The sequence below is a fragment of the Cyrtonyx montezumae genome, unplaced genomic scaffold (genome assembly GCF_038088225.1).
Source record: "Cyrtonyx montezumae isolate F1298 unplaced genomic scaffold, pur_monq_1.0 scaffold_22, whole genome shotgun sequence".
Taxonomy (NCBI): Eukaryota; Metazoa; Chordata; class Aves; order Galliformes; family Odontophoridae; genus Cyrtonyx; species Cyrtonyx montezumae.
The window spans coordinates 2692701-2762994 of NW_027071959.1; the positions used below are offsets into that span (position 1 = coordinate 2692701).

Below are 70294 nucleotides of genomic sequence, written 5' to 3' on the forward strand. Positions count from 1 at the left end.
CCAGAGCACAGCAGGTCCCGTGTCTGTGCTGAGCCAGAGACACAGCCCTGCTTCCTTGATGAGCCCATTAGGGTCATGCTATTACAAGCAGTCACCAGACAAACTCTGTCGGAGAGAAGGGACAGGGACTGCAGCTCACATTCTTATCATCTGTGCTAATAGAGTTCATTTGCTCAGCAACATTCACTCCTGGGAGCATCTCACTCCACTTCACCACGTGCCCTGGGCCATGTTTGTGTGGTTCTGCCTCCAAACACTTTCACCGTGGGATAGCTCTACCTTGGATGTCCCCAAAGCTGAGTTCAGCTCTTTGCATGGCTGCAAGCTGCTGCTCACTGCAAAGAAGTGCTCCTAACATTCCTTCCCTCCTAACTTCTCACCACCTGCAAGCCCTGCTCTGCCTTAGTGTGTAACCACCAGTATTTATCCACACAACTGTATCCAGCTGGGTATTTGTTAGCTTGTGGAGCTTCCCCCGTCTCCAAATACGGATCAAACAGAAAAAGAAAATGAAAGAGAGAGAGCTGCCAGCATGAAAGAGAAGCTGCAGAGGTTGGTACAACAGCTAAGGTCACACAGGGGAAGGCAACAGGAACAAGCAAACCCATTGCAGTGCTCTATAGGTACTTTACCAGATGGAGAGTGTCAAGAGGGCAGTCATAATTCAGAAAAGGCAAAAGATGTCAATAACTATTCATGATCTGTCCTGGAAAGAGAGATTTGTTCATGGTTTCTGGGATACGAAGCAATTTCTGCATGTTGGGGGAAGGCAGAACCAATCGTCTTCCCTGGGCACCATCTCTTTGAGTATTCCCACAGCAAATGGGTTAAAATCTCAGCCAAAGATATCCCTAACTCACTGCTGTTAGGTTTTTTGTGTCAATTGGGCTAGTTAAATCCTAAAAGGGCGCAGAGCTGCTCCTTGCCAGCTCTTCTGTTCTGTAGCTCAGGTAGCACCATCAAGGCAGGTCCTCCAAGCCCATTTTTAGGTCAGTTATAATTGGGAAACCTCGCGTGGAGCTCTAAAACATCAGTTAATACACTGGAACTATCTAGTTAAATGCCAATTATAAAAGCCCATAAGCTCCTCAACTCAAATATATTAATAACATAATTAAACATTTATTGCTTATGCAAATTAAGAGTTAAGTTAATCGGACATCGACGAAACCCCAGGAAGTGACCATTTAAGTAACTAATTTCTATTTAATTATGATTCCTCCCTATTATCAAGCCCCCACGCCATTATTTCTGGACAGCTCTGCAGTGTTTACCCACACCATTCAGACTCTGCATTGCCACTCCTGTATCTATTCATAATCCTGGACAGCTGCTGCATTCATATCGCAGCCGTGGAGCTGGCACAGCTGGCAGCAGCTGGTCTGGGTGCCCCTGGAGGAGTCCCACCTCCTCTTGGCTAAAGAAGGGCACAGCCAGGGCTAAATCTCCAGACCCAACATGGGAATTGGGATGAACTTGTGGGAAGGCACCTGGTGGGAATAGCAACTCGTGATCCTGTAGGCGGGAGGCAACCCTTTAGCCTTGGGTGCCCCTCCCCAGGAGCCTTGCCCCAGGTTCCCTGCACACTTTTGCTGCTGTCACATTTCCCTATCAGCACTGGGAAGGGCACTTTTTGGCACAGCGGGGAAATCGTGGCCCTCGAAGGATGAGTGTTCCGTGATGAGCTCGGCTCCTCGGGTGGACAAAGCTGTGTGCCAGCAGAAAGCCACTGTTCATTATTATTGTAAAGCGGTAATGGAAAGGGCTGGGAGCTAGAGCAGGGCGACAAAATGAGGCCAGGAGATGGGAAATGAAGCATTTCGTTCCTCGAGGGATGGAGATGTACCCCCGGCGAGCTGAGGCTGTGAGGCCAGGGCCATACGGATGGGCTCCCTCCCCCGGTGCGACAGGCAATCAGTTAAAGCTGACAGGTGTGAAGCTGGCAATTTTCTTTTCAAACCGGTGAGATAAACAGGCTGGTGGGAGCCTGAGAGGAGCAGGGAGATAAAGGGGAAGAGAAACACGCGGGCACCTCTCTGCATGGGGTGGGCAGGTGCATGGAGAAAAGAGTTGGCTTTGCGTAGCCCAGAGCCTCTCCAACGGCCGTACCCATCAACCAGGACCCTTGGAGAACTTGGGTGACGCGACATTTGTATCATTTATTTAAATTATCAGCATATTTATGAAGTGCCTTGATGGGAGGAGGAGCCCTCTCCTTCTGCCAGGCACCATGGAGGGCATCTGAGGCTCAGCAGCTCTTCGCGGTGTCGCAGGTCCCCCAGCTGGAGTGCATTTGCATAAAGCAATTTCCTCTCACAAATAACGTTCATTCAAATCGAACTCAAGTTTGCGAATAATCCAAAAACATACAAAAATAAAAAAAAAAATTAATCGGACAGATCTGTTGCTACAGATAATTCACCCTGAGCCAGCAAGTTTCTCCTGGTTCAGCTTCTCCAGCACCAGGAGATTCGGCGGTACGTGCGACCTTGGCTGCTCCACCTCCAACCTCTTGCCTCTCCATGAATGAGTCAATGATTCTGACCCAATCCACCCCCCAGCACCTCTGGAGCTGCCAGCCCTTCCAGCCTGCCATCTCCCAGCTCTGCTGCCTTCTTCCCTGCCTGCTGGCCGTTGTCCTTCTGGCTCTTGCACCTCTGAGCATGCTACAGGTGTGGATCCCTGGGAGATCCACTTGGCTGTGAGCACGTTCCCAGGGGTACCGAGCATCTCACCTGCTAATTCCCTCCTTATGCTTGGCTGTGTTTCACTCTCACTCACTGCAAATCCTGCTTAGGTGATGTTAATCTGTGGGGGTGGAAACAAACATAGCTGCGTTGTAGTCAGCCACTGGATGCGCTCACACCCAGCTCAGATGGCTCTGTGCCCTCACCACGGACATTTCAGCCCTGTGCTCTGTGCACGGCTGGTTCCAGGCAGGCACATCTCCAGTACTTGCTCTGCACTGGGCTGGCAGAGCTCACTCCCATTGCTCATCTGCCCCAGTGGTCTCCTCCACTGGCTCTCTGCTGACTGACAGCACTCTGAAGCTGCTTTGTGGCCAGCGGTGCTCGCCTGCAGAGATGTGGCTTTGAGAAGAGATCCAAGCCACGCTGCCATCATTCCATGGGCTGCATGCATTGCTGGCATTCCTGCCCCCAACGTGTTTCTGTTTTGTTCCAGAGAAACACAATACTTAGGGGCACTGCATGGGAGTCAGCTCCCGCTGCGTTCAGCTCTCTGCAACCTGAGCTGCTGAGAAGAGGCCCCATGCAATGGGTTTTATCCATCACTGCTTAACTGTGGCAGACACAGCCTGGGAAAGCTGTGCAGCATTTCCCAGGGGTGCAGCCCAGCAGGGCAAAGGCAGCCCCTGGTGTCCCCTTCTTTCCATCCCAAGTGCTGAAGTTGGGTGCAAAGATGCTTCCCCAGGCCGATTCTCCAGGCCAGAGGCATGGCAAAGCTCCTGTTGATATCTGCACAAGGAAGAGTGTGCACGCCTCCTCTGATCTCTCGCTTCCTTTGTCTCTTACTCTCTTTGCAAAAGCCTGGGTCTTGCAGAGCTGTCTGCCTTGATCTTTGGGAACAAGGCTGTCTTTGTAGCGTGTATGCACAGCAAGGATGCTGGAGGAAAGGAAAAAGGCAAACTGTTCTTCCCAACGCAGAGATCAGTCACTGAGATGCACGGATGCAGCCTGACTGATCCCTCCTTCCAATGGGCCCTTGGCATCCCTACAGCATTTAGTAGGTTTTGATGAATGATCACCATGGCAGCCAGGTGCTGCACTACAGGCACATCCTATCACATCCTACCATGTCCTTCCTTCCACACCCTACTCATCCTACCAATCCTACCCATTCAACATTTCCTATCACATCCTACACATCCCATCAACCTTACCCATCTGATCCACCCCACCAGTCCTAGCCTTCCTACCTATCCCACCAATCTTACCCATCCTAAACCCATCCTACCAATCCTATCTGTCCTACACATCCCACTCATCTTACCCATCTGATCCACCCCACCCATTCTACCATCCAACCACATCCTCCCACATCGTAGCAACCCAACCACATCCTTCCCATCCCACCAACCCATCTGATCTAACCAATCACACCCAACCCATCCTACCTATCTGACCCACGCAACCCATTTTTGAGCCATCCTACCCATCCCTCCACACCAGCTCTAGGCTGACACAGCCCAGTCTCATTGCAGCTGATTGCACATGTCTACAGAAGACGTAAGGGAGAGGAGGTGTGACACTTCTCCAATAGCTTGTCCCCTCTGCTACAGCTAGCAGCAGCTTAAGGACTTCCTAAGCTGGAGAATGTCCGAATTTTTAATAGACTTTGATGGATTTTTTTCTGCCATGGGCAGAAACACTTTCCAGCTCAGGCTACCTGTTGGCCTCAGCAGCATCCTTCAACCAGGAATTTCAGTTTACATTCAAGAGAGAAGAATCCCCCCCTCCCTTCATTTATTTTAAAACCACTGCCCAAGAATTTCACGTAATACCACCTATGTCAGCAGCAAAAACCACCATTCCCCATCCTCCTCCTCGCTGCACCTCGGCCTTCTGCCTTCATCTGCAAAGCAATTCCCACTGCAAAACACAGCACTCACAGGAACAGACCCAGGGCTTTGGAAATGCCACTTGCCCACTGCAGTTGCTTACAGCCACCAGCCCCAGCTTGCAGAACGATACGGTCACAGAGGCACAAAGAGAGGAGGAGAAAGTTCCTTTTTTTTTTTTATTTTTAAATTCTTTATTTATAAAAAAGTACATTTTTATTTTTCTTCCACAGCTGAGCCACTATTGTTTGCCATCATTTTATTTTTTGTTTTGTAGTTGTTGCTTTGTACAAGTAAAGGCAAGGGTGCTGCAACACCCTGCCCACACAAATTATAACCATGAAAACGCACCCCCCACCCCTGCCCCCCTACCCCGGACCTCAAACAAATTATTACAAAGGATGGAAAACAAAAACAAAACCAAAAAATAATCATAAAAGTCCATTACATTATTTTTATTTTTTATTTTATTTTTTACAAAAGCACTTACAGCACAGATTACAAAAAAAAAAAAAAAAAAAAAGGAATAAAAAAAGAAGAAGAAACCAGAAAGAAAAAAGCTGGGGTTGGGGTCGTTTGTCCGTCTGCAGTCTTTATTCCACAACGATAATTACAGCAAGAGGAAGGAGAAAGAGAGAGAAAAAATCACTGGAGTTCAGGAGCCACGGTTAAAAAGTAAAACCATCATCATCCAAAGAAGAGACAAACGGATCCTCAGCAGGAGGATCTCCCCCAGTGCTGCCTCGTGCCACGGAGCTCTGATCCTTCTGCTCACTACATTCACCCCAAGAACATCACACGTGAGCAAGGCACGTGGGTCCCATAGGGTCAGGGTCTCTGTCCCCATTCCTGCAATGCATCCCCCACCTCCCTACAGCCCTCAGTGATTTCTGCTGACCCGTTGTTTTCTTTTTGACTCGACATCAAGAAAATGCCTCCCTTTGTCCCTGAACTAAACCAAAACTAAAGAAAACTTCAGGTTTGGGGGTTTTTGCAGCTTGTAATTAAATAAGGGAAAATAATAACATCGCTGGGGTGGATCGCAGTGAATAATCCGAGAGGGGAATGCCAGCAGAGCAGCTGTGGTGTCCCTGCACACAAACTGGGGGCTCAGCTGGGGCTGTGCCACAGATGCTCTGCTCCTGAGCACACTCAGGGAGTGATGCTTTGACTGCAGCGAGGCAGCTCTCAGCTGAAACATCAATCTGGAGTGTTGTCTTGACTTTTCTTTTTCCTCCTACCTTGCTATAGATGAACGGCTAATCACCTGGCTAATTACCACCCTGATAAGTCCCTTGCTCAATTAGCTGACCTTGCAAGGAACAGCAGGAAGTGAAATGATCACTGCACCACCAGAGTGATGCTGGAGGAACCAGGGGTGAGGAGCAGAGGGAAGCACTAAGCACCTTGCACAGACAGAGCACCCATGCTCAGCCTATGGGTCTCTATGCAGGCTTGCCCCAATTCTGGGTGGAAAATCTTCACCTGACCTTCTTCTGAGCCACGTTATTGAGCTCCTGTGGCTCAGCTCCTTCCTAGACCTGAGTTTCTGCAGTGTCTGCAAAGACATGGGACAGCAAAAGGTGAAGCTTGGCAGCAAGGGAGCTATGAGCAAGCTCTGGCTTGGAGATAGATAACATGTTGCTGAGCTATCTCCTTTCTCCGAGCCTCCTAGTTTCTCCATGCCCCACATGGCAAACTATAAGGACTATTTCTGGATGGGAAATCTCAAAACATGACACCTCTAAGTGAAGGCTCATGGCTCTCAAAGCACATTTCCTTGCAAGCCTGTACCCTGGGCACCATCCCACTGCTCCCCAGATCTGCATTCCCCCACTGCAGCGCATTGTCCCCATGGTCTTTGGGACAGAACTTCACTGCAAGATGAGCATCAGCAACTCTGGGAACATCTGGGCCCGTAGCACCACGCTCTGAGGACCTGGTGCAAGGGGAGTTTGCAAGAGTGGACCACCCTGGCATGTGGAAAGAATCACTGTTGAACCTGGCAGTTTGAAGGGTCAGAGATTTCATCTCCTCCACTGGGGACACGGAGCTTCCTGCAGCACGGGGCTGCTCTGCCAGAAGCCAGGAAGCAGGGAGGGCTGGCAGGAACAGCAGAAAGATTACAGCACAGCAATCGGATTTCCCACTCCCGCTCACCACTAACGCAATGAAAGCGAGCTGCAGCCGGTGGGTATGAGCTGTGCTGCCTGGCCTGAGCCCTGCATGCACAGATCACAGCCCTGACCTTGGCTCACGTGCATGGCTCTGCTTCTCCACTCTTGCTTTTGCAGCAGGATAACACTGGGTTAACGAAACCCAATGGTAAGGCAAAGGGAGAGCGAATCCTGCTGCTTTCAGGGGTGCGTGATGATAGAGCTCAGAATACCGGGGGCTTCTTTCCAAACCAAAAATTTATTTATACATCATATTAAAAATAATAATAATTAATTTTTTTAAAAAAGAGCAATAAGCCCCGACCCAGTGAATCCAAGTTGGATAAGGTCAGTGTCAGATGGAGGGCCCTAGCGCCTGGAATCCCGTTTATCTGCAGAGCAGAGATAGCAGCAGTCCACAAGGCAGGGGTAGGGGGAAGGAGGATGAGAGCAGCACCCCTGCTCCCTCCCTCTTTCCTCTCCACCTCCCTATCCACCAAGGCTTTGCTCAGAGCAGGGATGGGGTATTGGGAGAGTGGCAATCGATGCAGGCGAAGCCGTATGACCCCAAGGGCTGGGGTTGTTGCTAAAACAGAGCGAGCCGCCCGCATGCTCTGACCGAAAGAAGGAAAGGAGTGTAAACACACGACGCTGAAGTCTTAGTGGTATCATAAAACATAGGGACCCCAAAGCCACGGGTGGGTGGGAGGATGCACGCCGGTGTGCAATAGGGCTGAGAAGAGCCAGCACCTCTCCGAGGCGTCGCAGAGGGAATGTCAGCAATAAATACTCCTTTCTTTCCAAACATGCTCCAACGAAGACAGAAATGAAAAGCCAGGAGGTGATAAGCGGCAGGAGGGGAATGGCAGCTCTGTTGCTCCCCACTGCCGTCAGCCCGTGCACCTGGGCTTTGTTCGAGGGCTTTTCTCCCCCATTTTCCTTGTACTGGGGCACTGGGACCTGGGAGATCCCCTAGTGCGGTGGGAACACCCCCCACACCCCACCCAGAGCAATCGCTTCCCCTGATCGTGGCACCTCAGCATCCTTTGCTGTGAGCTTTTCTGTCCCCGGACCCCCTCCCGAGGTTAAAGCAAAGAGAAGACGACAACATACAAACAAATTCCAGTGTTTCAGGGGGGTGGGAGCGGGAGGAGGAGCCTCGGGGAGGGCACTCTGAGACATGGAGACACAGACAGAGTGTAATATACAGGCTGGGCAACAGTCGTTAAAGCAAATAGTAACACCTAAGCCACCGACCAACACAAACACCACAGAAGGGGACGAAAAGTCGTCAGAGAAATTAAAAAAGCCAAACCAAAACCGAGAAAATAATTACCCGACCTCCCACCTCCCGTCCCCCCCCGTCCCCCCCCAAACAAATGATCCGTAAAGCAAAGCTGCCCCCGCCCCGAGCCCCCCGGTCCGTGCAGTGCATGGCTCCGCTCGGGGATGCGCGTGAGTGTGTGTGTCTGTGTGTGTGCACGGCCGGAGCCGGGGCGAGCCGAGCTACACGTACCACTCCTTTTTGGAAATAAAAGATCCGTCGTTCTGCGAGACCATGTTCTCCGCTATGTCGAGCTGCTCGGGGTCGTACTGGAAGCCGAGTGTCCTTTCGTCGTAAGGTTCGGGGTGCGCTTCCCCTTCGTCTACCGTGAAGTACGGCCGCTTGGCATCCTCCTCGTATTTGTTGGGGCCTCCCAGCTTGCGCTCGCCTCCTGCATCCTCATCCTCATCCTCGTAGGTGCTGCCGCCCAGCGGGCCCGGCTTCTTCTCGTCGTCCGAGTCGTCGGGGTACTGCAGGTTCTGGGCCATGGGTGGGTGGTGCTGAGGGATGCCGGCCTTGCTGTAGCCGTTGCCGTACACGTGCTTCTTTGTGCTGTAGTCACCCTTGAAGGTGTGACGCCGGCGGCGGAGCACCACAAAGAGCACCACGGCCACCACCAGGACCAGCGAGACTCCTCCCACTATGCCCCCGATCACAGGGGTGGGGATGTTCGGCTGCACCATGGATTTGCGATCATCGATTGGAGACGGGGTGTAGGGAAATTCTGGGTAGGAAAAGACAGATGGAAGGGGGAACAGTGTCAAACCATGCGGAAACGCGCCCTCCCGCCGTGCTCTCATCACCGATTTTTTATGTCTTTTTTGGAGGGAGTGGGGGGGTGAGGGGGTGGGAAGATGAGGGTAAGGAACAGGGAAGGGAAAAGCCAGGGAAAGGGGAGAAGGGTGCGTCCTGGCGGGGTCAGCTCGGTGCCAAGCTCAGCGGGCAGCATGCAGGAGCCCGGCAGCTGGAAGCGGCGTGTCCTTCCCACCCTACCCAGATGCGTTTGGATCCCACGCGCCCAAACGTCACCAGTCTGAGTGCTGTCTGCTTTGTGCTCCACCGTTTCGGGTCCAGTTTGCCAGCACGGATCGACGGCCCCAGGATGCTTCTGCGCCCACCCAACGGCTCCTCAGCATCCCACCCCATCCTGACCCTGACCCACAGAGCTAATCTCGTTCCTCCAGATTGTGTGACCTATTTATACCTATATAAATAACCCAAAGGAGAAGAGAAAAGAGGTGGGAAAGGCGCACTCTTTCACGCAGTTTGACACACGGGTTATGGCACAGAGAAAGTTTGATCCAGGATTTAAATCAAACCTCCCAGCACTTCCTTGGCACAGTTTCAGTTTTCCCAGACTCAGCTTTCTCTATCCAACTGCCCATCGAGCGTCGGTGTCCAGGAGGCATTGGGCTGCCTCAGTCCTTAGCTTGCCTCTGAATTTGGTGAGTAGATGCCAAATTAATGCCCCCCTGGCATCTCCCTGCATTGCCAAGGAGGGTGCCCAGGGCCGTCCTGCTCAGAGCTGTCACTGCTTCTCTGCAGCCTCCTGGCCCCACAGCTTTCACAATGAGGACGGGACAAGCAACATGGGCACAGCCTACAAGGAGAGCAGCCAGAACGGGTGAGGAGCATGAAAGGAAGCAGAGTCCAAAGGGATATAAGGCAGTATCTGCTTTCTGTCCCTCTGCATGAGCCAGTGGGAATGTGTCCTGCTCCAGCTACTGCAATGGGGCAGGAAATCCTGAACAAATGTAGGCAGTGAAGAGGGTGGGCTTCCCTACATCACACCTAACCCAGCAGCTGAGGAAGAGAGGGGAAAAGAGCTTCCCCTGGGTACACGCAGTTCCAGAAACAGCTGCAGAGATCGAACAATGGTTCTGAGTACGAGCAACCACTGGCCTGATCCTTTTGGCACAAGCATTTTGCTCGTGCCTGAGAGCTGCTTCGCTCCTGAGGCATCCCAGCAACGGCATGGTGGTTTCTGCAGAGCAAAGCCTCACGAGTCTGCAAGAGGCACAGAGCAGCACGGCGGGCAGCAGGGCTGGGGGCAGGCAGCTGGAGGGCTCCCTGCTGCAGCCAGAACAAGGAGAGAGGCACAGTGCAGGCAGGAGGCAGCAGCTCCTTCCAATGGAGCAGGAGCGAGGGCATGCATTTCAGCGCAGGGAGCTGGGCTTGGGATCTGGGAAGCCAAAACCACATGTTGCTTCAACAGAAGGCTTGTCATAGCCAGCTGGTTAATGCAAAACCTCTTTGCAGAGACAGCGAGGAATGTCACGTCCGTCCCCTGGTAGCACTGCTCAGATTCAGCCACACACACACACACACACACACACACACACACACACACACATCCGTGCAGCTCCCAGCCCAGCCCTGTAATCCTGAGGTCCCAAAGCAAGGGCTCACCTGGAGGGGTGTGGGGTTTGAGCTGCAAGCTGGGTATGTCCTTGGTGTTTTCCCAGCCCACAACTCTGATCTGAAGCCTCTTGCCTCTTCCTACCTGGCATTTCCCAACAGCAAGGCTGGTTTTGTGCACAGTACCCCAGTTTGAAAAGCTAGGGTGTGCACGAGCCACCACCATCACACCGTGCTCACAGCCGCGCAGGGAAGGAGCTATTTTCTGCTCAGATCCCATCCCCACCCTCCTTAGGGCAGCCTGTGCCTGAGAAAACAAACCCAAACTGCGGCAAGAGAGGATGGGAGAAACAAGACAACAAAACCCAAACCCTCCCAATCAGTCCACCCACCTCCTGGCAATGGGGCTGCAGGGAATGTGGTGGTGGGGGGGGGACGGGACGGTGGGAAATGGGTACAGATGGGGCAAGGGCAGGCTGGCTGGCTCGGTGCAGGGGACGCATGCCACAGCCGCTGGAGGGCGGTGCAGACCGCCGCTGCCCATCCCCGCATCCTCCGAGCGCGGATGGGGGGAGGATTGCTCGGCACCAAAGCGGTGATCCGGGGGGGGCAGGCGGGGACGTGCGGGTGCCCGTTAGGATGGGTCCGGCTCGCAGCGCTGCCGCCCACCCACCCGCTTTTGTCCGTCTGCTGTGGAAGACCGCAAGCGTTGGGGGGGGGGGAAGTGTGGGAAAAGGAGCCCCTTTTTGTGCTCGAGGGGTGCGTGAAATTTTTGGAAAGGCGGTGCTCTGCCTCCGAGCTGGGGGCCCCGTGTGAAAAATCCATTAGGAAGAGTCTGGGGAGAATTAAAGCTGCTGTGAAAAGCGGACGGGAGAAACAGGAGACAGCGGAGCACAGGGAGGGGGAACAAGCCAGCATTAAAGCCAGCACAAAAAGCCTCCCCCTCGCTGCTGCCCCCAGCCCTCGTAAAAACAAGGAGTGCTGCATGAATAGGAATTAGAGCAGCGATGCTAGCTGCCCGCTGCCCGCTCTGCCAGCTGTTGCATTCAGCTCTGTTTCCTGTCCCTGTGCCAGCTCGGGGCAGCAGCTGGGAGCCCAGTGACAAAGGACAGCCCTGGGCTTTGCCTTGACCCCATGGAAATAGGGAGCGGGTCCGGGAGCACCCAGGGGTGCAGCAGTGCAGGTCCTGGGGGGATGAAGATGCCATGCCCATCACAAGGGTGGATTCAGAACTGCGTGCGTTAAAGCCCCGTCTTGCTTTTAATGGCTGCTTTCTGATGAAAAATGAGACCTATGCAAATCGTGTGTCCTGTCCCTCGGTCCCACCTCTGTGGCTGTTTGAATGTGGTGGCCAGTTTCAGCGCTGAAAAGGAGCCAAAATTATCCCTATCATAGCGCTCTTGGAGAGAGCTTGAGATCCCTGGCAGAGGTGGGACCTAAATCTCATTAGACATCACAGAACCCCCAGGGCAGGAGCTGCTCCCAAGGGCAGGAAAGGCCTAGATCAGAAAAAAACATATTTTTAGACACCAAATAATCTTCCTGTGATACACAGGAAAGCAGCTTTGAAAAGCCCTCCTGCTCGCCTTGCTGCTGAGATATCTTAAAGGTACTGCTTTTGTGGGCACATTTTTTGTTGAAGTCACATTTTTATCTTCTTTCCTTCAATCCTAAGGGCCAAGGAAAGAGCCAGCACCAGCCGAGACTCTCACTGGAGCCGGAGGCATTCAGCAAGATGTCAAACTCCATGAGAGGGTACTGGCTGGACGTGTATCTGCCCAAGCTGCTCCCTGCGTGGAGCTCTGGTTTCCTCCTGCCTGGCCAAGCCAAGCACCTGCTGCAGCACAGCAGGATGGGGGCAGGAACCTGAGAGCTCCCAGCTCCCGGATGCTGTTGGCAAACACGGCAGGGATCGTTGCCTTTTATTTCTTTCAGGAGACAGCTTGCAGACGGCAGCCTTTCCCCCCTCCACACCCAAGCACTGAAGGATTTTGACCCGTTCTGGTTGGCAGACCTGTGCACGAGTCAAGGTATGGGACAGAGGCAGACGGGGCTGTAATTTCAGAGCCTGCTGTCTCCCTCATAGCAGCCCATCTCCTGCTTTGGAGGTGGGGGTCCAGCTTTCCACCCAGCTGGAGGATTCCTGTGCTGGAGCAGGACGGGGAAGGATGCAGAGGGGTGGAAAAACCACTGGCAACCGATGCAGGGGAGGTTCAGCAGCTGCTGCGTGTGTGTCAGAGTGTGACAGCTTTCAGGCCAGATGCCAAACGTGTCTTAGGCTTTAATCTCTCTGTCAGGTCACCTATCACCCGTCAATCAGGCCCTGCTCTCGCGGGGCACTTGGCACAGATGCCACCGGATGGACTGCAGCGGGCACAGCTCACCTCCATCAGCAGCTGGGGGAGCCATCACTGGGGTAGCCCTGAGCTGGGCTGGGGATGCAGCTGCTGGGGATGGGACTCTGTGCTCCGTGCACAGCTCTCTCCCTCGTGCTCAGAGCCGTCACAACCCCGCAGGCTGTGTGTGGTGACCTTGCTGTGCTGGCATGGCTGGAGCTGTGTAAATAACTCCCTGCTGCGAGCCAAGCAGAGTGAGGTTAGCTCCTGCAGCCTCCCCTCCCCGTCCTGCAGCCAAGGCCATGCTACAGAGCTGCCCATGTGCTGAAGGACACACACTGCTGCACGCAAGCACATCTGCACTGATGCATGTGCATCATTGCATGCATGGCTGTGCAGCTGGCTGTCCCCATGCAGGCATGAAGCTCTGTGGGGCCATCTGCACATGCTGAGACAGATGGAGATAGGGGACACACACAGTGGTGTGCATGCATGTGACCTCCTCTCCGTGCAGGGCTGCCACACATGTGCATGCAGACCCAGGCAGTCCATACTCACTGCCTTTTATAATGTCACCCAGCCGCCCATAATAAATAGTTACATGTCACACTACACGGCTTGCTTGCAACTGACAAAGGTCCTGCAAGGCAGGAGAAGCTATTACAGGAACAGATTGCGGGAATAAAATATTAAATTTCCACTTATCAATCTCTTTAATGCGCTATAACTCCAACAGCACCATTCAGCCTTCTCCTCCTGAACGAATCACCTCCCAACCAGGGGCTGACCCAGCCCCACTCCTCCTCCCCAGGGCTGGGATGAAGGATGCTGGGGTGGGATGGGTAGGAAGGAGGGGATGGCTGCTGCAGGTTTTTCTCTGCATCAGCCTTCTGTGCTGCTGCTGATTTTTTTTTCACTCCCGAGGCAGGCTGCTCACTAGATTGAACTCCATTTATTGCATGCATCTCTTGAAAGAGGTTTCGTGGTCCACTGACAATCCCTAAATTGCCTGCAAGACCCAAACAAATGTACCTGTAATAGCTGAGTGAGGATGGCTGAGCCCTCCCCAGCACTGGCCTAATCGCTCCCGAGGGAGAACTGGATAAACATATTCAGATGCAATGAATTATTAAAAGCATGGGGTTTTTTCACATGGTGGAGCCCCAGCTTAGCATGTCAGCTGCTCGTCCCTCCTAGGGGGCAGCGGCCACCACACCCCTCCATCCCTCTCATGTAACCTCAGCACCACAATTCAGACTTCTGGGAATGAACTGGGACTGTGGGCAGGCAGATCCCCACCCCAAGTCTGGCCCATTTTCCCCTTGTCGAGTGTTAGAGCCTGTCCCCTGAAAACCACAGGGACAGGGATATCCTGGTTGCTATCCACGGTGCCCAGAAACACGGTGCTCTGGTGGGCACCTTGCTGAGATGGGTTTTGGAAATGATTTTGGGGAATTCTGGACAGGGATATGGCAGGGCAGGTGCTGTCCCACATCTGTGCTCAACACAGAGCTCTGTTAGTATGGTTCCTTCCACCAGCAAACAAAAAATCCCCCAGAGAGAGGCAGATAGCAGGAACAACACAGCAGGCACGGATCCAGGACAGGAGGTACGAATTAAAGGCCCGCTACCGTGATAATGATCATATATAAATACTTCATAATTAGCATCTACTTAGCACATCCCACCCACTGACCTCCAAGCGCTCGGGTAGCGGAAGATCATCGCTGTTTTCCCGCACTGCAGGGCAGGGGACTGAGCAGTGAGGTGCCATTGGAGGAGGTCAGAGCCCAACCCTCCTCATTCTGCTCCCCACCACTGCTCCCCCCGAGCAGGTCTGCTCCCCCAGTATCCCCCGTAGCAGTTATTCTGCACTACTATGGTCCCCTTGGGGTGCAGGGGTACCCAACGGAGAGCAGCACGCAGCCGCCGGCGCATCACCCCACCATCCTGGTACATCTTTTTTTGGGGGGGTGCACCCTGTGACACCACTCCGTGCTGGAGCCCAGGTAAAGCTGTACATGGTGACACACACACAGCACAGAGGAACACGGACGGAGCACAACTAAGAACCCACCGAGCTGCCCACAGTCAGCGACAGCCGAACAAATGGCGCACCCATCTCCATCCAGCCCCGTCCTCACCCTGCTCCTCCTGCCAAGCACATTGCTGACATGTCCTGGCTTTTAATGTGCCCAACCAGCTATCCGAGTCCAAAGCAGAGAAGAAGGGAGAATGAGCCTGAACGCTTCTTGGCATAAGAAAGGAAAAGACAACAAGAGGGAAGGAGAAAAACCCAAGCACACCAGAGCAAGACCGGCACAAAGCAACGAACGGCACCGCTCCCTTCGCACCACCACACTCCCCATGGCCAGAAGGAGATGCTGGAGAGTCAGACAGACATTATAAAGACATTGAGGCTGGTAGAGGTGAGCAGCTCCCACTCTCCTCTCCCACCCCCTCCTCTTTCAGAGCAGCCCACATGGTTTCCTACCTGTGACATTGACTTCCACCAAGCCCGACCGCGTCCCGATGGCATTGGAGGCCTCGCAGATGTAGGTCCCAGCCACGCTGTAGGAGACAGGCCCCTTGAAATAGATGGTGTTGTTCTGGATTTCCACACTCCCTGGCAGAGTCCCGTTTGGCCTGGGAGAAAGAAAGATCATGGTAGGCACTCAGGATGGAAAACACAGGACGGGACTCCAGCCTAACCCTGATTTATCCTGCTTTCCTGCCCATGGAGCTCCTGGTTGGTCAGCCAGTGTTAATTATAACCTCAGCTTGAGTAAAGCAGCACTGATTTACAGCCCTGCCTGCCCGTGTCAGGAGAATCCAGTAAGTGTGAAAGTGGAATAAGGCAAAACTACGTCGAGAGATACGCAGAATAAATGAACAAAGGCAGATAAAAAAAATATTAAAAGCCTGTGTGTTAGGAAACGACACACATGGCCTGGTTATTCTTAATTACTGAAGCAGAGTAAAGTAATTACTTCTCTTAGGCAATTAAAAATTACTCAAGTAATTCTTTCCCCTCCTCTCAACAAAAATGTGCCATATTGTCGGCAATTTGTAAGAAACAAAAGGGAATAATGGGGTGTAATTATGTTTGCAAAGTGCCTCTGCACGCACACACATTTTACATGCCTATATATACACATGGGCACACATGGATGGCAAACATATTAAAGGGACATGCTTTCCCAGCTACATGAAGCCAGTGACCCCAGAGCTGATGGAAGAACAGAGCAGCCCAGTGCTGGTCCTCTGCCTGTGGGTGTCTCAGGGTTCCCAATCTGCAAAGAGTTCCCAGTCTGCAAAGACCTGGAAACTGCTGTGGGATGTTATGGGAGGCTGCCACTTCCTCTAACAGCTCCTCCGTCGCTCATCGCCATGGACCACCACCACTCCACCTTTCCTTTCCATCCTCTTTCAGGTCAATAATCCTATGTTCAGTCCTAAGCAACCCACTGAATGTGCAAAAGGGGGAGGCTGGGAAATTGGATCGAAGCTCAGCCGGGCTTGGAAACCTGCTCTTGTTAATTCCATGCTTTCCTCTCCAGTTTTCTCCCCACAGGTCTTTCTCAAAGGAAAGCACTGATGCTCCTGCCTGTTCGGCAGGAAACCCTCAAAAGGACAGCAAGGCTAAAGACAGGCAAATGGACATAGACATGGAGAATTCACAGGACAACTGGCTGTAGCGATGGGGATGAGGGGCTGCTGGTGCTGTTGGCTGGATGTGAGCGTGGTGAGAGCTGCCCAGTGCCCATGAGCACAGCGAGAGCTCAGGCTCCAGCTCTGCACGTGAGAAATTGCAGAACACAGGGATGAAGCCACTTGCCCAAAAGCAGAGAGAAAACCTTGGCATCTCTTCTGCCTTGGGTGCCACACGAGGTTATCTTCACCTCTAATACTTCCCTGGCAATGTTGAGAGGAACCCAGAGAGCCCCCTCAGAGCTTAAGCGAGCTGGCAGAACCAACAGAGAGAGCCAGGGATGAGAAGCAGAAGAAAGGCAAGAAAAACAATCCTCTTCAGATTTGTATTGTGAACAGTTTGATCTGGAAGGGAAACGAGAGAGAATACGCCTGGCTCCTTGCAAAGCCATTTTGAGAACCTCTTTCTGACAAATGCCAGCTGAAAGGAAGAAAGCATCCATTTGATCTTTCTTTTTCTAAAGCCGTGTGAGCACTTACGGAAAAGAGAGGGAGAGAGAAGCACCTCGGGCTCCATCAATTCCCACCTGGCTCCTCAGGCACCCCCCACTCACTGCTTGCTCCCCTCGGCGTGCTCAACCAAAAGCTGGAGCCCTGGAGGATAAGGAATTGCTTCTGCTCCATGTCAGATGCGTGGGGATGGGGGCTCCGATGGGGAGCTCACAGCCACAGCTGATGCCAGGGTAAGCTCTGTCTGCCCCATGGTGAGGTGGCTCTGGGGAGGGGGGGCTCAGCTAAAAGCAGTTGAGCTGGCAGAGATACAGCAGGACACCAGAATCAGCTCCAAGTCTTCTGCTGGGGTTCAGCTCCGGCACCTACAAACATCCAACTCTCCTCTTACGGGTGTGGTTTCACCTTGGCACCGTGACCCCAGTGGCAACGGGAGCTGACCAAGCAGAGGGGCTTCAACAGAAGTTCCCTGGCCCTGCTGAAGATCCCATCTGTAGGAGGTAGGAATGGGTACTTACAGCTTCCATTCGTAGGTGTGAGCTGGGGGGTTGGCATCGGACTTGCATATCAGCTTGACATCTTTCCGATTGAGGAACCAGTTGCCATCGAAGCCCTCGATGGTGACTTCTGGCTCATCTGCAGCGGGACAGCAAAGAGAGGAAGAAGGATGGAAAAGGGAAGGAAGGTGTTAGGGAAAAGGAATGGGGAGGAAGCAGGAAGAGAGAAGTGGGCAAGGAGGGGGAGGAAGGAGAGAAAGGGAGGAACAAAGGGACATGGCAGAGGCAACGAGGGAAAGAAGGTATGAGAAAGGGAAACCACACGATTACTCCAAGTATTCACCCTCCATAGAAAGACAGCAACCCCACTCCCACCCCTGCACCAGACCAGCATCATCCCTTCACAAAACTCGCTTCCCCAGCCCCACCAGCGCTCCCTTACACTGCACGTTGAGGGTGATGCTGTCTGTGAAGCGGTCCAGCTGGTAGTTGACCACACACATGAGCTGCTGCCGGTGAGCTTCACGGCTCGGCACCAGCCGGTACCGGCTGATCACCGTGATGGTGCCGTTGCTATTCCGGATCTCCTGAAACTCTGCTTCCCCTTTGAGCTTGGTGTCCCAGGTGACAGTGCTGGGGGGTTTCCCATTTGAGGAGGTGCAAGTGGCTACCAAGATCTTTTCTGTCCTGCCAGACTTGGCGATAAGTGGCCGCGTGGTGCCCTCCATCCGATTCGTGGGCTTGGCTGCGAGGAAGTGCAGAAAAGGAGGAGGAGAGAAGGGTACAAAGGGGTTAGAAAAGCAATGATGCACTCTCTGCTACAACCTGAGAGACGTCAAGCACCACTGAGCCTATGACTGTATGAAGAGCTGCTGCAAACTGCTAGCAGCCTGCTCTGCTGGACCTGCCCTAGATGCACACACATGGGTCAGTCCCTTCTTGCAACAGGTTTTCATCCTTGTTAAGATGGGAAACCCAAACTGAAGAGCAAATGAATAATGCAGACATTGGGTGGGGTCTGTTCACTCACAACCCTACGCTCCAAGGACAAGCTCTACTTGTGCTTAGGATCTGTTGTCTTTCCTCCCTGCTCACCTGACAGAGACACCAGCATGCTAAACCTCACCACGCCCTTAAGGGACAGGTCACTCTCATTCTGCTTGCACTAAGAAATAGGTAGCTGAGGTCTGGGAACTGGAAGAGACATTCCCGAGCCAACCCAATGAACCACCTACTCCATCTTCCCCTCTCTTCACCTCTTTATGGACAACTTGAAAGAGCATCGCAGGTGAAATTCACACCTTTGCCCTGCATTCCTAAGACCCAAGTCTCAGGTTCCTCCAGACCTGTTTAGCTGGAGGCAACAGCTTGCACCACGGACTCGCCCAGCAGCTTACCCAGCACCGTGAGGTTCAGCTGACTTTCCCGGTTGCCGGTTGGGAAGGTGGCAAACTCGCAGATGTAAACTCCCTCATCCTCCAGCTCGATCCGAGAGAGCTGAATGGTGCCATCTTTGAAGGAAGGGTTCCGGAAAGTCACCCGTTCTTTGTAGGGTGGGAGGATGGAGACCCCCATGGCAGGGTTGTAGATGGCCACATTCTGCTTGGTGCCGTTGGTGACTTTCTGCCACGTGACCTGTGTGATCTTCACGTTGGGGAGCGGGTTGGTGAAGCTGCAGTGCAGGACCACGTCCGTCCCAATAAATCCCGAGACTGTGTCATTGACTAAGACAGTCTGAGCTTGCAGCCCTGCAATGACATGGAGAAACATGAATATACATATACATGGCGTCGAACAAGAAGCAAAAAGAACAGTTCTTGCATATTGGGCCCATGAACAACTTCACTTTACTCCATTTTATTCTCTTAGTGTTCAGCCTTCACCGTGACCAGCCCTAAAGCTCTGCTGCCTGCCTAGGGCTCGTGATCCCCAAAGGTCTCTGGGCTGGATCAACTATGCCTCCCTTTTGCCTTCAACCTTGGGAGGCACTGCATCAGTTAGAATAAGTACACGGAACTTGTGTATCTGTAGGCACACGAAGGCACAGATATTTATCAGCACAGCATGTCCCAACATATGCTAACACACACTCAGACACCCATTTAATCCTATTGGAAGTGCACCAGTAATTAAATGAGCTGCAAAGACGGAGGCCTTGATTACAGAGGAGCAATAGCTCCCACAGAAGAACAGATTTATGGCAGTGCCCATACACCTTGCACCAGCTACCTGCATGACCTGGATGTTTGCCTTATTTTTAGCTGCAAAAAGGACTGCACTTAGGATTCTGCAGAGGAAGGATGAAAGATGCTTGGGAGAAGCAGTGGCTATGCTCCCAGCTGCTACTCTGTCTCATTTGATTCCTCCCCTGCCAGATGGAGAAAATATCTCCCACCAGACTGACCCTGAAATTCATCTTTGGCTGCCACAGTGTCTTTTCTTAATCTGTATGTTTAGAGATAATGCACTGATAATTATACAGCCAGCGTTTCTATGAGAAATACAATGGGGAAGGAAGGTGGCAAGAACAAGAAAAGCGGGTTTCGCTCACTGCTTCTGGCAGCATCTGAAACTGGATGTATTCTGGGAGACAGAAAGGGAAGAAAGAGGGGATAAGGAAAGAGGAAAGAGGTACAAAGAGGGAGAAACATGAAAGGGAATGGAAAGTAAAAAAAGGAAATGGATAGCCAGAGAAACAGGACACATCTTCTAGCTGATGGGACACGAACGTGGCCAAGGGTGTCCCCTTCCTGCAGCTTCAATGGTCTCTCCCCTTCTCCTCCCCTGCATGCTGAGCCCATGACCCCGAGGACAAGCCTCAGCAACCCAACCCAGCCATGAGACGCCATCAGCTGACCACAGTCGGCAGCAATTAAGACCGAAACTCGGTCTCTGGAGCTTTGTGTGGACTTGCCCCCTTCCCGAGCCAAGCACTGGGTTGCCCCACACCCTACACTGCGGCTGGGAGCTGCGGAGTGCTTCCCAGTGCTGCTTACAGCCACAGCAAAGCACTGGTGCCCTCATGTGCTTCCGTGCACAAAACCCTCAGGTCCTCAGAGGCTGTCACAGGGCTGTACTTTCCCCTCGTGGTGTGGTCACGGCCACCCAGATGCCATACATGTGCCACCAGAAAGCCAAGGGAAGAGATTCTCCTGCTCTGATGCGGTCCCTGCTGGATGACGTCCCTCCATGACATCTGGGAGAGGACATCCAAGCAGCAAGACCCCGTGAAACACCTTTATGACCTGTGACATGCTCAGCTGACGGAATGAGAGCAACAGGAGCAGAGCAGGGCTGAATCTGGACCATGCAGTGCTAGGATTCCGGGAAAGACCAGGCGGGTGTGGAGCAGGGAGAAGCCTCCGATTCACTCTGCAGCATAAGCTGCTCCTTCTAGCCTGGAGGTGCGAGCCCACACCTACAGAGATGCACAGCAGCCCTGCCAAGCAGCCTGGCTCTGAAGCCCTCGCAGCCTCACGAGGCGTGTGGGAACTTGCTGGAGAGCAACAGCAATCACGTAGCTGAGGCTCTGGGAGCATCCTGCGCCCAGCTCAGGGCTGCCTGGCTGCCCGTGTGCTCCGCACGCTGCTCCTTCCTGTGCTGTGCAGGGCTCGTGCCCCCAGGGCTGAGGCAATGGCACTGCCGGTGCCCACACCTGCATGCATCCCCCAGTGGATCTCAGCTGCTCCTTGGGACCCTGGTGGAAGAAGCCACGTTGGTAGCAGTGGGAATGGGTGGCTCGGTGCCTCCTCGCAGTGTCGGAAGAGCAGGAGATGGGCTGGATCCCACAGGGAGGATGGAAAGCCATCATGCTTGGCACCTTGCTGGGCAGCCTGGGCTCTCTGGGGTGGGTGAGAAGCTCTGCTTGCAGACTGCTGTGCCAGCTTGAGGCCAAAGGGATGGGCACCCATGGTATGCCCCTTAAAGTATGGTATCAAGCATGCTGGCGGTGCATCTCACAAGAAAACCCAATCCACTTCCTCATCTCTCTCTTACGATGCTCTTTATTTATGCCACAGATTCCCTGCAAATGAATGAATGACCCTTTAATGAACCGAGTGGTTGTCCTCGGCCTCGGGTGGGAGGAACAATTCCCAGCTCCGACCTCCCCTACCACGGGATCCATGTGTCAGCACAGCCTGTACCGGGACACAGTGGGAAAAAAAAAACAAACCCAGTGCTGACGGAGCTGACCCTCAGACCGAGCAGTCCCTCCTCTCCCCAGGTGCAAAGTGTCAGGCTCTGGGCTGGGGAAGAAGCTGGTGCCAGCAGAGATTGCCAACAGCACGATGCTGCCAGCACCGTTTTCAGGCCCCTACATGCAGCAGCTTTAACAAAAACACATTCCAAACTTTCTAGAGGCTTCAGGGGGGGGAAAAATAATAAAAAAAAAAAAACAATTAAAAAAAACAGCAAACACTGTGCGGAAATCATGTTTCCTTTCCAGGTGACTGAGTAACTCATGGCTCTTTTGCAAGACATTGTAAACTCCTTTTGTTCCGTTCCTCCAAGCTTCCCATCAAGGGAAATAAAGCACCCACTGCTCCGCTCCGCAGCGCCGCAGTAACAGCCAAACCTCAACGCAGGCAATGGGTGACATAAAGGGGTTTTGCAAGGTGCTGGGTCAGCATCCCGTGCTCTCCATCAGAAGCCAGAGGGCAAACTGGCTGCTGCCATGCTCGTGGGAGCAAGGTGACTGAGCTGGGCCGGCCCCGTTACACACTCAATAATTCATGAGGGCAAACGCTTCGCTTATTGATGGCAGTGAGCGTGCAAGCCAGGGCGAGGAGGAGAAAATAAAATCAGCCTCCAGAGAGGCTTGAACACATGCAGCAGAATGTGTGTGTGCACGTGCTGCTTCTTTGCTGAGTGACACGTGTGGTCGACAAGGCAGGGAAAAGGCTTTGGGATACACCCTGCACTGCGGGACCCACTGATCCACCCCGACAGCTCCCAGGGGCAGCGGCACAATGAGGGCAAGCCGTGGAGGCTGAAGCTTGCTGAGTTGCAGTTTACTCATTATTTTATTTTATTTTATGTTGTTGTTGTTGTTTAAGGTAGAAGAGGCCCAGCTGAGCGCCAAAGACATGTTGGTGCCAAGCCCTCATTAGTGGAGACCTCTGGGATGCTACTCCTCCAGCTTGGCTTCTGAAGTGGTTTGTGCTGGTGCCTTTCCCCACGATCCCGAGCCCAGATAGTCACTGGGTCATGCCAGGCCCTGGGGGCCCTGTGCAGAGCTCAGGGTGCCTTACGTGCGGCCTGGCACCCTGGGTATGATGTGCAAAGAGCCTGCTGACCCTCGAGGCTTTGCAGCATGTACCAGTGCCTAAAATCATAGAACCATTAAGGTTGGGGAAGACCACTAAGATCCAGTCCAGCCATCAACCCATCTAAGGCAGCAGATCTTGCAAACGTGGGCTCTGTCACAACAATGAGCCGCTGATCAATGCCTCTTTGTTATGCACCACGTGAACTCCACTCTGCTTTGCACAACCTTGCCTCTGCTGAGTGTCTCACCAGTTTCCCTCTCCCGTTCCCCGATACTCATCTCACCCCAAGGGCATTGAAACAGCCCTTGGCAGCAGTGTGCTGAGCCGCCCTTTGGTGGAGCAATCTCACAGCTGAAGCAAATGTCAAAGGAATCAGCCCTAATAGACTTCACATCACTTAGAACTAAAGGGGATGAGGAGGTCAGAGCAGCTGGACCTCATTAAAGGGCAAAGCAATGCATCATGCTCCCACCTATAAAGCACCAAACACCTCGCTCTCAGCTGGCTCCCTGCACTGCGAGGTCTATAGGAAGTACTGTCCTGGCTTCAGGAAGATGAGGCCTTTGTGAAAGGAAAAATGGAACAGGTTTTTGACTTGCTGGTGAGCTTTGTGGTTTTTCTTTTTCCTCCTGATATTTCTGAATCCTGATTTCAAACCCTTCTTATTTTTATGTAGCGATCAAGGTCTGAAATGAGGCCTTCCCAGGGCGGAATGCAATCAGCCTCAAGCAGCCCAAGGGAACAGCCCAGGTGTGTGGGGCAGGGTGAGACATGGGAAAGAAGATCCCAAATCCTGGGAGGGGAACTTCAGGTGGCAGGATGTGGAGGTTTTAAGCGGTGCTTGGCCGAGGTGTTGGGGTAAATGCCTTGCTTCTTACCAGGGAGTCAGTATCGATTGCCAGGCACTCAGAGCAGCGCTTGCCTCACCCTGCTTAGTCAGTGCCTGCAGCCCACTGAGAAGGAGTGCTGCCTTTGACTCACGGCCTCTGCTTCCTGCAGCAGCACACTTTTACTTTTACTGGAAGTCTTTGTCATGTGCTGATTCACCTTAGTCCCCCGTGACTCCCAAAGGGAATAGGAGGGGAGGGCTGCCTTCCCAGAACGAGGGGACGGGGCCACACACACAGGGCAGCTCCAGGTGGCAATGCTGCATGTGGCAGTGTGCTGTGAGAACTGCTAGCCCAGGCATCCCTTCCCCCAGCAAAGAGCTTTATGGAGACCAACAGGAGGTAGCAGCCCTACAATGGCCTGGTGGGCTCTCACCCAACCCCCTTCCTTCCTTCCACCAAGAAAAGGCCCACTTGTAGATAGGAAACACAAGGCTTTGGACTCTAGGTCACTGGTTCTTATCTAGCACCAGAGCACTGAAGCAGTGGAAATATTCCATCTGAGGAGCAGTCAATGGATTGTACTGAGTGAGCTCTCTGGACAGCCCTTTGCTGGCTGCTGGGCAGGATGGGGAGCTGCTTTGGGATAAAGAAAGGTTGCCTTCTCCTGCCCGTGTGTGCAGCGTTTTCTCTTTGGAGAAACAGAGCACAAAGCGGCCTCGGGGTCCACTTGAATGAAAGATCCTTCCCATTAAATCTGCTGCATGGATGCTGCCTTCATTCTGTGAAGGTTTGGGAAGCCTGCTCATTGAGCCATCACAAAGGCCCTCACCAAGACCAAAGCCACGATTGTCCTAGGTGCTCTTCATAGAGAGAGATGAAAGAAAAGCAGATGACAGGGTGAGAGCAAACCCAGATCAAACAGCAGAGCTGAACACCAGACTACTAGCTCTTGCTGTCTGTGCTTCCACCTTGCATGCAGCCCAGTTCTAGCTCTCTAGAAGGGCTGTGAACCCGAGGAGTGGGAAGGGAACAGCCATGCCTCTTTGCTCCCGGCCTTCCCTCATTGCTGCACCTCTCCTGACTTTCACACAGCTGCTTTGCTTCACCCTCAAGTCAAGGGGAGGGGAACATGCCCCATGGCAGGAGCAGGGAGGCTGGCAGAGCAGGGCTCTGGCTGCAAGTGCTGACACAGCACTGGGAAAGGCCTTCCTGCAATAAAGCCACAAAATCCCATGCTCAGCAACAAAGCACAAAGGCTCTCAGTCATGGTGGAGCAGCCGGCTCCCACTGTCCCGCCCCACAGGAACGTCAGTTAATCCCTGGTGAGGCTGCTGGTTCCCACACCTGAGCACTGGGCTGCCTCTGCCTGCTGTGCCCCAGCACTTGGCTGCTCACTGTGCAGCCTGTCCCTCCGGGCCTTTGGGCTGGACCTTGCTCCAGCTCCGTCCTCAGCCCTTTTCCCACCATGTACACTTCCAGTACATGGCTTTAGGACTCTCGTTTCCTTTCCTTTGTGGCTTTATGTGACTTATCACAGTGGGTCATGTTTTCTTCCTGCATGCCAGCTGGTCTCCATCACCAAGGAGCCTATCGAGCTGCTCTACAGGGCTTGTTTCCTCAATTTATCTTCTCTAGGTTTCAGAGAAACCCATTTTCCCATTCTTCTTGTATCTCCCCATCACCATCACAACCCACTGCCCTCGCTTTTCCCACCCCTAGCCACTAGGCCACTAGCTCCTCTTGAAAGGCATCAGAGAATGCACCCAGGACTACTGTTCTGCACTAGGAAAAGCAGGTAGGTGAATAAGGAGCAATACCTCAAAGCCCTGTGTCCCACAGAGTCATTTCCCTGCTCATCAGTGAGGGAAAAAAGAAGTCCTCCTGTGTACTCTGTAAGCAGAGGGAAGGCTGAGCCCAGGTGGCTTGGATTTGGAGCCAGTATTAATTTGGAGCTTGGGTGGGGAAATGAGGACAGCGAAGAGCAGTGGTACAGCTGGAAAATGAAATGTGGAGGGGTGGGAAAGAGGCCTTGAGTAAGGGAAAGGCAGTTCAGCTGGGACTGTCCTGAGATCTTATGTTGATGGGCTGAGCCTCACGTAGGTGGGTTCTTTAAGGTTGGACCATCAAAGTCATCTAGTCCAGCCATCAACCCATCCTCACCATCCCGTGTACTGCTTTGACTCTCCCTTGAACTTCTGCATTACCTTGAATGTTGTTCAAAGAGCTCTGGTCCGGGGCTAAATATTCTCACTATTAGAGCTCCCCAGGTGCTGAGGAGAGATTTAATGAAGAGCCATGAAGAGGGGATCAAGATAGCAACCCATAAAGAGCCTCATTTCCGAAACGAAGGAACTTGAGTCTGAAGAGATGCAGTGTAAAACAAAAATAAACTCGATGGCACAGAAAGAGCACAACATCCAATCCTTCCTTCCCCCAGGCTGCCAGCACAGGGCAGGAATAGGAAACGGAGCTCTCAGGGCTCGGCTGCTCTGACTCACCCTCATCCCAATGGGAACGCGACGAAGCCGAAACTCTGCTGACTCAGGTGTGACTTAGGAGCCAGCCCCTGCTGGCCTCACCGCCCTCATTCCCTCTGTCCTAGCTCAATTCAAGGCCCTTCTATCAGTAGGGAGATACAGCTCCCAGGGGGTTCCCAACCGAGGCAAACTCTTGCCTTCTGCCCAAGATGTGGGGATGACCCCGTGCCAAAGCATACCGGTGGTGACCAGGCCTGGGATTTTTGTGGAGAAGATGAAGATTCTCATTTTCCTGTAGTTTAAAGACTTGCTAACCAGTCACAGCTTTCTGGCTGCGGTCTTGCTTTCTTCTTGCCGTATCCTTGGGGTATGTCATGCATTGCTGGCTATTTCACGAGCTCCTTAAGTGAAGAGAAACACTTTCTACTGTTTCAAGTGGGAATGCCATGCTCTGTGCCGTTATAATTTGTCCAAAGATAGAAACAATTAACATTGTTTTGTGACCAGAAAAAATAAAACAGAAGTTCTGATGGCTCCTACCCCATCAGAGCTGGCAACCAAGGAGTAATCTTTGCCACCAACGTGGCATGGCATCACCAAACACCGGGGACGGGCACGCTTTGTGCTGCCTGTGCTCTCTCTTGCTATGGGTTTTCTCTTGCTTTTTTCATGAGACTGAAAGAGACCCAGAACTCCCAAGTCTGGGAAGAACAACATGTACAACACACACAGAGCCCCTGCTGACTCCCAGCCTGCTGCTGCTTGGCTTTCACATCAAGGCTCTGTGCAGGGAACTCACTTTCCATGCTCCTCTCCTCTTCCAGCTTGATGATCTCTGCAGCACATGGGCACCCTGCATCAGTCCTACCTGCACCCTGCCTGCAGGAGTCGGTCTGTGTGTTTATGGAAAGCGCTGAGTCTTCAAAGGGCTTTTCAGAAGGTAACTAATTAATCCTCTCACATCCCAGAGGCAGGTAAGTATCATTACCCCTGCTTTCAGGGATGGGGAAACCGGAGGTGCTGAATGACAAAGAAATGTGCCCAAGGCCACCCAGGCAATCTCACCAGCACAGCTTGGGTTAGATGTGGGGCTCTGCATACTGGGGTGATGATTCTCACCTAGGGAAGCAGCATGCAGGTGTTTTGGTGAGGCCTCGCAGCCTCAACAGGAGCACGGGTAAATAGAAAAGGTCACCCTCATCTTTATAGCTGGGGAAGCTGAGGCACGGGGAGATGAAGAAGAAAACCTACTGACAGAGCCTGGAAGAGAACCTAAGCGTGATCCACGTTAGCAGCTAGACTGAGATTACCAAACGTGGCTTGAGGATGGGGACCCTTGGGCTCAGAGCTGGCAGTGGCTGCGGGGAGATGGGCTCTGTGAACTCCAGGGCTTCAAACATGACACAGGACCACCCATAGGGCAGCCTGCACTGGCCTCAATCACAGTGTTTGCAGGAGTGAGTGTCAGGCCCCCCATGGGGGGTCATGATCCCTGCCTCTCTGGGGGGTGTGAGGCAGTGGTTTGGTTTTGCTGGTGGGGTAAAGGGAGACCTAAGCAGTTATATCCTTGCTCATATCCAGTGCTCAGGGCAGGAGGAGCAGCAGTTCAAAGGGACTTGGGCCGAAAGAGGATCCCTCCTGCACAGGGATTTCATTTGGTCGCATCTCCCCGGGAGCAAAGCTTGCCTGTTCTGGGGCCAGCAGGGGTAACTGGGAAGTCTGACCTCTGAATTTTATGTGCTTAGTGACTGCAGTGCAATGGGAGAGCCCAGAAAACTGGGAAGAAAAACCTAGGGACTTTTTCATGCCTTGTTGTTCCTTCTGCAGACAAGGTGGCTTTGTGCTTGTGAATAGCCCCAGGGTGGAGCTGGGCTGGGATGGAGCATCCAGGAGAATCTGATGCTAAATGCCCTTGAAGAGGTGGGATTAGGTGCTCTCAGTGACTCATGGGGATCGTTATGGCACAAAGGTGTCCCTGCGTGTGCATCCTCCAGGCATCTCAGCATCACCCACAGTCCCATGGATGTGTCAGCGAGTGCCTACGGTGGGTTGGTGCTATGCAGGCTCAGCACATGGACAGAGCAGGTCTCACTATCATTTTTTTGTTCCCAGGCTTTGGGGTGTTAGAGCAGGAAGGCTCTAAGGGGTTTCATCAATGGTGACAGGAGCTGTGGGCATCTACACGGCCTGATTCCTGATGGCACGCTTCAGTCACGTACTGCCTCTAAATCCCACCATTCCCAAAGTCTAGGTTTATGATACAGACAAGCCAGAACCAAAAACCAATTGCTTCCCTATAAAAACCTATTAACAGGCAACAAGATGGAGCAAGCCAGGAGTCAGCATCCCATTTCCAGCCTCACAGTGGAGAAACCGTGCCCAGAGAGGGAGGGTTAAACAGCTCAGTTGGCCCTAATTGGCACATTTCATTGACTTTCATAGCTACTACATTGACTGCTGTCGTAACTGCATCAAGCTGGGCTCCCCACTTCCTTCCTGTGCTCAGATGGGAGCAGCAGGCTCCAAATTCCCCCCCCCTCGCATAGGAGAACCCCATCAATTCTTTCTGGGCCGCCCCCGGGACAGTGGGGTGTCAGGTCCCAGCTGAAAAAGGGGGCTAGCAAAGTTGCCACAAAAATGGGAAGTATGCTGGGGGAGTGGGGGAGGGGAGAACTAGGCCTAGTGGAAAATATTCCAACACAGCATGTTTTTTTGATTGAAAGAGCCATTTGGTCCAAGCCAAAACTATCCACTGGAACGTGCTGATTTTGACAAAACTCAATTTACAAAATAGGAAGGCCCGCAGATAAGGTTGAAATGGTTTGTGCTAACCTTGGAACGGAATGTTTCCTTTTCTTTCTTTATTTTGTGGTGTTCGTTTTGCCCATTTCAAATCATTCTCTATTTATTTACATTTTAAGTCTCGGATTTATTTTAGACTGACTTCCTCTGTACTCTCATTTCTTATGAAGGGATTATGGCACAACGCTGACCAGAGCTGCAACCAGAACCCAATGCTTCCCCTGTATGGCAATGGATGGAGCCAGACCAATGTTTTCCTGTGTATGTTCTCAAAATCTCAGTTTGTTTCCAAGCAGAAGCGCCTGGTCATCTCCGTGGCCAACCTCTCCAAGAGCTCTTGAGCTTGAAGTGCAAGCTGCTCCTTCCTTCTGCTGCATCTCCCCACCTGGGGCTGCTGTCAGCATCCCATCCCGTGGTTGGGAGCTATTTGGGGCCACGGTGGCCCAGCAGAGCTGCGCAGTGCATCTCTGTGCTCCCCATCCTCTCCTCAGAGCCGACAGACGGATCTGCTCCCACCCTCCACCTGCCCACCGTGCCCACCTCCTCCTCCGTCTGCTGTTTGTGTCTTCCCACTTGCTAACAGCTACCCTTCAGGCTGCTCAAGAGAACGTGTTTTCTTTTCAGACGGAGGGGGGGGGAGGGAAGAGAGAGATAACACAAAGCAGACTATTAGGTTTTTTAGCAGACATGACAATATGGGCAACAGTTCCTACAGAAAGCTCTGCATTAGGCACCTTACTGCCAGGGACTCTTGGTGGCATCCGGATGACCCAAGCTGCGCCAGAGGGAAGGAGGAGGAGGGGGACTCGCAGGTGGGATGTGTCAACTGACCTACCCCAATGGGTCCCACGATGGCTGTGGACCACTGTGTGATCACCACGTAGATGAGAAGGGGCAAGGGAAGGAGGAGAGGCAGCTGTTGGGGTGTCCCTTGTTGGCCACCCCTGTCCTAAAGCAGCTGCTGCAGGAGCTAACAGCTGTTAAGAAACATCCTCACTTGTTGCTATCGCCAAGGTGACAGATATAACACAGCTGGATGCTTGAGTACCTAAGGAGGCAGATGGGAGGATATAAATAGTCCACAGAGAGGGAGGACAAAAAGTCCCATCCTCAGGTCTGCATAAAGTGACCAGAATAGCAGTGGAGAGGTTTCCAGAAATAACCAGATGAGCACTGAATGAATGCAAAGGAGAACTTTAAAAAAAAAGAAAAAAAGAAGCCAGGGAAGAGGGATCCAAGAAAGCTGCTTAGTTTGTCTGAAGCGTGTTTCTCCCATCGGGGAGGGAGCACTGATGTCATCTGGATGCCACAAATGGTTCTGGCAGTGAGATATGGCGATGCTTCAGTGGGGCAGGCAGGCAGAGAAAGATAAGTCTCCAGATAAGTGTCATTAACTCCTATTAGTGTGTGTTAGAGAGTTCAAGGGGTCACCCTTCAGAAAAGGGTGGGAGCCCCACGGGCTGCGTCCGGCAGCGGATTCCTGTCTGTGCTAACTGGGAAAGGAGGCGAAGTTGGGAAGAGAGATCCCAGTTATGGGCATGGAGATGCAGGGAGCAGGCCTGCACGTGTCCTCCTGACACAGCACGGTGTCAGGCAGAAATAGATTGACTTGCTAATTAGAAGTAAGGCTGAGCACTGAGAAATGGCCATTTCAGTGGAGGACTCCATTTGTGCTCAGCAAACTGGCTGATGTAAGCAAGGGGAACAATGCTTCAAGACGCAGCCTCGTGCCCTGCATGGGTACCCCAGGGATGTAACCTCTCCTTAAACCTCAGAATGGAGGGTTTTCCTGGTTCTTGCTGGGGTAGCAGCCCTGGGGCTTGGCTCTTCCAGCCCATGACAGAAGGAACGTGTCCTTGGGGCTGAACCTCCAGCAGATCAATAGCACAGTGAGTATCCGGCCCACAGGTGGTGGAAACAACTTAGGACAGGAATGCTGAGCCCCAAAGGGAAAGGAAAAGGCTTCATTTAGGGGTGTGACACCTTCCTCGGGAAAGATCTCATCAGAAGGAAATGACACCCCTGAACTGGAAAAGAGCTGCCTCTTTGCAGGGCTGAAGGCAACCTGAAGGGCCAACCTGCTCCCATCCCTGAGGCTGCTCCCAGCACTAAGGGAAGGACTGGGGCAGCAACAGGAGCCCGAGAGGAAATAGATGATGATCTCAGAGCTGTGAGCATGGCATTTCCTGCATCCCACAGGGAATGGGCCAGCCTGGGGGGGGCTGCCACCCCACTGGCACAGTGTAAACCCAAACTAATTGCACTCTTTGCTCTGGGAATACTCCCGCCGCACTTGGCATAACTGAGAAATACTCCAAGCTCTCCCATTGCAAATCCTCTGCTCTTCCACATCCTTCTAGCTAGGATCTGCAGGTTGTTTTTTGTTTTGTTTTGTTTTCCCCTCTTATCTCATATTCCTTTTCCTTCCATTGTCCTGGCTCTAGGAAAATATATATATATATAAAAGCAAGTGGATTTTAGATTCTGCCTTTACTCTGTTCCATGAAATCCCTACATCCTTCAGACTTGCCTTGCAGCTAACGAGCACTCTGGACCAGACGATGAGGTAAGGGTCCCTTGGGCAGGAAGGCAAGCTATCTGCAGGCAGCTGTTGGGCTGCAGGGCAAAGCCATTTTAATTACCTGGCAGCAGAGCACCAGCCAAACAATGGTCAATGTGTAAAGGAAGCCCTGCCGTCCTGGTGGGGCTGAGATGTCTCCAGAAGGCTGCCTGCTGATCTTGGGATAGATTAAATACTTCTGTGAGGGCTGGTCTGCAGCTTTACTGCAGTGGGGATTACTCCTTTCCTGCACACTAGGGCCCTTTGGGTTAGGGCAACGCTTGTGTCGCCAGAGCAGGGTGACTGCAGCACCCTAACGAAGACCTGTGAGGTCAGCATGGACTGAAGCATTTGCTTTTCCTGTGGGCAGACCCCACCTCCTCCAAGTCCTGGAGCTCCAGGACACCGTGGGCTGCGTCATCCCCAAAAAGGACACTGCTGGGCCCCGTGCTGTGCTCGGAGTTTAGCACAGTGCCTAGCCCCCTACAGCCCAGATCCTATTGTACCCCCAGCAGGTTGCTTACACCTCTGAGCTCCGTGCCTCCATCCCTGCTCGCTCCCACGGGACCTGGGGGATGGAGCATGCTCCCATTCTCCTTCTCCTCCACGCAAGGAGCCGCACCCCGACCCCGTCGAGCTCTGACTTGCAGGAACAGCTTGGGCTGGTTCTGGGCAGGACGTGCTGGGACCTGCTGCCTCCTCCCGGCCCTTGGAGCTCAGACACGTAGGCTGCGGGGCAGGCTGGATGCAGCTGCACATCGCGGGATCCAGCCCTCAGACTTTGGTGTGGAAAAGGTACAGGTCCATCAGCCACCCGGATTCAGCAGGTTTCTGCTCCCTTCCCTTGCTCTGGGGATGGATATGGTCTCCGGGCTCTACGCCTGCCCCTCCTGCTCCAGTAACCTGCAGCAGCTCTTGTGGGGACAGATGGGAGCTCTGATCAGACCCCAGGGCAGATGCAGGTGGCTGTGGTCATTGGATTCCCCATGGCCAAGTGTAGGGTGAGGGGGACATCCTGGTGCCATCTGGTGTCCTTTGGACCCAGTGCTGGAAGTGCTGCCAGAGGCACAGGGCTGTGGCAAGGATATTAGGGGAAGTGCACGCTGCACCACTGCATTTCAGTGCTCAGTACAAACATTTCTGACTTGCAGAGCCCAGCTACAAATCTCCCCCCCTCCCCTTAAATGCCATTTTCTTCCTCCAATACAGCACAAGCATCCTAGCTGGGCTAACACATAGCTGCCCCCACTGCTTCCCCCAGAGGAGCTCAGGCTAGCACAACACAATGCATAATTAGGTTAATGAGCTAAGCATGGATTTTAATTGGGATTCCCTGATTTACTGGTCTGTCTCCTCCTTTTGTTTTACTGCTGGTGAAGGTTCCTAAAAGCTGCCCTTGCTAATGGCTCTGATATCAGAAAGGTCTTACGGATCTTTAATTGTATTTAATCATCAAGGTAATTAATGATCCTTGAGCAAAATGGAGATTGCATCTAGAGGAGTTCCAGTCTTGCCCTTCAGCTTCTGTTGTGTCTGGGTAGAGGCATCCTGCAGACATATAAGAAGTGGGGGGAGGAACAGGGAAAGACAAAGGGATGAGGGAGAGGAGAGGCATGGGAAAGAAGGGAGAGGGTTGGGAAAATGGCTTGGAGATGGAGAAGGAGCAGAATGGAGGAGAGGGGAGTGGAGAAAGGGAAGCAAACCTATTCCTTCTCCTCACCTTATATGAATGCTGTGATTGATGTGATGGAGGGAACCCTCAGCCACGTGTGCAAGGAGCCCCATGTCCCCCTCTCCTCTGCCTTTCTTACAGGCTACCACAAAATACCTGGTGCTGCCACTGCTGGGAGTGGTTGGTCACCCCACACCTCCAACCCCAGCCCTGTGCTCGTGCTGCAGCAGGTTCATTCCCGTAAGCCAGAGCCACCTGTTTCTGCCATTCTCCTTTTTCCATCTCCACTTCCCTCTGGCACTGTTTCACTGCAGGAAGACATCTCCCAAGCTCAAACCCCTGTGAGAGAGCAGCAGCAAGCTGCAGCACGTCTCCTGTCCCAGCCACAGCCAACATCTTCATCTCTCCCAGCGTGCCCAGAGCCGGTCCGACCAGCACCAGCTGCCTGCTCCGACTCGCCCCAGAAATGCAGCTTCAGTCAAATGGCAGCAGGGAAGCAAGCAGGCCATGGGCTGAGCCCTTGTGGCTTGGGACCTACAGGGCCATGCACACCACAGGCACAGGGCTGTGCTGGCTGGCTCCCAGCCCCTTAAGGTCAAGAGGTGGTTTAATGTAGAGGAAGCATTGCAGCCTTGGCAAGGGCTGAGCATGGTGGCTTTGGTGCAAGAACCAAGGAGCAAGGCCTGGTGGGTGATGCTCAAGGCTGCACAGCCCTCTGTAGGGGAAAAATGCAGCAGGACCCATTAACAATGCTTCCTCTCTGCTTCCTTTTCCAGTAGGTTTTCTGCAGCAGAGCACAAGGAGCCCTGGCACAGGGCAGGAAGGAGCCTGCTCTTACACTGTCACTGCAGATCAGCCATAGTATGGCTCCTGCTGGGAGCCAGGTGAGCTCTGGGAGCTGTGACTTGCAGAGAGGAACTGGTGAGCTGGGCATGCACTGCCAAGTGAGCAGAGCGGGGCTCTCAGGGTCACTCAAGCATGGAGCAGCCCGAAGTGATGGTGCAGGGCTGGGGGCTGAGCAGGTATGGCTCTCCCTGGAAAACTGGGGCTCCCATACCATGAGAAAGGGACTATGTAGAGCTGGTTGGGCTGGGAACCTGCCCCTTCCTGCTCTGGGACAAGCCTCCTTGCCAGGCAGGTTTCAGCTTGCTGGGGCTGTCAGCTTGGCGGCTCTCGCTTCTAGTGGTTTTTCCCTTCTTTATTGCCTCCACATCCACCCCAGGGCTTGAGAAAAGGCTGCCTCCTTTGTGGCATTAGCAAACGTGGCAATTTTCCCCACTCAGAGTATTTCGTATATGGGTCCTTTTCTCCCACGCTCCCTCCTCGTCCTGTAGTGCTGGGCTCCCAGAACTGAGCAAATAAGGACATGAGGTGTGGAAAAAAAAAGAAAAGGGAGAGGCAGAGCAGGGAGCTGCAGACGAAGGGGTGCCACAAGGGACAGGGAGCAAGCCAGCATGATGCACAGAGAACAGGAAGGGAGGAAGTTACAGCTGGAGCGTGCCTGCCCATAGCAATGGGCTCCAGGAAGCGTTGAGAAAAAAGGAGGAAGGAGAGGGCTGGAAAACCAGGATGTGGGGTTGCAGTGTGCTCAGCCCTGCTCCCTTCCCACAGAACCTGCCCTCCCTGCAGGGACAGTGGGGTCTGTCACTCCACCGTGCTGCTCCTGCCAGCCCCCAGTCTTGGGAATTGGCCACGCCGATTCAGCAGCAGCACAGAAGATGTGGATCAGCCCTCTCCGCCCTCCCAAGGCAGGAGATCAGGCTGCCTGATTGTGTCACTTATTCCCCTGTAAACAAAGCAGCCAGAAGAGAAGCCCAGCCCAGAAATGAGAAACCTTCCTGGAGCAGCACTGGGACTCCATCGTGTGAGTTTGGCTGTGTGATAGCTGCCTCGTGCTGGAGCACGGCACCCTAACCCCACAAACAGCAGCAAGTCCTCACGTCCTCATGCCTTGCCCTTGTGCTCCCCAACCTGGGTCCAACCTCCATCTGCAGCAGTGGGGCTCAGGACCCACCGGCTGCTTTGAATGAGTCAAAATGCTCTTCCAGATCCCTGCTGGGACACGGAGTGCTACAAAGGGCAATGTGGTCAGCAACACCTGCTGCAGCCAGTCCATCACATGTAAGTGTCCTCTGCCTGCTGCAACCAGATATCCGCACTGAGAGGTGCTGGCTAGCATCAACAGCAGCGGGGCCAGAGCCTGATGCAAGCAGAGCTTGTCTGCTTGCTGCCTTCCACCTGTGTTGCAGCACAGCTTTGCACCAAGCAGCTCTACTGGTCCTGGGAGCCAGGGCTGGAGCACCAAGGAAAGCTCAGGGCTCGTTGTGCAGCTGCTCACAAGTGGCCTCTCCCTCCTCTTCCCTACTGACCCTACAGTGAAACATCTCCGCAGCATAAACATCAATGTGAAGATGTCCGGCGTCTGATAGCACCACGAGAGCCCTTCCTCATCAAACAGCCTGGCTGTCTTTGTTTGCTGCTGCCTGCTGAGGAAGGATCAGCCCCAAGGACCCTCGCAGTGCGTGCAGAGCTTGTCTGAAAGCTGATCTCAATCTGCTACCTTCGTTTTGGTTTTCTATTGAGCAGTAACAGAGCAAAAGATGGCGAGGGCTGCGGGGAAGTTAATGCGCACAGCCTACAAAACCTCGCTGAGAAACCTTTGAACCACTGCTCAAATAGATTTTTAAATAGAGTCCCAGGCCTCGATGCACTCAAGGTGATGAAGGAAATGAACCAAGAGTTCTGAAGGGGCTGTGCACAGAGGATAAATGGGTTTTTCATTGATAATGCCCGGGGCTGAAGCCAAGGGATTCATCAGCACATTTCGGCATCCCAGGGGACTGTGGGACTCTGTCCATCCTCTTGTTAAATCATGTTACCAGGAGTGGGCATGAAGGAATGTGAGGGTTGCAGCAGCTGGAAGCCCATCTTGCACCCTGTAAAGCTCCTGAGCTCCTCCAGAAAACGATGCCAACCTACAGATGTGGCTCCTAGGCTGCAGCTGGGGTTGCTGCAGAGGAGAACCTGTGCTTCCCCATTCTCATTGCTGCAAGGATCTGAGCTGCTTCCCATGCAGCCAGGACTGCAGAGGAGCACGTGTTCAGCAACAGCAGGAAGGGGAGGAACCTGAAGTTCCTACTGTTCTCCATCAGGTCTGCTCCTTCATGAAGGCACATCTCCCATCTGACAGCCCCTGCCCTAGCAATGTCACGCTGGCAAAAATAGAGGCAGAAGGACGTGAAGTTCCTCACCCCAAAGCATGCAGCCAGAGCAGGAAGAAGAGCAGGTTGACTGCAGTGGTCCTATCAAAAACCAAACTCTCCTAATCGAGCCGTGCACCACGAGACCACCGTGGCCAGCTGATGCAGAGCTAAGCCAAAGTTCTCCTCCCTCGTTGCTCCGGCAAAACAGAGGCAAACCCCCTAAAGATGGCCACGACCCATTGTGCAATAGGCGACCTATATTCCGGCCACATACCGCAGAAAAGCAACAACAAAAGACAGCAGCAGCTCTTCCCTGCCCCCTTCCCCGCTCCCTGCAGATGTCGGTTGGCTAATCCGCGGGGCCACCAGGCACCAGGACCTCCCCCAACCCCCCCCCGGCTCGGTCAGCGGTGTCACAGCGCAGGTCACAGCAGTCCCTCCCTTATCCCTGCCCCCTCCTCATCACCTTCATCCCAATTCCCATCCCCATCTCCCTCTGCATCCCCACTCCTACCCCCCACCCTCATCATCATCTCCATCCCCCTGTGAGTCCCCAACCTTATCTTCATCATCCCCTCCCCCTTCGCATCCCCACCCTTATCCTCATCATCTTCATCACCCTCACTCCTATCCTCGCCATCTTCATCATCCCAGCCCCCATCCCCCTTCCATCCCCACCCCTACCCCCCGTTCTCATCATCTCCATCCCCATCCCCCTCCTCCTTCCCATCCTCTCCCCCTCCCCCTTCGCCCCATAGCCGGGCTGGGGATGAGGCGGTGCAGGGGAGGAGGTTTGATCGCGGCTCATGCCGTGAGCAGGAACAAAGCGCCGGGGCCAGGAATGCGGAGCAACCAACAGCATTTCTATGCTAATGAGCGCTCCGATCAGATCCCACCGCCTGTGGCAAATGGAAGTGAAAATCCAGGCTTGAAAGGACGCAACTTTTATGGCCGATGAGCGTCGCTGGGTTCCTACACCGGTCCTGCTCCCTCGGTTTTATTTTTAATTGACTTCCACCGAGCTGGAGTACACGTCTGCGCGTTTCAATCGGAACAGCTGCTGGAACTGAAAATCAGCATCGTAAAGCGCGGACGTGTGCGATTTTGTGGTGGTCACCTCTGAGTGCTCCGTTCCCATCGCTGCCCCGAACAAAGGATGCTCCGGCACGGGGTTAACCCCTCCTGCAGTGTGCCGCGCGGGATGGGGCCTGTACTCAGCATCCCATGTGGCACTGCGTGGTATGGGCTGGGAGAAATCTGCCCCATGTGCCTTTCGGGGCATGTAAAGGACCTTACACGCTTCTCCTTTGGTATCTCTGTAGAAACTGGGACTCGGGATCCCAGCAGAGGAAATAATTCCAGAAAGACTGTAACATCTGCCCCACACTATGCAGAATTCCCGTGCCCTGTCCAGTTAAGGGGACAAAACACCAACTTGCCACCAACAGAGCTGCTCTTCTGGTTTCGGATGCACTTTTTTATGCCCCATATCAGAGACTGCGGGGCAACAGATGCCCCCAAGCACCGCCTGCCCATCTCCCTGCTCCCCATCCTGCAAGCCATTCCCCACGCAGCTCACTGCTACCAGCACTACATCAGTGGGGCAGAAGCACCCACCTCAGCACACCCATCCAACACACAGAGCCCTGCTCCCTCAGCAACAAGACCTGACAAGGTGCCGGCCTCTGGAGGTGGACTGCTGGACTCCCTGACCCCATCCAGTCACTGCTCTTTAGCGGGCGTGATGTTCTGGTCAGCAGGAAGCAGAGCTGACGTGCCGCTGCTTGGTCCCTCTTGCAAACAAGCCGTGCCCTCCTACACATCACAAAACACCAGCTGGAGAAACCTTGGCCATCCCGCTGCTTGTTCCCAAAGGGATAACGATCCAAAGGCCTCGTGTTGCAAAACAAACTGGAGATCCCCACGGATTGCCAAATTCAAGTCAACGCGGAAACGCTGCACGGGGGAGAAACCTTGGCTGTGCCACGAAGAGGGGAGAGGGGATGGGACCGAGCTCTGCAGGCCTGGGTGCCTGATAGCACAGAGCCAGAGGGAGGACGTGCTAGCAAAGCCAGACACTCCTGCAAGGCGGGATATCCCTCCTGGGTGCCACGGAGCAGAACCCAACCGTGTGAGCAGACCTGCAACAAAACCCTGAGAAGGAGGAGGGAATGCGGATAGCACTTCTTGTGTAAATAACATTTCTCCTGCTGGGCGCCAGTCGCTTTGGATGCCTTGGTGTTTTCAAGGTGCTTTGCTGGGAGGAGAGGTGTTCAGAGAGCCTGGCACTGAGCAGCGTGCTGCGATCTTTAACGAATTAAAAGCGGACCCTGAGCCTGTTGGGGAGCCTGGCCCTAAAAACAACAGAAGTGGATTTTTATGCTTTGCCGACCAACCAAAGGCCTCTGATTAAATATTAACTGCTCCACGCAGGCCACGAGCAACGTGCACAGCGATTTACCGCTCCAAAGGCAGCTGCAGAGAGCAGCAAACCAAACAAACCCAGCCAGAGACGGGCGGTGTTGTCCACACCAACAAATTTCCCATGTGTGCCTGAGTCAGCACCAAGCCAGGAGGCATTTCAGCACACGTTTCATCGGGCTCAGCACTCGGGGCCCTGACCGTGGGTGCAGCTCTAGCAGGAGCTGCTGACGTCAATGGTCGCCTCTTTGGATCCCACTGCATCGCTTCAGGAGGGCAAAGCGGTGCCTGTCTGATCTGTTTCCCTTTTGTCCCCTGCTCGAAGCCCAGCACGGGACCAGCAGTGGATTGTCAGTGGTTTTTAGGGATGCAGAAGTCCATGTGGATGCCCTTGCTCAGCCCTGGGTGATGACAGTGGGGACAGAAGCATGGCACATCAATGGGAACCAAAGCCAAAGCAATGCCCCAGGCCAAGACAGCTTGTTCCCCGCAACCCAGACCGACGTTCCGAGACAAAAGTGCCCATTCCTTGCAAACCCTCCCTGATGGTAACCTGCCCTGATGGTAACACCCCTCTTACTCTCCATGCCAACTCTGAAGGCTTTTCCCCAAGCTTCCCGGTGCCATTCGATGCCCTGGAGCGATGGGACAAACAGTGATTGTTCACCATCCTATTTCTAATTATGATTGGGAATAGGAAAGCAGCTGTGCTCCTGGTTGGGCCCCCAGCCAGCCCCATCCCTCCCCCCATTTCACAGACACACTCAGGTTTCTGATGCACAGAGATCAAATAACCCATCACTCCAGCTAAGATATTATCCCCTATTACCAATTCAATGCAAACAGCTCTCGTCTTCCTCCGATTAAAAGCCAATTAAGGAGCGTTGCTTTTCAAGGGGAGAGGAAAATGAGAGGTGGTTTTTTGTGGGGTTTTTTGCTGTGGTTTTTTTGTCGGTCTCTGGCAAGGAAGCAGTGTCCCTCAGAAGTGCTATCGAAGGGTTCTTTTAAAGTCACATTGATCCTGCTCAGAATATTTTGGGCCTCTTGTCTGCGCAGGAAAAGGGAAACGCAGAAAGGCCAACAACAAAACCTCAACAGCTCATGTCCTAAAAAAAGAGAAACGGAGGAACTTTGACTTGCTGGAGCATCAACAGTGTTTGCTTGAGTCAGCAATTGGTGTTTTGGGTTTCAAAGCTGTCTCGGGGCAAGGGAGCCTTACTCTCAAGGTGAAGAGCAAGCTCATAAATCTGGGAGAAGCTTCAAGCCCAGAATGTGCTGATTCCCCACTGCACGGAGGGCAGAGCCAGCGGGAAAAGGGCACTGGCTCTGCAAATTGAAATGGGGATGGTAAATAGCGAGTCACAAGGGAGGAGGTGACATTCAGCCCTGGATCTGGGCTCTGAGAGGAGGGAAAAAGCGATCTGAAGCCAGCCCTGCGCTCACGAGGGCTGCCAGGCTGATTCTCTGCTTCCCACCACTCATACCGAGGCAGCCTGCAAGCAGCTCTGCCCTCAAACACCTCCTCCTGCCCTGGGTCCAGCAAAAGGCAGAGAAAATCCCCTGGCAGGGACTGCAGCCAGCACAGCAGGACTCTACCAAAGGCACACAGCAACCACTTCATCGATCCCCTTTCCCTGAATTTAGTGGAAACAAACCCAAAGCCTCATTGTTAAAACCCCCACCTGCCTTTGCAGCATCACGTCCAAAAGCAGCTCCGTGCCCTCAGCCCAGGGCAAGCTGCTCGCAGCCTGCACACACCGAGTGCCCCAGGCTCACACTCACAGCTCCTGCTCACTGCTGGGTCTGGAAGAAGGGCACTGAGCACACCCATCCGCTTCACTAGGTAGGTAGGTGACCTAATGAGCTCCTGTGCAGCCCGAATTATCTTCTGTTTCTATAAGGATGCTAAAGGAGCACAAAAACATGTCTGTCTATCTGTCAATCTGTCAGAATGCATTTTCGTCTGTCACACGTTAGCCCAGATCTTCCTGTCTACAAGCAGATAGTAATTTGTTGCTTCCTCTTCTGTTTGCTTTTCAAAAGCCGTTTCCACCTGGATTATACGCAGACACACACGCATCCATACACAAACAGCAGAGAGCCCCTTTCTCTGGGCTCATTCCTTATTCTGGGCTTAGCAAGGAAGAGCAGGAGCAGTGACCCTCCCCGCAGCCCAACCCTCTGCTGGTGCAGAAGCAAAGCAGGGGCCAGGCTCAGCCTCCCTGGCTGTGGGGAGCCCATCCCAGCCCGTGCCAGCCTGCACTTGCCCACCTGCAGAATGTTCCCATGCAACCACAAGTTTTGCATGGGGAGAGGAGGGGCCCAACCGCAGCAAACCCCAAATCTTGCTCCCACCGTCCAGGTCGAGCGTGAGCACCGACACGTCGAAAGCAACCCGACGTCCCCTGGTTCAGCTCCAGTGACCTCTGAGATTCCACTGGGAGCCGTGGACACGGCCACGGGGGGATAACGGGGACACAAAGCATCTTCTTGTCAGGCGCACACGTGCCTGTGATGGGCCGGAGCACTGCGTGGCCATTTCCATCCCTCTCACCCTTCGTTTCCGCCCAGGAAAAGGAAGACTTCTCCCTGCTCGTGTGCTTTCTTTCCCAGCGTTCCCCCAGCTGCAGCTCATGAAACCCCGTCTCAAGCCACCCCGTCTCCATGGCAACGGGCCGAAAATGAACAGATGGTGTTGGGTGGCCGGAGCCCCACGGAGGGGGAGCAGCACGGCGTGGGGAACGCGCACCCAGGGGACAGGGCTGTCACCCCCTGGCCATGGTGAGATGTCCGCACGGTGTCACCCCAGGATGGCCCTGCAGGACAAGGGGAGGGTGGGACACACAGATGTAGTGCCCTCCCAATGGAGTGGCACCTGCTGAGACCCATTATTCGTGGCTTGGATTTCCCCAGCTCCAGGTGCTCGCAGACCCACGGAGCACCACCAAACCTCACCCCACGTATTGAGGCGTTGCACAGCGTCCCCCAGACGGATTCATCCTGAGCAGGTTGGGTGGTGAGGACCAAACTCAGCACTCATCTCCCCATGGATTAATTGTCCACATGGAGCTTTGGAGCAAACACCTGAACCCTCCCAGAGCTCCCCACCACTCCTGGCAGATGGGATACAGAATCCAGGGGATGCTCAGAGCCGAGCCCGCTCCCCCTGCTCCCTATTTCTGTGGCCCTGGCACACTCTGACAGGGATCCTGGCCTCAGGGGGGGGCCCAGCCTGGCCCAACCGGCTCCCAACCCACACCCGTGAGAAGAGCTGGGCCCCTCCTGCCTCCCAGGTGTGGCCCTCCCCTGCGGGCAACCTCTGCTGCCAGCCGGGATGCGGCTGTGGCTGGGAGCGGGGGAGCAGGGGGTGGATCTGCAGCCCTGGCTCTCTGGATGCCCGCAGCATCCCTCATCATGGGTTGTTGTTTTGTTGTTTTGGTTTTATTTTTTCTGCTCTTTCTGGGTTCAGACCCCCTGGGAACCTGAGGCTCAGCGATGCTCCAGGTGATGCTTTGCCCAGCTTGGGGTTGGGCAGCAGCTCCCAAGCCCAAATGTTCGGTCTCCTTTGACACCAAACTCTAAGGTTCAGCCTCCTGCAGCCAGAACCCTCTCCCCCCTCCTCCAACAGAGGGAAGCATACAGCCCCCAGCAGCCCTGGAGCTGCTCCAGCCCTTTTTTCCCCAGCCCGGCAAGCCCTAACCCACAGCTCTGCAGAACAGGTTGGGTGCAGCACGGCCGTGCCAGCTTCCCACGCACAGCCCTGCCCGCCCGCACCCCCCACCCCCCACCCCCCGGCCCCAATGGCCTTTCTCTTTTTTTTTCTCTCTTTTTTTTTTCCGGATCAAAGCTGCCTCCCCTCCCTGTATTACAAACATTATTCAGCTCGAGATAAGAAGCTCTCCAGCAGCTCTTTATTAATCTCACTGGAGGCAGAATGGAGGCAGCGAGATAGGACTCAAGAGTGGCCAGGACAGTGACAAATGTCCCACAAAACACCTTTGCAAAAGAGAAGTACATTGTTTCGTGTGGGTTGGTTTTTTTTTTCTTGGGGGAGAGGGGGGGAGAAAGTCTCATGGGAACTGTGGGTAATAATTAACAATTATTGAACTTCACAGCCACCATCCTTCTCTCTGTCCTGGCCGGGTGCTGTAATAACTCACCCAGCACTGTGCTAGGGTGGGGGGGGCTGCAGCAGAGCTATTTCTTTGCTTTCACATCTGAGCTTGCCACCTTGCAGCCCCTTTGGCCACAAAACTTCCAGTGTGAGACTTCCAGGAGACGATTCCCCTATCCCACCCCCTCACCTGCCTTCACCCCCCTGGTTGGATAATGACTGCAAACCAGAAGTGACCCAAATGCAAAGAGAGTGGAGAGGGAAAGTGGGCGGCCCCTGAGCGAAACCAGGCAGGGAAGCCAACAGACCACGTCCACCCACTTCCACAGCCCCAACCCACACACTGCACGCTCAGAGAGGTAAGAAACCAAGCCTGGCATTTTCACAGGCAGAGTAGTTGTGCACCTAACTGCGAGGAGCGATTTTCTCACGTCCTTGGGCAAAGAGCTGCCTGATCTCGACTGCTCGGAAAGAAGCAGTACAAAATAAAGGGGAGAGTCATCTTGCCCTGCGCTCCCGACAAGCAACGCATGCAGGACGGGTTGTGCAAGGTGCCTGCAGATGCATGGCAGTGTGAGCAGAGAGGAAAGGCACGTGGAGGTGAAGGGAGCTGGCCAAGGGTATTCCAGGGAGCGTGTGGCAAAGCCAAGAAGTGCTGCCAGCCCTTCGGAGCCCAGCCTGCCTTTGCCATCACCTCCAGGCCAAGCTTTCCCTTTCAGTAAAAGCTGATTCACGCTAGTGGAAGTCAGTATTGAGGCTGCACATCCTCCTGCTTCCCCATGCACGAGGTGCTCTGCAGGCACTGGGACACCGAGAGCACAGAACAGAGAGAGAGCGAAAAAGGATGCTCTTAGCCTCATGTTTCTGAAACCAATATAGAACCAGTGAAAGGCCTCGGATCAATACTAGCCAAGCTGTGAATCGGAGTCCACCCCCTAGGCCACAGAGAGGGTACAGCTGAGACAGCATCTGCACAGACAGCATCTGCACAGAGCGTGCCTGGAGCTGACCTTGAGGAGCTGACTTGAAGTGCAAGAGGAGCTCCTTCCTCCCCTCTCTCCATCCTTGCCCTTCCCACGCAGCCCTTACATCACATGGGGACAAAGCTGAGCCCTGACAAACTCACTCCACGCTGCAGATATGGAGCACATCCCAAAGCCATCCTGCTGCACAGACTTGGAGGCAAACCTGCTGCCACAGCTCATCTCCCAGCCTGGCCTTCCTGAGATGCTCCGCTACAAACAGGTCCTCCCTCCGTCCTGCTGTGTCCCCAAGCACAGGGCAGAAGTCCCCCATCCCTCAGCCCCATCCCACACCTTGCTGCTGCTCCCTGCCTCTGTGCAGAGCACAGCCTGCCCCGAAGGCTCAGCCAATTCACAGAGCAGGGCTGCTACACAGCACTGATGGATCCGTGATTTGTTGATCATTATCAAACTGCACTAACACAGAGCTGAGCAACCCGCCGAGGCAGGGATTGGACCTACTTGCCTCTCCAGAGGCTGGCCATAAACAAAACTTAAATAATTAGAGTGCTTGGGCGGAGATGCAGCCTCTAAGTATTCTTAGGCTCAGGCAAATAAAGGAAATAAATTCTTGGAAGGTGCCAGGAAGGATGGGGCAGAGGGAGGCTCATTTTCCACATCACTTGAGAGCAGCCGTTGTAAATCTCACTGAAAGATGCACCTCCCCGGGCTAGCGATATTTTTAAACTCCGACAGAAAGGGGAGAGAGAAAAAAAAACACACACACACACACACACATTTTGGTATTTACACCACAGGCGAAGAGAGTATTTAAAAACCAGGATACATTTTTGAAAGTCTGTTCCTGCCACGCTGTGAAAGAAAGGATATTCTTCCTATAGCGTGATAACCAGAAATATGAGCCCTGGAGAATTCATTCCTGCCACCATCCTTCTCTTGGAGGCCAACTCCCAGAAGAACCAGGGGCTGAGGGGAGAGGGATAAAGGCAAAGGATGGGGTGCAGCGCTCAGCCTGCCAGCATCCAGCCAACAGAGCCAAGAGGGGTCCGGGGTCCCATGGAAACTAGCAGCTGATATGAATTATAACATGGTAGGGATGCTGCTACGCCACACATCCCTGATCCCTAATGACCATACATGGGCACAGCCTCAGCTCTCCCCTGCTTGCTGAAGATGCCCCGCTCTGCAGCTCAGTGCTGCTGATAAAGGGAGGAACACGAGCAGCCCCAGCAGTGAGCAGCTCCCGCTGCTGTCCCCGCTGCATGCCGCCAAGCTCTGGCTGCTGCCTCCTGTTCCAGCCCTTAAAACAACACTGCTTCTCAAATGACACACGCCTTGGCTAACTGGGTTGGGTGACAGAGGCAAGTGACACCACGAGGGCATCCTGTGTGCTCCGACCTCCTGGGAGCAGCACACATCCTTTTCCTCTGTGCATTTATACAGCCCCTAAACCAGCTTTGATTACTCATCCTTAACGCTTCCTCCGGGGCAGGAAGGCCCTCAGCACAGTGCTCTGCTGGGGATGTGGCTCTTGGGGTCAGCGAACCCTTCTCACCCAGCACCCCTCCGGGTCCTGGGAGCACCTGGTCCAGTTTCTACATGCTGTGGTCACAGCCCCTCCTCTGCCGGGCACAGGAACAAGGCTGGTTTTGCTCTCAGGTGGCCACAGAGTGCTGGGTGCCAGCCCCGCACAGACATGTCTTTGTGCCCTGAGCCGTGCTCGCCTGTCCCCAGAGCATCCCCTGGCTTCCAGCCACCAGCTGCGAGCTGCACGGCCCCACTGTCATGCCTGGCCCTGCCTCCGGATGCCTCAATGCAGCACAGGGGGAGGAATGGATCTTCCTTAGGAAAGGAAAAACAAGAGTTGGGACCTGTCTGATAATGGGGTTTTCCCAGGTAGAGAAGGGAGATGGAGGCAGAGCTGTGACTAACCAGGCTTGGGAGCACCTTCTGTCTCACAGTCAGGTGGCCCATCTGGTACCCGCCGCTGCTTTGAGGCAGGGATGTGATTTGTGCATCCTGTAATGTTCGTGCATGGCTGGGAGCAGACGGAGTCACTTTGCTGTCTCCTGTAGTCAGAAAGGTAAATGGGAACCCTCAGTGCCACACGATGTCTTTCCAGGAGGCAAGTCCCACCGAAGCACTCCCCTTTCCAGAACAGGAGGATGGCAATGAGATGGTTCACAAGGCTGATCCCTCCCTCCCAGCCATCCCCAGTGTGCCATGGAGAGGCAAAAGGGGTTGGAGGTGTTGGACATGATCCCTATAAAGCTCCATGGGGCAGGAGCAGCCTGGGACGCACACACAGCGGAGGAGGCCAGGAGCTGCTGCTTTATGGTGCTGGGTTGTGCAAGTGCTGCATCAGCCCCGGGGATGGGGAGAGACAGCAAACGGACAGCACGTGGGCAGCTCAAGTGCTCGTGGAGGCAGGGACACACAGGAGTGGCAGTACAGGACATAGAACACAACTCAGTGCTGGCAGTGATGGCCTTTGCGCATGCAACTTGCATTGCACTGTTGTAAATGCATGACAGCACCAGGGGTGGGAATGCAGACTTTAACCCAGCACGGTGGCATGGCCTGAGAGCAGCAGGGTCAGAAATCTCCTCCCACAGACAGCAACTCTGCATCTGAGCAGCTTGGGCAAGGAGTTTCTCTCCTGCTATGGAGCTCTGCACAAAGCAGCCTGCGAGGGTATGTCTGTGCACAGCACATTCCTCACCTGGGCTGAACCTTCCCTGGGAGAAGCAGAGAAAGACCAGGAGGATATCTGCACTGCAACAGCAGCCAGGAGGAAGACAAAGGGAGGGATCAGGACAGGGTTTGTGCTTTAGTTAAACAAACATCCACCGGGGCTCGGGAGCCTGAATTCTCTGTGCTGGGACGGCTGAGTTCTGGTAATTAACACTGGAGGTGTCTCAAGTGCAAACTGGGTCCCAGATGCAGCGGCACCAAACTCACCCCACACCGCAGCTGCCCTGATTTCATCTGATGGATTTGAGAACGCAACATCTCCGGGGGCTGCTCAGATTGGAGCACCTTTGCCCCTCTCTCACTGATTTCTGCACTTTGCACCACGCTAGCCAGCCTGGGAAAATGCCCTAAGCAAGAGCCAGCACAACCTTAAGCGATGATGTTGCAAGATGCAAACCTTTTCTTAAGAGCTCCTGAGTGCTGTGGCCACCATCCATACGAGGACTCAGCAGCTCGGTCCTGCAGTGCTCACAGCTTCTGCTCTTCCCCAGGGGCCTTTCACCCCGATGCTGTCTCCCTCTCTGCCGTGGTGCTGGTGGTGGGAATGGGCTGCCCCACGAGCAGAGGGCACAGCCTGGCAGCAGCTCATGCCAACCAGCTCTTCTGGTTCCCTTTGGAGTCAGCCCAGCTGCGCGTGGTGCCCGAAGGATCCCGCAGGAGCCTCAGCTGCAGCCCAGAGATGCGTTGGGTTCTGCCACCACGGGCGCTCGTCAGCCACCAGCTCGTGGCTGATGCTCCTGCACGTCCCTCTGCAAACGGGGCTGGGAGCATCTCTCAGGGCAGGAGCTCAGTGTGCTCCTGTCACCTCGCCCATGCTGACACAGCCATGAGCTCACACATGAGGCCAGGTTAGAACCCGACAGGTCGGTTCCACAGCAATGAGTTTAATGAGAAAACAGCAGCAAAGGGCATTTTTTGCTTCCCAGAACAGCCTGACATCGCTGGTTCTGAGCTTTAGGTAGGGCAAAGAAGAAGTACCAACGAACAACTCAAAGGCTGAGCAAAACTTGGGCAACTTTTTGTCTTCTGGAAGCTGCTCTGAGATACGAAAGCAGCTTTGCAGAGCACAAGCTGGACAGGATCCTGCAGCAGCAGGCAGTGATGCTCTCCAAAAAGCAGCCCACCCTCCAGCTGCAGCCCAGCCTGACCCAGCACCCGTGGGTCTCTGCTGCTCAGCCAGCACCGCTTTCAAGCACAGCAATGGAAAAACCCCGATGTCACAGCTGGGAGCACCTCTCCCTGCTGAGGATCTCAAAGCACTTTGCAATCAATGAGGCCCAAGAGGCAGCCTGGGGACAGCAGGCAGGAATTTGTCCCCGTGCAGAGGGAAGCAGTTGGGAAGAGGGGTTCCTGGCTTGCCAGCATGTTCACAGCTCAGCACCCCAGTGGTAGAGCCATCGGTTGGCACCCGGTTGGCAGCAGGTTTGCAGGGAGGGCTGCAGGAATCCTGCACTCAATCCGTTCCAGATGATTGAGTCGATCGCATTAAAGACACTGTAAGGACCTCTTTACAGGTTTTACAGCAGGGGACTTTTATTTCCTTATCAGAAGGAAAGCTAACATTGTCAGAAGGTGGAGGCAGCGTACGTGGACGGGAACAAAATGAAATGGCACTGATCAAGATGGGCTGTGAAGGGTTTTCCAGGAAGCAGGCAGTGCCTCCTGCCTTTCTCCCATCAGCTGCCACGTACCAAACATCATTTTCCGAAAAGAAGGACCCCAAAAAGTAAAATCCACAGCTTCCAATCCACTTGTAACAGAGAATCCTACATTCCCCTCTCCTCAACGATAAGCATGCAAAGCATGCACACGGTATGTTACACGTATGTATATCTTCAGCTTCTTTTACACACACCTTCAGCTGAATGAAGCAGATGAATGAGTAAATCTGTAACAGAGCAGCAGCCATTCCTGCAGAGGTGCTGCATCCACCACACCACAGTGGTCCAGCTGAAATCCTCATGCATGCAGGCTGGTGGGGTCGGGAGGGATGATCCTGCAGTGCTGCCTGTCCCCTAACGCTTGGCGAAGTGCTGCTGGATGCACTGCTGCCTCATCCCAGCAGGATGGTGCCAGGCAAACTATGGAGCTACTGCAGAGCAGCAGGAAAGGGGACTGACCACTGCCAGGCTGCCCTCAATCGCTGCCTGTGTATTCTTACAGGGACTGGGGGAGGATGAAACCCCTCTGGGTTACCCGGTGCGGCAGTGCTGCACCCCCAGTGCCTCCTGCAAGGCTGCAGGGAGCTTCCTGCCCAGCAGAAGAGCTGCATGGGAAGCTGGAAGCCTTACCAGGAGCAGAGTTGTGCCTGGGAGGGCAAGGAGCCCCAGGCTGTCCCTTCCACCGCCTCTTTTTGCAATGCACAGCCGATCCCTTTGTCCTGGGAATACGGAGGCGTACCCAGACCCGGATTCCCTTCACTGTTAACCTTTCCCCTCTCACCAACTCTTCTCGGTTTCTTGACCAGCCACCTCCTGCCCCTGTTTCACCGCTCTTTTCCCCCACTTCAGTCGGACCATCCAGCCCCCCTCGCACTGCCCATTTCCCCACACCCTGTGCGATACGACCTCCAAGGCACCCCGTGCCACGCCGTTTGCTCCCGGCTCGTCCAGCAAGCTGCCCCAGCCCGAAGAGCGGAGGAACGGATTCCGCCCTGCCTTCATGCATCTCCTGCTGTTCCAGCTGCACACCGTGCCTCGCTGCCCCTTATCGCTGCCCGGGGGTGGGGAGGGGGGGGTACACGTGTCCGCCGCCACCGCTTGGGACCCGGTCACTAACAACCCTGCCCCGAAAAGGCAAACAAGGCTTACGTTTTCCTTTCCTAGCTCATTTCATCAGCGCTCTTAAATCCAGTCTGCTGGTCACCCTTCCGCGTGAACGCCTCGGACGGCCCTCCAGGATGATGTTAACCCCTTCGGCGCCGGAAAGGAAGAGGAGCCCCCTCCCCAACCCCATCCCCATCCCACCCCCCCAGGGCACTATACAAAGTGGGTCACCCGCCCGCTGCCAGCAGCTGTGCCACAGCCCCAGGGCAGCGCCGAGCCCCGACGGGGACACGCAGCCGGGAGGGGTCCGGGGAGCCGGGGAGATGCCGAGCCGCATCTTTGCCCATCTGCTCCTTTCCGAGCACAAAAGCAACGAAAGGAAGGTTTGAAACGCGGCAGCAGTCCAGCTCCCCTGCAAAGAGCCCGTGGGAAGAGTGCGTGTGTTGAGCGCGGGGGGGTGGGGATTTCTTCAGGGACAAATGAAATCTCCTTCTCCCCTTCCGAAACATCTGTGCTCGCTCCCCAGCCCCGGGTCCCTTCCCGGGAAGGCTGCCTGCTGTGCCTCGCTAAACGCTGCTCCATCCAAAAAGCAAACAAACCGCCTCAGCTCCCAGCACTCCGGAGCCCACCGCCCGCGGCTGCTTCCGAAACAAACGACGGTGTTGTTCCTTTCCACTCCGGGCTGCGATCGGCCCCGGCTCTCTCCCCCACCCTAAGGCAGATGCATCCGCACCTGCTCCGAGGGGGCACCCCAAAAAGCGGACCCCGTCCTTCCCCGCGCTTCTCGCACCCCGGATCCCCTCGGGGGCTGCCCCGAGCCCCGCAATCCCGGCATGGGGGAGGGGGAAGGAAGGGAGGTCCGGCCGGCAACGGCTCACCTGGAAAGAGCGCGGCCGCCAGGATGCAAACTCCGATAGTCCACCACGATGCACGGCAACTTGTCTGCAGCTGTGAAGCCATGAGAGTTCCTTCGAAGAAACGGGCGAGGGAAGGGTCTGCCAGCGTCGCTGAGCCCCCCCACCCTCCCCGCCCCTGGTGATGCTGCTCAGGTCTGCTTAAAAAATAAAAATAAAGGCGCAGGAGGATAAAGAGGCGGTGCGCCCAGAGGCAGGAGGAAGGGCGGCCGGAGGAGAGCTTCGCACATCCGCGGGGTCCCCGGGGCTCGGCGGGGCTCGGGGCCCCTCTCGGCGGTTGGGCAGCAGCTCGGTGCCTTCCTCCGGCGGAGAGAAGGAGGGGAGGGGGAAAAAAATTAAACAGAAAAAAAAAAATTACCAAAAAAAATTACAAAGTGCGGGAAGGCGGTGGCGGGAAGCGGGGGGGGGATAAATAAAGAGAGCCCTCCGCGGGCTGCTGCTGCTGCTGCTGCGGTGCCGTGGTTCCAGCGGCGGGGCTCGGCAGCCCCCGCCCGCCGCCTGCCCTCCGCTTCCCGGGGCTCCGGCAGCGCGGGGCGGCGGAGCTCAAGCGGCGGAGGAGCGGGGCCGCTCCATGGCCGGGCGTGGGGCGCGGGGCTCGGGGCCGGCCGCGGGGCGGGGGGGGGGAGGGGGGGGCTGCCCGGGTTGCAGGGCACCGCCGCCCGATCGCACACACGCACACGCTCCTCCCGGGCGGGGCGGCGGCGACGGCGTTCCCCCCTCCCCCGTGATGTCAGTGCTCGGAGGAGGCAGGGCGCAGCGTTTAACTCTTTGCCTGCTCCGGAGCACCGTCGGGGTCCGTCCGGCGGAGCCCCGGGTTGAGTGCAAGGCGTTGTGCGGTTCCCCCCCCCCCCCCCCCAGCTTCGTTCCGCGGTCCCTCCCTCCGTTTGCTCGCTGCCGGCAGCTGGCTTTTGTTCTGGCGGAGGGGTGCGGAGCCTTTCGGCCCGAGATCTTCAAGCACTCAGAAGTTGGGGCTGTCTGAATTTCAGAGCAAGCCGGCTCTTTAGCCATTCCTACACCTTACGCGTGGGATCTCGACGCTCTCTCACTGATATATAGATATATATATTTGTGTGCGTGCGGATCTGAAGAAATACACAGCGTTTTCATGGGGCCTGATGAAAGAAGGAGCTTGTTCTGGACACGTCGATAAACGAGGGGATTCAGCAGCAGCACAAGGGCTGGCACACGGGAGGAGGGAGGCACTGCTTCGCTGCGCGCTGTGTCAGCCCTTATTTTGTGGACACAGATGCTGCCTTTGTGGATCTTTTGCTAAGGAGGTATTTAGCCTGCAAATGGCAGCTCCTGTGCTGCCCTGGCCTCAACAAGGATGCCGAACCCCAAACAAAGATGTGAACAACAATGACAACAACCACCAACAAAGTCATGTTGATTTCAAGCTCCATTAGAACAACACGGGAACAAATCAATGGCTGGCAAGCAGAAAAGGACAGAACCAGTGGGGAAGGATGCCACACATCGTGGGAAGGAGGGGGGGGGGGGGGCAGCAGCTATATAAAAATACCTCTAAGGACCCCTTCAGCAGTCGCCTCCTCCTTTTAATTCCCTTAGAAGTTAATTCCTGTTCAAGGCAAGGATGGGCAGCTCTGTAACAAAGCGGATTAGGCAGATACAAGGTTTGTTCTATAATAACAAAAGTTATTACGTCGTGATGAGGTTCGGTTAAATAGATTGGCAGACTCTAAGGCGAGCAGGATTTCTCCTCCTACTCCTCTGGGCCTTGTGCTCAAAGAGCAGAGGTGCTGAGCTGCCCCAGCGACCTCCAGCACAAAGCTGCAGCCTGGAGTGCACAACTCCTGTCCTCGTGGACGAGTAAGGGATGGAGAGCCCTGGGCTTCCTCGCAGCTGTTGTTTCAGCAGTTGGTTTTCCAGCCCTTGCAGTGTTTATCTGGCTAGTTTCACCTTTAATCCATAAAATCTCATTATTTCTTTTCCCAGCTCCGTTTAAAGAGATACCTCCGATCAGAAGTTCCTCCCCTGGGCAGGTCCCCCTCCTTACACAGCGTTCCAGCTCTCACTTCCCCCAGCATGATGCTGTCCCACCTCCCTCTGCTGAGAGCTCGGGCCACGCTTTGCTGCAAACCCAATCCAAGCAAGGCAGCTCTCCACAGCTAGATTTAGGGTACAGTTAGCACTCCCCTTCAAGAACAGGGGGAGATTTCATACAGCCTTGCTCCTTGGCTTCCCACGTCCCCAACACTTGAGACCAAAACTCAAATCCACGAGCAGCAGCAGCAGCAGCGTTGGCCTTGGTGCACCAGGCCCAACTTGCTGAGCCAGAATGCATTATTGTCATGATCCTGCACAAAGCAAAACCCATCACATTTGGCACAGTTCTGGCTGTTAACTTCTAAGATTTATTACACGGTGCCATGGGGCCCCTGTTCTGCAGCTTTTTGTGAGTCCAAAATTCCCGTGAAGCCCAAAGGGATTTCTGCGTGAGCAGGAAAGGCAGGAGCAGAATCCTTCGCTTTGGCAGTTTTTGTTATTTCTAAGGGAGGAAGATGGTAATGTGTAACATATTTAATTGCATCATGCTTGGTGTTTTGATTTGGGGAGGTCTCCGTGTGCGTGGCGGCCTCTGGGGGCTGTGGGGGCTCCATCAGCTGGGTCAGCTCATTCCTCGCTTCTAACCCTCCTGGCAGAAGGATTGTGAAGTTCATCCCAGCCAAAGCAGTGGGAGCTGGAGCCCGAGGTGTTTTACACCCTGCAGTGACAGCACAGGGGTTGCAAAGGTTGCCCGTCCTTTCCATTCCTAACAGAGTGCAGAGCAGTGATGTTTACCCCTTCCTGAAACGCAGGGAGTCTCCTTGCAGATGGCAGCTGGCCATCCCAGCAGGGACCCGAACGCTGTACCAGCCCCTTCCTACAACCCTGTGAAATCTGTCTCAGGCACAGATAGTGGAAACGGTGTAGTAACTTGGCTTGCTCTCCTATAAGTTGTCATGCTCATGTACTTCTTGAAAATTGCAATTAAAGCATGAAACAACATTTGGCTAAAAAAAAAAAAAATAGAAGAAAAAAAGAAAAGAAAAAAAAATAAAAAAAGCAGGCTTGTAGCAGAGTGCTGTTTTGTTCACCCAGCATTTCGGCTGTTCTGCCAGCACAAGTTTTCTGCTGATGCTGACATGTGAGGTAACTTCTCTACAGCAACCTGCTGCAAGAGGACGTCTCACGTGCACCTCCCCAGACCCTTCCCCCTGGCTGATACGGTCAAGCACAGAGTGTGGGGTGGGTCTGGGGTGCGTTCTGCCCTTTGGAAAGGGTCTTCCTTTGCAGGGTGATGCACATTGCTCCCCACACGGCGCACACATCACTCTTGGGGCCGAGCAGATTGCTGGCTTGGACTCGGGGCATGACAGCTTGGCCTCATCTTTGCAGACACAGCTCCTATCTGCTCCGAGGTTGGGGCACAGCAGCTCTGGGCTGATGGACGGCCCTCAGAGGACCTCAGCCCTGCCGTGGAGGGGCAGGAATTTCTCCATGCTGTGAGCCTGGTCCCCACGATGTGGGGCAATGCTCTGACGTGGGGCAGTACCCCAATGTGGGGCTGTACCCTGAGCTGGGGCTGCTTCCCAGGGTCTGCATGCATGCCCACGCACCGTGCCCTGAAAAGCTCAGCGTGAACAGCCACCATATATTATTTTTTACTCTCATGATTACCGAAGGGGATTGGAAGGAGGGAAAAAGGGGAGGGAGAAATTGCTCTTTGAAACATTCCTCCGTGTGGGGTGGCTTTATTTTTTTTTTTCGGCTGCTTTTGTTTGACGAGCAGCCCACAGCAGAGGGCTGTCACCCTGAGCTGGGAGCGCGTGTGACACTCCCGTCTCCGCCGTGCACCCGGTGTGTATTTGCTGCAGTGCTGATTACATTAACTTGTGTGTTTATAAACATTTGGAATTGGTGCAGAAAGCTGCGCCGAGCAGAATTTTAAAGCCAGCATCGGTTTTATTTCTGCTTTTTCATCTGTAAACGCACATAATGCGACTGCGGCGCAGTCAGCGATGAGGGATCAGAAGTGCAAAGGGCTTCCAGAGCTGATTCCCTGCTTGGCTTCACTTCTAGGCTCTCCCACCGCTCGGATCTGCAAGCACCGTGTCCTTGCAGGAGCATGCCATGCTCCTGTCCTGCTGCTCTCTGCACACAGGGATGAAATTGAAGCTGAGCAGGCGAGGAAATCGCCTCTCATTTAAGGGAAGCCGATGCAAGTCGCGAGCGGTCTCCAAACAGCGGTGGGTTTGTGGGTTTTTTTCTTCTGTCTCCCTCTGTGGGAGGGGTTCTGATGGCCTTGCTGCAATGCTATCTGAGTGCCCTAACCCTCTTAATCCCCACAGCACCCCCTTGCGAGGCAGGAATTAAACCGTAATCCTCATTACACACCAAGAAGCCCGCGGAGATTAGGAATCGCAGGGTGAGTTCTGCTGTGGGATTTCGGTGCAGGCTGGGGGGGCTTGGGAGAACCCCCGTTTCCAAAGCACTTTACAACCCAAGCAACCACAAACTGGGCTGAATTTAGGGCGGACTACCCTTGCTGCGCACGTTTAGCCCCAACCACTGCCAGGCGCAGCTTTTCTGCTCTTCCCTTCTCCCCTTTCTGCCCTAACCCCACCTCGGCCGCTGCACGGCGGGGCGGGCCGGCACCTCGCGGGGATGTAAGGCAGCATACGGCCCCGGGAGCCAGCCCCGGGCTGCTCCAAGCGCTGCCTCCGAGCACCACCTAGTGTCTGCCGGGCCCGCTCCGCCCAGCTGCCCCCGAGGCCGTGGGGATGCGCAGCCCACTCACGGTGGGTCCGTGGGGGGGGGGGGGTGGTACGCCTGCCAGGAGCATCGCTTCGCTGTGCTGGAAGGAGCTATCGTCTTTTTCAGCCTTCAGGAAGGAAGGGAAGGGTCTGGTTTTCTTGCATGCAGGCGCTTGGGATTGCGTGGGTACGTGTCCATGCGTAGAGATGCTGGGTGGAAGGTGAAGGGGGGATGGAAACAGAGGGGAAATAGGACGTGGAATCAACATAAACACTTTCAAGGGTATGTGTTCCCAGCGTTGTCCTGCAAGGGAAAATGGCCTCTCTTCTTTCCCCAGCTTCTGCACCCTCCAGGCTCAGCTCTGAACCAATGCTCCAGCCCTGGTGCAGCTCACACACAGTGCACAGCCCCAGCAGTGACTGTATCAGAATACAGCATGCTTTATGGAACAGCACAGCAGCTCTGCCTTCCTGAGAGCCCTGGCTGTGTGTCTGCACGGCGGGGGAGGCAGGACACCAAATCCCAGGCCAGCACCCAGAATAACACTGTGATGAAGCAGTGCAGGAGGTGCTGTGTGGTCAACCGTGAGGGAAAAGCCACAGAGAGAGGATTTCTTCTGAACTGGAAAGTCATCGACGCGCTCTGCTCTGGATTTGAATCGGGATTGGATCTCACTGTAATTTCCAAGTGGAAATAAGACTTTTGCATTCAGCAGTTGGACAAATGGGCTTCTCTTGGTGCATAGGCTCTGCAGGGAGCTGCTCTGTGGATCGCAGGGTGAGAAGTCAAGAGGCACGTGGGGCTGTCTCATTTGGAGGCCCTCGAGTCAATAGCACGAGAGTGTAAACGTGACACTGCTGCTTGAACACGGAGCAATGCCCCTGCAGGCAGTGTGAAGGGGCACGTTGCCATCAGCAGGGTGACTCAACCCCCCCCCATCCCCTGCAGGACTTTCTGGGCTCAGACCACAGCATCTCCCTCTGTCCAAGTGCACCTCCGGAGCCGCTCCAATGCATCACCTGCAGCAAATTCAGGAGGAGTCAGGTTCAGGTGTGGGAATCTGCAGAGCGAGCCGAACACAATGGCTGCAGCAAGCATGCAGCAGCCCGTGCATGGGGCCAGCATGCTGCTATAACAGGACACGGGATGATGCAGCAAGCAGGTGCCTGCTTTATTACAGAGTGGGAAACACTGCTGCTGCCTGAGCTGCTTCACCTGAGGCACATCCAACAAAAACGATCCTCTCCCCACCCCAACCCCCCCCCCCCCCCGCCATTCCTTTCCAAGCAGGCTGTGTGCTTCCAGCTGTCACAGCTGAGCTGTTGCTCCATGAGCAGGGCCCTCTGCCCCCCTCCACCCCAGCATCAGCCTTGTCAGCATCACCATCGGCCGCAGGAATCAACACATCGTGGTGCTGCTGATTTATCGCCCTCTAGGTTGTCAGCATAAATACTTGATAAATAGAGAGATGAATAATACAGCCCGAGTTTACCTTGTCGGCATTAATGAATATCCCGTTGGTGAGTGGGGGGGGGATGACTGCTGCCGGGCTGTGCACACTATGAATGCTCTGCCACCATGGCAGGGTGGGCAAGCAGGGCTTTCCAGAACGTGGACAGGTTGCAGGCAGGTTTGTAGATGCCAAACTGGGCCTGGCTGGTATCTATTGAGATGAATTTTGCTGCAATCCGAGGAGTTAGTGGTGTGAATTTGGAGGGACTCCAAAGGAAACGTTTCCATCAGCCTGGAGCAGCTGCGGTGGGGCAGTGCGGTGACATTCCTCTCCTCCCTCAGAGGACAAACCTCTCCTTGTGGGCCAGCTCCCTCCTCCCATCTCAAGCTCTGGAGGGAGCAATCCTCCTCCTCCTTTAGCTGCTTCCTCCTGCGGATGCTGGAGGGAGGAGGTCACCTTCCCTGTGCTGAGCTCCTGGGAGGTTTCTTGCAGTGCCCCTCAGTCTCAGTGCTTTGGGTTAACAAGTAAATGTGCTTCAAACTGCTGCAGGACCCTTCTGTCCTGGGCACCCAGCGAGAGCTGCAGCCTGACTTAATGAGTCATCTCTTTCCGAGCGGGGAGGAAAAATGTCACATTACATTTTTGTTTGCAAATTTTCAAACTGTGTAGCTCGAGTTCTCAACGTAAATGAGCTTGCGGTGGAAACCGTCTGCAGGGCTGGCTTGGCATGGCTGTGTTTCTGGGGGAGATTTGGCGATGTTTCTGGCTCCCAAACCCCCTCTCAGGGAAAGGAGGGGGGGTTCATGGTAGCAAAATGCAGCACATCTCCTCCATATCTGTGGGAATGAGGCAGAAATCTGTCAGCTGCAGAAATAGACTCTTGAGTTCAGCCTCTATTTCTGACACATATTTTCCTGTGTAATCTTCTGTGTGGTGCTCAAGGCCAGATAGGGCTCACTTATAATTTCATGCCCTGATATGGGCTTTTGGGATGAAAATTCACTTTGCAGCAGAGCTACCAGCACCTGCTTATGACATCTGCTGTGCTGGTGGATGGGAGCACCTCAGTACAGACCAAGGGCTGAGCCTTTGCTATCTCATGCCTCAGTTTACCACCAGACAACGGCAGTGTTCGGAGGCCAGAAGCAATTAGTGGCTGTAAAGTTGTCAACTTGGGAAAGGGAAGATGTAGGCAGCCTCTTTCTGGAGCATTATGGGAAGCTGGGCCTCTTCAGAGCTGAGGTGTTGAGATGGATGATAGCAGAGATGAGCTGCTAAGGGCTCTTTGCCCTTCTGTGGGCTGCAAAGGTTTCTTTTGTCTCTCAAGATAATCGGAGAGGAGTAGTACTATAGGCTCACTCCATTTGTCAAGTAATTTTTTAATGTATTTAAATACTTTTACGGAGTCTGTTAATGAAACTTTGGTGACCCTGAGGCTCCTGAGGGAATCCATCTACATTTAAGTGATGGAAAATGAACTCGTTAATGGCTGGGGCCTCTTCAGTCCATATGGGAAATCGATCCCTGGTGGTGAAGGGCTGTATGTGAAGGAGCTTGCCTATCTTCAGGATGGGCAGGGATGGGTGGGTGGGCAGGAGGTGCAAAGCACTGATTAAGGATCAGATGGTGTCCAGGAAAATGCCTTGCTTTTACTGCTAACTGCAGTGATTTGGAAAGGCTTGCCAAAAGGAGGCACTCCTGTTGCCCATGGAAGTGGTGGTGTCACCATCCCTGGAGGTGATGGAGAAACAGGGAGGTGTGGCACTGGGGACATGGTTAGTGAGCGTGGTGGGGATGGATTGGGGTTGGACTTGGGATCTTAGTGGTCTTTTCCAGCCTTCATGATGCTATGCCTGGAAAACATGTGCAAGCCCATGCAAGACCTGGTGGCAATCTCTACTTCTTGCTTTTGTGCTCATACAGCACGTGGCACCAAGGGGCTCTTCGTTTTCTTTCCCTTCCTTTGCAGTGCCCCTCTGGGAAGGAGGCAGCTCTCCAAAACCATCCATTCTTCCTCTGGCCACAGATTCAGCATGGGGATGGAGGATGGAGCTGGAAGTGATCGCACCGTGGATAAAGATGGAGAATGAAAGTTGACTCCAGCAGAAAGACATAGGAAAGCCACGCAGCAGCTGCCTGTGTCCTTTGGAAAGCACAGTCCTCCTGCCTGGAGTGAAACATATGAAGGTAGGAGGGAGGATGATGAACTGGAAGAGGAGAGCAGGAAGCTCATTTTTCTTCTTGTGGGGATGTTTAGTGAGAAGCCAGTGTGCAGTCCTCCGGTACACACCATCAGTAAAGCCATTTTAGGTCTTTTAAGAGCACATCTCTGCCCTCTCATCTCTCACGCAGGGCAAAACACGCACCACAGTGCCTCAGACTGTGTAAATTGGTCCCATTCTGCCAGCATCCACGGGGTGATGCTGATTCTCATTACGGAGGCGGATGGCCCAGTGAGATCAGAGCAGCAGGGCTGGCTGCTTTCGCTCAGGGACCCTTCTCACCCCCTCCTCTGCTCCGAGGGGATCGCCCTGATTTGAAGCAGCTGAGCCACTGGGGACCGTGTGAAAAAGGCAAGTCTGGAAATGTGAGCAGAACCTCCTCTGTGAAATGCTCAGAGATGTGCAGCAGGCCAGTGCTGGGCAGTTGTTTTGTGGCATGATTGGTGCTGTGCCCTTCAACCATTTGCCCATCCCATGGGTCAGATCCTCTGCTGATAAAAGCTGAGAGCACCAAACTGATTTTTGTCTGCCAAAGATCAGCTGCACCAAGCCCACATTATGCCACTTGATGAAGAGCTCGCTCTCTTCTCTCTCCGTTTCCCTTTAGTCACTAAAAATCTGCCTCATTAACAAGCTCTCCCTAATCACTGCAGAGCACTTTGCCCAGTGGAGCTCTGAATGAAGCTTCTGCCCAAGGACTGCTCCAGCGAGTGCAGTGTGCACATTAATGACTCGGCTTCTCCTTAGCAAGCTGTTGGAGATGGAGCTGTGATTGTGCAGAGCTCACTGTGCCAGGAGTCTGCACCAGTCGGCAATGCTATAAGCAACACAGAGTCCTGGGGGTGTGGGGAGGATGCCTGGGTGCTGCCAGGGGAGTAGGAAGCCCCAGGTTTCCCCCACATTTTCAGCCTTCTCCTCACCCTCTGGTGTGTCTGAAGCCAAACACTCTGGGCTGGAGGGGATCAATGGCTCTTGAGTCAGAGACACGATTGAAAGCCGAGCAGATGAAGGCTTTACCATCTGTGAACGAGTTGTTCTGATTGAATTAGGGAACATTTAACATCTACAGATAATTAGAAACAGCCACCCATTACAAAGGGAGCGAGCGAGAAGGGGGGAGCTTTGAAAGGCGATCGGCAGCTCCTTGACACATCAACTATGGGAGCAGCTCAGATACTACTTCAGAGCCTCCCTGAGTGCTTTGTGCCCATCGCAGCCCCCCCAGTATCAGAGCCAGGTTCCTCCTGCATCTCTTTCTCCTGCCTTCTCCATTATTTCTTAACCCTTTTTGCCGTGGGGTCATCAGCTGTCAAACCTCAGGGAAGGAAATTTGCTTTTCTGCCCCAGAACCAACACAATCTCGTCAGCTTGGAGTTGGGCCATGTGGTTAAAGGGACATCCCCAAGTGCAGGACCAGGGAGGTGGTGGAGTTGCCATCCCTGGCAGTGTTCAAGAGACATCTGGATGAGATATGGCTTAGCAGCTTGTGGTAGCAATGGGATGCTTGGGCTAGATGATCTTCTAGGTCCTTTCCAAACTTGTGATGCTATGATTCTATATACCTGGGCATAAAACTTGTTAAGATATTTGCAAGAAGAGGGATCCAGTTGGGAGCATTTGAGGTAAAGGTGGCTGTCACCTGGTCCCAGGAAAGCTGCCACCCTCCTGAGCCTGTCACACCTCTGGGTATATACAGACCTCAGAGCAGCAGGGGTCAGGTTGGTGATAAATGGCAAAGGAGCCGTGGAGGGTTCCTGTCACTCTGATTAATCTTGTGGAGGAGAGCTGATGGTGTGAGGGCAGATTCAGCACTCCCATGGAGGTGGAGGCTCCCAGCAGGACCAGAGCAGCTCCCTCAGGTTCAGTAGAAGGCGAGAGGTGCAGAGCCAAGAAGAAGTGGAAGTAATGCACTGCAGTGTGTCTGCAGCTCAGCTCAGAGCTGGTGAGCATAGGACAAGCACTTCCACTGGGGAGCAGGGTGGCAGGAGCACTGCACAGACTTGGCAGGGCATCCTCAGCTTTTCAAAGGGCATGAGGTTGTAGGACTAATTTGGGGTGAGCATTCCTGGTATGAGGGCAGCTGGGTGGTCAGGCACTGGAACAGAGTGCCCGGGAGGTGGTGGGATCACCATCCCTGGAGGTGTTCAGGAAACGTGGAGATGTGGCACTGAGGGATGTGGTCGGTGGGCACGGTGGGGGTGGGCAGGGCTAGGGGACCTCAATGGTCTTTTCCAGTTTAGATGATTCTATGCTTCAAATCGTGTCCCAAGGGGAACATCCCAAAACTCATCAGCAAGGAAACCAGAGAACTCACAGCACGCAGAGCTGTAATATCCATCTTCCAGTCCTCAATAGGAAATACATGAGAAATCGGGATTTTCCAGCATTAATGGTGACTGCAGCAACAAACCCAGAGCAGCTTTCTGCTTACTGGAGGAGAAAGGAGAGCTCTGCAGTCTGACGAAGTGCTTTCTTGGAGAGCCAGACACGAAGGCAGGGCTGCAGACGGCTCACCCTGCATGACCCCATCCCGCTGCCACCGATCCCCGCTGCTGTCGGTGGGAAGGTGATGGGACGTGGGCAGCCCTGTGCCATCGGGGGTGGTACGCTCTGCGGGATCGACACGTGCCCGCATCCGGGCTGGGAGCACGAGGGAACACCCCCGGGCCGTGTCAGAGCCGGTTACAGTGATACGTGATATTTATAACAGAGTGTGGAGGAGGGTGTCACATCGCATTACGCTGATGCTCCGGCACCGGGGACACGGGGACAGTGCTGCGGTGTGGGATGGCTTCGTGGATGCACACGTCCCACTTGCTTTCGCATCAGTGCAAGGCTCAGGAGCTCAACCCTGCTGGGGGACCTTTCCTCCCAAGCCAACGTGGAATATTTGGAATAACTTTGGAAGAGCAGCGTGGTGCTCTCTGACACTCTCCCCTCAGGCATCTGGGGTTGTGCAGCTCCCTCCCTGAGAAGTGAGGCTCTGAAAGCACTGAGCTCTTGTGCGTTTCTGCAATTAGCCAGCCAAGAATTAGGGAGCCAAGGGCCAAGTCTCGGAGCTGCAGTTTTCCCGGTGCAGCAGGATGGAGCCTGCATCCTAATGCAGAACCACTGTCACGCGTTGCGATGAGTGCAGCGTGAGTCCCTTTGCACACATGAGCACCCTCGTGTGCACTCAGCTCCCGCTGCTCCTTCCTCCTGCCTGTGTAAAACACAGATGCACAGAGCACAGCAATCAGGACCCTCCTGGGGCTGATTGCCTGCCACTAACTTTTGTCAGCTGCCATTCCTCCCTCACTGCTGACACAAAAGCATCTCCTGAGAGCAGCCGGCACACGGACACATGCAGCCTGCTGCTTCCCCCTCCTGCTGGAGAAGGTCTGCGGTGCACTGCTGCAAGCAGGTGAGCCCCATCCCCACGGCAGAGCCTGGCCCTGTGCTCAGGGCGGCATGCAGGTGTGCTTTGCTCTGCTTTTCTCCCCAGGGCATGGGGGGTACGGTCCCTTTATACAGCTCTGTTGCCCTCATTTATCGTGGAAGGGAGTGACTCTGTGTTCTTGGGACACGGAGCCTCCTGACTTCAGACCAGGGCAGCACTGAGCTCCCATGCACTGCTTTTGGTGCGCAGAGGTTATGGGATGTCCTGGCACGTGCCCCAACAGGGTGTGGAGCACCTTCAAGAGACATGTGGTGCTGCTGGCTGCTTTTGGGAGGCAAAGGGCTGCTGGAGCCCCTGGAAGCATGTGGGTTGCTGAGAGAATCATTAAGCAGGCTGCAGGCAGAGGGTGTGTGTGTGTGTGTGTGTGTGTGTGTGTGTGTGTGTGTGTGTGTGTGTGTGTGGCTCTACATGCACTGCTCCGGACTGTTTTTGGTTTTCCTCCATGCAGCTGTGCCCTGGCACTGGCCAGCACTGTGCCTGATGCTTGAGGGTGACTACAGGGGATATGTGTTTGCACAGGACATGCCTCTTCGGTGCTGGGATGGCGAAGGGAAGCAATGGCCACATGCCTGCAGAAATTAACCACGTCCCCACCCCATGTAAGCGTCCTGCCCTGGCAATACTGATGCCAGTGTCTGGATGCAGACGTCACATCCACGTGGCACGATGGGCTGAGGCGAGGTGGCATGTGTGTGGCTGCAAGGCATCGTGTCTCCCTGCAGCCCGCTCTGCAGACGTGTTTGTCTGCAGATCTCTAATGTGTCACGTGTGAGCACGAGAACAAAGCTCTTGCAGTGTCCCTGGATGGGGGTGTGGGGTACGCACACCCCATGGGCACCCGTTCTGCGTGCTCTGTCATCCTCATCCCGTGCAGCCAGGGATGGAGGCAGCCTGGCATTTACCCAGGATTTATGTGGATGCTCTGAAGCCAGCTGTGCACATTTTCTTTTATTTTTTTGGTCTGCTTTTTATTTATTTATTTATTTATTTATTTTTGTCTGACTTCGTGCCCTTTTGGAGATTGCCTATAACCCCGGTGGAGAGGAAGGACCAATCCTCTCTGCTTCCAGGGGAAGGAGAGCTGTGCAGCATCCACCAGATGCAGGCAGACCAAAAAGGAAGCGAGGGGGGGATGAAAAAAAAAATAGCAGCGAAAGAGAACAGCTCATCTCAGGCATTGTCTGTGGTGTTCTCTTTGTGCAATCCCAGTTGACTTTTTAGGGAAAGATTTAGTCCCTCTTTCTGTGTGACAGCGTAGTTTGCATTGTTCCTGCAAGTTTGGAACAGCCCAGATTAACTGTGCAGCCTCAGTGTCTGATTAGCTCCGTTTGCTGTGTTGTTATTGACCTATGCAAGAGAGAAACTAGGTCAAGCCGGGCTGATGAGGCTGGATCTGGCTCTGTAACATAAATCAGTACAAACGAGGCCATCCGCTGGCTGAGCCATCACATCACGCTCGGGGGTGGGTCGCCTCCAAAGTGTCCAGGGGACGTCATTAGGAACTTTCCCGAGCAATCAGTCCGAGCTGAAGCATGGTTTGGGGGGTGGGTAGGTTTGTTTCAGGAGCTTCTCTTTGTGTTTTTATTCATTTTTTTTTTTTTTTTGTGGTGAGAGGCCTTTTGTCAGTGCTGGAATGGCTGCAAATTGAAGTGGTGCTGCCTCTGTGCCACCTGCAGACTGGGGGTGGGGGCAGAGCATCCTACAGGGTTGCTATGAGGGGTTTTTTTTTGCAGGAGGGCAGAAGCTTTCAGCCAGCTTCCTTGCCGGCAGCCTTGATTGCTGTAGGGGTTTGGTTGTTGTTGGTTTTTTTTGCTGTGCACAAGCAAGGTCTGTGCAGCCAGTCTCTAGTGTGGAAAAGACTTTTAGCTCCTGGTAGCCCCAGTTGCTATCTCCCCCAGTCGCTGGCTTGGTGGGAACCTGTTTGGACTCAGTTGCTGAGTGAGTTGTCCCTCTCCAGGGAGAAAGGAGCATACAGTGCCCATGCCAGGCTGCTTGTAGGTGCATTGGCAAACCCCTCCATCATGATGACAAAACTCTTTGAAGGCAGAAGTGAAAGGCTGCTGCTGAACAGGGCAGGACACAGGAGCAGCCTCAGCTGGTCTCGTCCCCCGTGTGTGGCATGCTGGGAGCCAGATGTCACCCCGTGTTAGCTTCACTGGGGGGCAGCCAGGCTGTGATGGTGTGGGGGGAGGCAGGGCTGCAAAGAGGGGTTCAGCCTCAAATGGACAGGGGGAGCATCCTTAAAGGCAATCACCTGCATAGCAGTGCTGATAGTGAAGCAGGCATCAATCATGCAAAAAATGCTCTTCCTTCAGGTCAAGAAAACAAGAGGAATGTCAGCTTTTATGGAGAAAAGCAGAGCTGATGAAGCCAGGCTGCTAAAAGCCTGCTGGAGGTATCCTTCACTGATCCCAAATGTCCATAGAGCTGAGTCAGCCTCCACGGGGACGTTTCCCAGCCCATCTGCAGGATGATGGCAGTGACAGGATGCTGCATCACCACGGGGTGGGAGCTGGCATGGCACCCCCTGCCCTGCAGCACCCACAGCTGAATGACAGCCCCGGCTTCCAGGCTGCATTCACATTCCCTTTGCGTGCTGCCACTTTCCCTTCTTTATGGCAGTGATTTGCTGTCATCACAGGCATGGCACCGAGGAGTGAATTTACGTGAGGCTGAAGTGGTAAATGAACCCCTCAGCACTCTGCTCTGGTCCCCCCACAGAGGGGCAAGAAGGGCCATGGGGAGCCCAGCAGATGGGGGTATCTGCTCCTATAGGGCTGCTTTGCTTCCTGCTCCTGAGTGGCTTCCAACACATTCCCAAGCAGGAATTCCTCAGCCTGTCTGTCTTGCACACCTCCCTTCCAAAACTCTGCCCTCTTTCCAGCTGGACTTCAGGATAAAATGCAAGGTCAGTAAGGCAAAGAAAGAAAGGAATCAGAAACAAGGGTGAGCACGCAAAATGTGAGCTGAACTCCTAGCAGGGCACAGCTCCACACAGCCTGCAGCACAGCATAGCTTGTGCCTGGCTCTGTTGGAATACCTCCATCCTCAGGAGCTAATTTAGGACGTCCTCTGCTCTCTGCCTGGGGAGGAAGCAGCTTCTGCGCAGAAGGCACTTGTCAGTGACAGACCTCTTGTAAACGGCGTGATGGCTGCGTGTCAGATGGACATCTTTATTAGGGGCTGCACCAAAGCTCCTGCGGGACAGCCCTGGCTCTGCTGAGCCCTCTGGGTGCAGACAGAGTCCTGTGTGTGAGGCAGGGGCTGGGCAGGTTGCTGTCCATTAATAACCGAGGAGCTGTGGTGAGCTGCCTCATCTCACAGCCCTCAGCAGAGGAGCTGCGTTGAGATACTGCAGGAAAGATGAGATCAAAACCAGAGCAGGTTGGGTGAGCAGGCTGGGAGAGAGGATTTGCAGTGCTGGGGGAAGGTCAGAATTGGGTTTTTTTTGGGGGGGGTTGGGGTTCCCAAATGAAAATCCCAATGGCTGTTAGCCACCGTCAAAACCTTGCCAGCGAAATGCCCCTTCACAGCAGCAGCCCCCAAAGCCTTGCTTTAAAATCTGAAAGAAATACAATTGCTTTGTTTCTTTTTTTTTTTGTTATCAACAAGCAGAACCTGCTTTTATTTTTTTTCCTTTTTTTTTTTTTTTAACCACGAGCGATTTTGGGTTTTGTTGTTTGTCTGAAGCTGAAAGCAGGGCCACTTTGGTGAGCATCAGCATCCCCCTGGCACTGTCCTCCTTCCTGCTGCCAGGACTCTCCTCTCATGAGCCCTCTGCCAGAGCTGAAATGCGTTGAGCTGCAGAAATCGCAGAAGGAGCCTGGTACAGCAAACAGTTCATTTATTGATATTTTATTATGCTGTTTAGCAAGACCCTGGTGCCTGGAAGAAAGCATTAAGGAAGTGCAGCAGCACATTCTCATTGATCCCATTCAGTGCTGCGATCTTAGCGTGAGGTGACAAAGAAATGATGTTGTTCTCCTCCCCCATGCCGAGCTGCTGGTGGTGGGATGCCCACGTGCCTGGAGCTCAGCATGCTGTGCTGTCACCCCATGGCACAATGCTCCCAGCCCACGTGGAGAATGGGGAAGGCAACCGCACTGGGAGGGGTGTGGGAGATGCACCGTGATGATGTAGGAGAGCTCAGTTCTGCTATTTCTTGCACGGAGGTGGAAGAGATAGTTGTGTTGGTCCAGGTAATGACAACAGCAGCCCTTAGGACTATTGGAGGATGATGAATCTTTAGCTCTGGTGGTGTTCCTGAAGGCCTGCATCTCTCATTTTGTGCATCACGTTGGTGCAAGGTGCTTCTCCGAGCTCAGCAACCTCGGTCCCACTGTGACTGCAGGACAATTAGTGGCTGCAGTCTTCTGCACATGGAGCAAGGAGGGAAGAATCCGGCAACACCTGCCTGGAATTCTGCCTGGATTAATTAGCTGCCATTTACAGAGCTCTTTGAAGCTTCAAACCTGTTCAAGTGCAGGCATTATTATTAAACAGCGATCCATTCGTTCTGATAGTCAGCTGTGGCCTCTCTGTAGTGTCGACCTCGAGTTGTCACTTTCTACAGCATCCTGCATTTGTCTTAGCTATTCCAAATACATCTACTAAGAGGCATTGCAGCCAAAGCATCCCTCTGGTTTAAGCGTGCTCACAAGGGCTGGCATTGGAGCCCTGCTCCCATGCTTGTCCTGTGCCCCCGGGCAAAGCAGGGCACACGCAGAGCTGGGGGGAGCCAGGATGGGGCTGCCAAGCTCCTCCAAACCAGGAGCAGCTGCTGGACCAGCTGAGGATGCTGTGCAGCTGTGGCTTCACTCCTGGTACGTACCAATGGGACGAGATCAGAGCCTCCGGCGCTGACATCTATATGCGGGTGCGTGTTGCTAGCTGGGATTGAGGTTTTATTCTTGTAAACACTGTATTTATTATTTAAAAAACCCAACAACACGCAGGCTGCCGAATGCATATTGCACAAAAAAAGCTGTAAAACTCCCAGTAAAGAGCTGGAAAAACGCTATGAGGAGAACAAAGCAGGCATATATCACTGCGTTTGGGCAATCGGAAACCCAGTCACGGCACCGCCAATAGAATACATGGGGCTTCTCCCACCACAAACCTATTCCAATCAGAGAAAAGTGTATATAATTCGAGATGTGATACGCTCTAAATCAAGATGTGGCTGATGTTCAGGAACGGCAAAGACACAAAATGTGGGCAATTTCTAAATCATTCCGGTCTCCAACGGCTGGTTCTTCAGTTGGTGTGGAAGGGAGAGGCTTTGGGAACAAGCAAGGATTTGTAAAGGGAACAACAGCACCTTCCTTCTCGTATGCACAATGCACATACATAATGCATATGTGAAATGTGGTTTTAGTTTTTCCAGCCTGCTGGTTTAAAACAGTGTCCTGGATGTCTGTGAAGGGCTTAGGCTGCTTTGAAAGGATCTGCCAAAGTGATGAGGGAAAGCAAAGTGCAGTGTTGCTGGGCTTAAATTTGCTCCAATGAGGCCAGATTTCTACTTTTAAATATGTGAGTGTCCACAGATGGAATCTACGTGGGCACAGGAGGCACTGTGGCATTGAGTGACTCTCTGCAGAGGTTTGGGCAGCATAAAGAGCAGTGCAGACCTGTCTGGTGTGGGGATATTGAGCCCTACCTTAATATGAAGAAAAACACTGTGGCAGAGCCTGGACCTCTTTGCCAGAATCCCCAAGTGGTGCTGCAGTGCAGAAGTGTTTCTGCTTAAACATTTCTGATGCAGATTCAGAGCTGCCTGGCCCTAGCTTAACTTGATCTTCATCCCATGGCTGCATCACTGGGATCATTTCTAAAGCTCTTCTCTAAAACACCTTACTCCTGGGCTGTTATCCGACTGTGGGCCCATGGGATGGTGGCAGTGGAGGTACTCTTGCTGCTGGAGAGGCCAGTTTTACAAGCACCTGATTCTGTGTATTTGCTGCTAGGTCTATGAAGCTGTGCATTTGGGTCAAACGTTGTGTTGCTCTGCACTGAGCGTTTGGTCCATTATAGGGTGGTAAATTACAGTGCTGGGGTTGGCCAACACTGGGGTTGGTCAGTGTTAGGGTTGGTTGCTCGCACCCACTGCCCCTCCACCTTTTGGCTTTCCACCTTTTGGCCTTTGTCTGCTAGCATGGTGCAGAGTTCATCTGTTTGCAGGAACTTTGCCTTCACAGGTTCACCTATGCCTGTGCTTGCGGGGTGGTTTCTGAAACACACACTTAGAAACAAGGCTGCTGCTTCTCTTGGAGACCCTGCCTGCACACATGTGGTTTCAATATAAATACAAGCTGCCAGGAAGCTTTCTTCTTGCTCCGGGAGAAGGTGTAAACCCTTGCAGGATAAACATACCTCCATCAGTAAGGGAGAATGACTTCACTTCTGGCTCACAATCATTGCGTATGTGAGCTTTAATCATCCTGCTCTTTGTACTAAGTGAAGCCCTTATGATCAATCAGAACTTTGAAGCTTTGTTATAAAAATGTAAATGAAATGCATTTCTAAATGAAGCCTTTCTTCTGCCTCGTGCCTCTCCGTTCTTCCAGGCGCTCCCAGGAACACTCCAGTGCTGATAACAGTGCCAGCACTGCTCCCTCTCTGCTTTTGCTCCATAGCAAAAAAGGGAAGAGAAGAGGAATGGAGTTGCCCCTGGATGTTTCCAGATATTCTGATCCAGTTGGGAGACAAAACGTTCTTCTGATTGCTGCTCTAAAAATAAAGTTGGGGCTTGGAGGGAAAACATGGTGCTGCTGGTTGCTTTCTGAACATTAAGCCTGAGATCCCCGTGGAAGCAAAGTGTAGGCAACCTGCTGGCTGGCTGCACGTCTGCTTTGCTCTGATAATAACTTCTGGTCCCGCTGGCCCTGTTCCCCTGACTTGTAATGAGAGTGATGTCTCGGTGGAAGGAAATTCCCACCAGTTGCAGAAAATCTGCCTGCCCGAGCATACTGGTTGTGTTCCAATAACAGAGACGTGGCGAAATAAATGGGCATTTCCAAGCAGTTCTTCATCAGCCTGGCCCTGGGGATGTCCGGCTGTTATCCATCTGGCCACGTCCTCAGAGGAGGGGTTGGCCAAGATCTGGTCACAGAAACAAAGCTGAGTGGAAGGCAGGGAAGAAAAGCATTTAATTTCAAGATATTTCATCGAGGTTTTTTTCACTGCCAATCTTAGGAACTCCTGGCCAAGTCTGGCAGATCTGGGGGAATAAAAAGAAGAGGTTTATCGTGGTCCAAGTGTTTGTTGTGGCCACGTGGGTGGATTTGTTGTTTCACGTGTTTCTCAGGATTAAAAAAAACACCTCTGTAAAGCCCTCAGCTTGGACACAGGCACACTGCTGTGCACCTCTGTGAGTGGGGATGGCTCTGTGGGACCCGAGGAGGCTGCAGGAAGCTCAGAGCTGGGCACAGGGGCAGCACATGGACCATGCTGGTTCTTGTATGGAGAGAGACATGAGTCTATCAGCAGCTGGGTGGAGATGCCCTTCCTCTCTGTGCTCGTCTGAGCTTTATTTTATTTTATGTTTAAGAGCAGTGGGCTCTGCGTGAATGCAAGCACGAGGCTGTGGGGCTGCCTCTGTGCATCTTCACCTGCAGGCCAGACCGACACGTGAGTGCTCACCTGCTCTCACATGCACACAGCACCAGCTCCAGAAGTGCCGTTCCCTTTTGCAGCTGCCCTTCTGACAGCTTGCTCCTAAGCCAAGCCAAAGAGCCTGGAATACCCACAGTCAGTGTGAAAAGCCATAGGGCAAGAGCAACACCATTGATTTATTTTTTTTCCTTAGATTTTCCCTTGCTTCAGCACTTTCTCAAGGAGCTGAAGGGATTCTGAGCAGCTGTGTGGAGCGGGGTTTGGCTTTATTGCAGTGCACACAGCATTGCTCTGCCCATCGCCGTGAGCAGCCTCACCTGCCTGCCAGACAGTTAAGGGCAACTAATTGCACACCTCCACGTGCTGACAGGACAAACCTCCATCCCTCCACCTTTAACTGGCACTGCCATAGCCCTGGGATGCTCCAGAGCCAGATGCAGACTGCAGGCTTTCAAAGTAGCCGGTTTGCTTAGTAAAGAGTTTCTTGAATGCAAGAGGGATAATGCCTTTAGTAGAAATGCTTCTTGATGTTTGGATTCCTAAGCCAGCAGTGCCATTTATTCCAGCTATGTGAGCAGGGAAGTGCTCCCCCAGGCTGAGGCTGCCCCATTTTGTTACCTACATCTTAGAGT

The 70294-nt window shown here is 53.8% G+C and overlaps 1 protein-coding gene across 1 annotated transcript; it reads right to left on the reverse strand.

The window, feature by feature from the left end:
- Nucleotides 1-8106: 8106 nt before the first annotated feature.
- Nucleotides 8107-50512, reverse strand: LOC136049918 (nectin-1-like). Its single transcript, XM_065738468.1, has 6 exons — nt 50141-50512; nt 18809-19159; nt 17854-18156; nt 17433-17550; nt 15248-15399; nt 8107-8783 (listed from the first exon to the last, which is right to left on the reverse strand). Exons 1-6 carry the CDS (start codon nt 50220-50222, stop codon nt 8242-8244), a joined length of 1548 nt encoding a protein of 515 aa, XP_065594540.1. The 5' UTR covers nt 50223-50512; the 3' UTR covers nt 8107-8241.
- Between the last annotated feature and the right edge of the window lie 19782 nt (nt 50513-70294).

What these genes read in the sequence shown, in the direction of transcription:
- LOC136049918 (XM_065738468.1), bottom strand. Translation starts at nt 50,222, where the DNA reads ATGGCTTCACAGCTGCAGACAAGTTGCCGTGCATCGTGGTGGACTATC. An exon ending in GCTGAACCTCACGGTGCTGG is followed by an intron (nt 18,157 to 18,808) that starts GTAAGCTGCTGG and finishes ACTTCCTCGCAG; the next exon opens with CCAAGCCCACGAATCGGATG. An exon ending in CATCACCCTCAACGTGCAGT is followed by an intron (nt 17,551 to 17,853) that starts GTAAGGGAGCGC and finishes GTCCCGCTGCAG; the next exon opens with ATGAGCCAGAAGTCACCATC.